The sequence below is a fragment of the Mytilus californianus genome, unplaced genomic scaffold (genome assembly GCF_021869535.1).
Source record: "Mytilus californianus isolate M0D057914Y unplaced genomic scaffold, xbMytCali1.0.p SCAF_5, whole genome shotgun sequence".
NCBI lineage: Eukaryota > Metazoa > Mollusca > Bivalvia > Mytilida > Mytilidae > Mytilus > Mytilus californianus.
In genome coordinates, this window is record NW_026262701.1 from 95,132,326 (window position 1) to 95,204,414 (window position 72,089).

The window sequence follows — 72,089 nt, forward strand, 5'->3', positions numbered from 1 at the left end:
ACGTATTTCTTTTGTCACTGTAGGTAATTGATGTTTTGATCGGAATTCACGAGCAGTGCATGCTTTGGATTTAATTGATCCTGTGTACTTTTAAAACACGTTTATCGACTATTTTCATACAATGTACATTTTTCAGCAGCAGTTTGTAACACAGATTTGTATTTTAATCTAGGATCAGACATTTTATTGTAGGATTTCACTGAGATTTACGGAGCTCGAAAGCGATTTTTACGGCATTGAAATTTGTTTTGTCTACGAAAATTCCTGGGAGGTAGCTGCACAACGTTGTGATTTCTAGATGGAATACATGTATACCCTGGTGGCTGTAAAGTTTCGGGTTGATTGGACATGTAGTTAAAGTGAAGTAGCGGACACAAGAATTTGGTCCATGTTTTCCGAGAAGAATTGTAATAACAATATTAAATTTGAAGGGATATTGTTTGCTGATTTAAAAAATATATAGTTTATAAGTATTTTTTCTTTCAATTAGTGCAAAAAACTGCCGGTATACACAAGGTCACTTCCGTTTGATATTTATCAAGGTCATATGTCACCTAACCTTTTGCAAAAGACACTATGGCTTCATCATGTACCAGAATGAAGTTATATTCTGTTTACCTTAAATTTCAACATTTAAGGGGCAATTACTCCTATAAGGTATACTCAGATCACTTCGGACTAAATGTAATATTTGTTCGTCTCAACAACCCAAGCATTTAGCATCAGTTCTTTTATATTTAGCTTTTATGGTATTAGACAAGACGCACACACAAGCAAAGAGTAAAATTTAGAAAATGACCTTGACCTTTCACCTTGACTCCATTTTCATGTTGGTGTAACAAGGACCTCAAATCAAGATACCTTAGGTCTCTATCACTTACGGTTAATGAGTTACATTCATATATCACTTCTGTCAAACACAAAAGGGGAAACAACTCTCATATGGAGTCTCAGTATCGCTTCGGTAAAAAATTGACCGAAGCATTTTCATGTTGGTGTAACAAGGACCTCAACAAAAGAAAAAAAGGAGTAAAAGAAAGAAGCAGGTTAATAACACCCCATCCCACCCCTAAATAGAAAAAGGGGCGGGACCCAAGTTGACATTTTCATACAAAGGTCCACATTCTTGAATTGGTTAAGTTTCTATACTTAGATTGGAAAGTTTTTATTCTATTTCAGGTCCCGCGCGCGTCTCTCGCGCCAGATTGTGACGTCACGATGCTTGTTCATATCAGCAAAAACTTAGTATATTTATTTTCCTTTTTAGGTGGAGATGTTGGACAGACAACATGTATATCGAATGAATAACACATAACGTATTTCTTTTGTCACTGTAGGTAATTGATGTTTTGATCGGAATTCACGAGCAGTGCATGCTTTGGATTTAATTGATCCTGTGTACTTTTAAAACACGTTTATCGACTATTTTCATACAATGTACATTTTTCAGCAGCAGTTTGTAACACAGATTTGTATTTTAATCTAGGATCAGACATTTTATTGTAGGATTTCACTGAGATTTACGGAGCTCGAAAGCGTTTTTTACGGCATTGAAATTTGTTTTGTCATCGAAAATTCTTGGGAGGTAGCTGCACAACGTTGTGATTTCTAGATGGAATACATGTATACCCTGGTGGCTGTAAAGTTTCGGGTCGATTGGACATGTAGTTAAAGTGAAGTAGCGGACACAAGAATTTGGTCCATGTTTTCCGAGAAGAATTGTAATAACAATATTAAATTTGAAGGGATATTGTTTGCTGATTTAAAAAATATATAGTTTATAAGTATTTTTTCTTTCAATTAGTGCAAAAAACTGCCGGTATACACAAGGTGACTTCCGTTTGATATTTATCAAGGTCATATGTCACCTAACCTTTTGCAAAAGACACTATGGCTTCATCATGTACCAGAATGAAGTTATATTCTGTTTACCTTAAATTTCAACATTTAAGGGGTAATTACTCCTATAAGGTATACTCAGATCACTTCGGACTAAATGTAATATTTGTTCGTCTCAACAACCCAAGCATTTAGCATCAGTTCTTTTATATTTAGCTTTTATGGTATTAGACAAGACGCACACACAAGCAAAGGGTAAAATTTAGAAAATGACCTTGACCTTTCACCTTGACTCCATTTTCATGTTGGTGTAACAAGGACCTCAAATCAAGATACCTTAGGTCTCTATCACTTACGGTTAATGAGTTACATTCATATATCACTTCTGTCAAACACAAAAGGGGAAACAACTCTCATATGGAGTCTCAGTATCGCTTCGGTAAAAAATTGACCGAAGCATCCTGAGGATTTAACGAGCAATTTGGAAAAATAAATTTGTCGATTTCTTTTACGGTTCCGAAGAAGATGCACAACAGTGTTCGGAGAGATAACTCTTACAAAGAAAAATCAATTGCTTTAAAAAAGCAATTGTAAACGGTCTTTCCCCTTTGAAACATGATTGATGGCTATGTTTTTTCTTTCTTTCTTTCTTTCTTTCTTTCTTTAATTTTGTTCAATGAATGTCTAAATGTCTACCAGTCAATTGTTCACATAACAAGGAGAGAGAAAAAAAAGAAAAAAAGGAGTAAAAGAAACAAGCAGGTTAATAACGCCCCATCCCACCCCTAAATAGAAAAAGGGGCGGGACTCAAGTTGACATTTTCATACAAAGGTCCACATTCTTGAATTGGTTAAGTTTCTATACTTAGATTGGAAAGTTTTTATTCTATTTCAGGTCCCGCGCGCGTCTCTCGCGCCAGATTGTGACGTCACGATGCTTGTTCATATCAGCAAAAACTTAGTATATTTATTTCTTTTTAGGTGGAGATGTTGGACAGACAACATGTATATCGAATGAATAACACATAACGTATTTCTTTTGTCACTGTAGGTAATGGATGTTTTGATCGGAATTCACGAGCAGTGCATGCTTTGGATTTAATTGATCCTGTGTACTTTTAAAACACGTTTATCGACTATTTTCATACAATGTACATTTTTCAGCAGCAGTTTGTAACACAGATTTGTATTTTAATCTAGGATCATACATTTTATTGTAGGATTTCACTGAGATTTACGGAGCTCGAAAGCGATTTTTACGGCATTGAAATTTGTTTTGTCTACGAAAATTCTTGGGATGTAGCTGCACAACGTTGTGATTTCTAGATGGAATACATGTATACCCTGGTGGCTGTAAAGTTTCGGGTCGATTGGACATGTAGTTAAAGTGAAGTAGCGGACACAAGAATTTGGTCCATGTTTTCCGAGAAGAATTGTAATAACAATATTAAATTTGAAGGGATATTGTTTGCTGATTTAAAAAATATATAGTTTATAAGTATTTTTTCTTTCAATTAGTGCAAAAGACTGCCGGTATACACAAGGTCACTTCCGTTTGATATTTATCAAGGTCATATGTCACCTAACCTTTTGCAAAAGACAATATGGCTTCATCATGTACCAGAATGAAGTTATATTCTGTTTACCTTAAATTTCAACATTTAAGGGGCAATTACTCCTATAAGGTATACTCAGATCACTTCGGACTAAATGTAATATTTGTTCGTCTCAACAACCCAAGCATTTAGCATCAGTTCTTTTATATTTAGCTTTTATGGTATTAGACAAGACGCACACACAAGCAAAGGATAAAATTTAGAAAATGACCTTGACCTTTCACCTTGACTCCATTTTCATGTTGGTGTAACAAGGACCTCAAATCAAGATACCTTAGGTCTCTATCACTTACGGTTAATGAGTTACATTCATATATCACTTCTGTCAAACACAAAAGGGGAAACAACTCTCATATGGAGTCTCAGTATCGCTTCGGTAAAAAATTGACCGAAGCATCCTGAGGATTTAACGAGCAATTTGGAAAAATAAATTTGTCGATTTCTTTTTACGGTTGCGAAGGAGATGCACAACAGTGTTCGGGGAGATAACTCTTACAAAGAAAAATCAATTGCTTTAAAAAAGCAATTGTAAACGGTCTTTCCCCTTTGAAACATGATTGATGGCTATGTTTTTTCTTTCTTTCTTTCTTTAATTAATTTTGTTCAATGAATGTCTCAATGTCTACCAGTCAATTGTTCACATAACAAGGAGAGAGTAAAAAAAGAAAAAAAGTAGTAAAAGAAAGAAGCAGGTTAATAACACCCCATCCCACCCCTAAATAGAAAAAGGGGCGGGACCCAAGTTGACATTTTCATACAAAGGTCCACATTCTTGAATTGGTTAAGTTTCTATACTTAGATTGGAAAGTTTTTATTCTATTTCAGGTCCCGCGCGCGTCTCTCGCGCCAGATTGTGACGTCACGATGCTTGTTCATATCAGCAAAAACTTAGTATATTTATTTCTTTTTAGGTGGAGATGTTGGACAGACAACATGTATATCGAATGAATAACACATAACGTATTTCTTTTGTCACTGTAGGTAATTGATGTTTTGATCGAAATTCACGAGCAGTGCATGCTTTGGATTTAATTGATCCCGTGTACTTTTAAAACACGTTTATCGACTATTTTCATACAATGTACATTTTTCAGCAGCAGTTTGTAACACAGATTTGTATTTTAATCTAGGATCAGACATTTTATTGTAGGATTTCACTGAGATTTACGGAGCTCGAAAGCGATTTTTACGGCATTGAAATTTGTTTTGTCATCGAAAATTCTTGGGAGGTAGCTGCACAACGTTGTGATTTCTAGATGGAATACATGTATACCCTGGTGGCTGTAAAGTTTCGGGTTGATTGGACATGTAGTTAAAGTGAAGTAGCGGACACAAGAATTTGGTCCATGTTTTCCGAGAAGAATTGTAATAACAATATTAAATTTGAAGGGATATTGTTTGCTGATTTAAAAAATATATAGTTTATAAGTATTTTTTCTTTCAATTAGTGCAAAAGACTGCCGGTATACACAAGGTCACTTCCGTTTGATATTTATCAAGGTCATATGTCACCTAACCTTTTGCAAAAGACAATATGGCTTCATCATGTACCAGAATGAAGTTATATTCTGTTTACCTTAAATTTCAACATTTAAGGGGCAATTACTCCTATAAGGTATACTCAGATCACTTCGGACTAAATGTAATATTTGTTCGTCTCAACAACCCAAGCATTTAGCATCAGTTCTTTTATATTTAGCTTTTATGGTATTAGACAAGACGCACACACAAGCAAAGGATAAAATTTAGAAAATGACCTTGACCTTTCACCTTGACTCCATTTTCATGTTGGTGTAACAAGGACCTCAAATCAAGATACCTTAGGTCTCTATCACTTACGGTTAATGAGTTACATTCATATATCACTTCTGTCAAACACAAAAGGGGAAACAACTCTCATATGGAGTCTCAGTATCGCTTCGGTAAAAAATTGACCGAAGCATCCTGAGGATTTAACGAGCAATTTGGAAAAATAAATTTGTCGATTTCTTTTTACGGTTGCGAAGGAGATGCACAACAGTGTTCGGGGAGATAACTCTTACAAAGAAAAATCAATTGCTTTAAAAAAGCAATTGTAAACGGTCTTTCCCCTTTGAAACATGATTGATGGCTATGTTTTTTCTTTCTTTCTTTCTTTAATTAATTTTGTTCAATGAATGTCTCAATGTCTACCAGTCAATTGTTCACATAACAAGGAGAGAGTAAAAAAAGAAAAAAAGTAGTAAAAGAAAGAAGCAGGTTAATAACACCCCATCCCACCCCTAAATAGAAAAAGGGGCGGGACCCAAGTTGACATTTTCATACAAAGGTCCACATTCTTGAATTGGTTAAGTTTCTATACTTAGATTGGAAAGTTTTTATTCTATTTCAGGTCCCGCGCGCGTCTCTCGCGCCAGATTGTGACGTCACGATGCTTGTTCATATCAGCAAAAACTTAGTATATTTATTTCTTTTTAGGTGGAGATGTTGGACAGACAACATGTATATCGAATGAATAACACATAACGTATTTCTTTTGTCACTGTAGGTAATTGATGTTTTGATCGAAATTCACGAGCAGTGCATGCTTTGGATTTAATTGATCCCGTGTACTTTTAAAACACGTTTATCGACTATTTTCATACAATGTACATTTTTCAGCAGCAGTTTGTAACACAGATTTGTATTTTAATCTAGGATCAGACATTTTATTGTAGGATTTCACTGAGATTTACGGAGCTCGAAAGCGATTTTTACGGCATTGAAATTTGTTTTGTCATCGAAAATTCTTGGGAGGTAGCTGCACAACGTTGTGATTTCTAGATGGAATACATGTATACCCTGGTGGCTGTAAAGTTTCGGGTTGATTGGACATGTAGTTAAAGTGAAGTAGCGGACACAAGAATTTGGTCCATGTTTTCCGAGAAGAATTGTAATAACAATATTAAATTTGAAGGGATATTGTTTGCTGATTTAAAAAATATATAGTTTATAAGTATTTTTTCTTTCAATTAGTGCAAAAAACTGCCGGTATACACAAGGTGACTTCCGTTTGATATTTATCAAGGTCATATGTCACCTAACCTTTTGCAAAAGACACTATGGCTTCATCATGTACCAGAATGAAGTTATATTCTGTTTACCTTAAATTTCAACATTTAAGGGGCAATTACACCTATAAGGTATACTCAGATCACTTCGGCCTAAATGTAATATTTGTTCGTCTCAACAACCCAAGCATTTAGCATCAGTTCTTTTATATTTAGCTTTTATGGTATTAGACAAGACGCACACACAAGCAAAGGGTAAAATTTAGAAAATGACCTTGACCTTTCACCTTGACTCCATTTTCATGTTGGTGTAACAAGGACCTCAAATCAAGATACCTTAGGTCTCTATCACTTACGGTTAATGAGTTACATTCATATATCACTTCTGTCAAACACAAAAGGGGAAACAACTCTCATATGGAGTCTCAGTATCGCTTCGGTGAAAAATTGACCGAAGCATTCTGAGGATTTAACGAGCAATTTGGAAAAATAAATTTGTCGATTTCTTTTTACGGTTGCGAAGGAGATGCACAACAGTGTTCGGGGAGATAACTCTTACAAAGAAAAATCAATTGCTTTAAAAAAGCAATTGTAAACGGTCTTTCCCCTTTGAAACATGATTGATGGCTATGTTTTTTCTTTCTTTCTTTAATTAATTTTGTTCAATGAATGTCTAAATGTCTACCAGTCAATTGTTCACATAAAAGGAGAGAGAAAAAGAAAAAGAAAAAAAGGAGTAAAAGAAAGAAGCAGGTTAATAACACCCCATCCCCACTAAATAGAAAAAGGGGCGGGACCCAAGTTGACATTTTCATACAAAGGTCCACATTCTTGAATTGGTTAAGTTTCTATACTTAGATTGGAAAGTTTTTATTCTATTTCAAGTCCCGCTCGCGTCTCTCGCGCCAGATTGTGACGTCACGATGCTTGTTCATATCAGCAAAAACTTAGTATATTTATTTCTTTTTAGGTGGAGATGTTGGACAGACAACATGTATATCGAATGAATAACACATAACGTATTTCTTTTGTCACTGTAGGTAATTGATGTTTTGATCGGAATTCACGAGCAGTGCATGCTTTGGATTTAATTGATCCTGTGTACTTTTAAAACACGTTTATCGACTATTTTCATACAATGTACATTTTTCAGCAGCAGTTTGTAACACAGATTTGTATTTTAATCTAGGATCATACATTTTATTGTAGGATTTCACTGAGATTTACGGAGCTCGAAAGCGATTTTTACGGCATTGAAATTTGTTTTGTCATCGAAAATTCTTGGGAGGTAGCTGCACAACGTTGTGATTTCTAGATGGAATACATGTATACCCTGGTGGCTGTAAAGTTTCGGGTTGATTGGACATGTAGTTAAAGTGAAGTAGCGGACACAAGAATTTGGTCCATGTTTTCCGAGAAGAATTGTAATAACAATATTAAATTTGAAGGGATTTTGTTTGCTGATTTAAAAAATATATAGTTTATAAGTATTTTTTCTTTCAATTAGTGCAAAAAACTGCCGGTATACACAAGGTCACTTCCGTTTGATATTTATCAAGGTCATATGTCACCTAACCTTTTGCAAAAGACAATATGGCTTCATCATGTACCAGAATGAAGTTATATTCTGTTTACCTTAAATTTCAACATTTAAGGGGCAATAACTCCTATAAGGTATACTCAGATCACTTCGGACAAAATGTAATATTTGTTCGTCTCAACAACCCAAGCATTTATCATCAGTTCTTTTATATTGAGCTTTTATGGTATTAGACAAGACGCACACACAAGCAAAGGGTAAAATTTAGAAAATGACCTTGACCTTTCACCTTGACTCCATTTTCATGTTGGTGTAACAAGGACCTCAAATCAAGATGCCTTAGGTCTCTATCACTTACGGTTAATGAGTTACATTCATATATCACTTCTGTCAAACACAAAAGGGGAAACAACTCTCATATGGAGTCTCAGTATCGCTTCGGTAAAAAATTGACCGAAGCATCCTGAGGATTTAACGAGCAATTTGGAAAAATAAATTTGTCGATTTCTTTTACGGTTGCAAAGGAGATGCACAACAGTGTTCGGGGAGATAACTCTTACAAAGAAAAATCAATTGCTTTAAAAAAGCAATTGTAAACGGTCTTTCCCCTTTGAAACATGATTGATGGCTATGTTTTTTCTTTCTTTCTTTCTTTCTTTAATTAATTTTGTTCAATGAATGTCTAAATGTCTACCAGTCAATTGTTCACATAACAAGGAGAGAGAAAAAAAAAAAGAAAAAAAGGAGTAAAAGAAAGAAGCAGGTTAATAACACCCCATCCCCCCTAAATAGAAAAAGGGGCGGGACCCAAGTTGACATTTTCATATAAAGGTCCACATTCTTGAATTGGTTAAGATTCTATACTTAGATTGGAAAGTTTTTATTCTATTTCAGGTCCCGCGCGCGTCTCTCGCGCCAGATTGTGACGTCACGATGCTTGTTCATATCAGCAAAAACTTAGTATATTTATTTCTTTTTAGGTGGAGATGTTGGACAGACAACATGTATATCGAATGAATAACACATAACGTATTTCTTTTGTCACTGTAGGTAATTGATGTTTTGATCGGAATTCACGAGCAGTGCATGCTTTGGATTTAATTGATCCTGTGTACTTTTAAAACACGTTTATCGACTATTTTCATACAATGTACATTTTTCAGCAGCAGTTTGTAACACAGATTTGTATTTTAATCTAGGATCATACATTTTATTGTAGGATTTCACTGAGATTTACGGAGCTCGAAAGCGATTTTTACGGCATTGAAATTTGTTTTGTCATCGAAAATTCCTGGGAGGTAGCTGCACAACGTTGTGATTTCTAGATGGAATACATGTATACCCTGGTGGCTGTAAAGTTTCGGGTTGATTGGACATGTAGTTAAAGTGAAGAGGCGGACACAAGAATTTGGTCCATGTTTTCCGAGAAGAATTGTAATAACAATATTAAATTTGAAGGGATATTGTTTGCTGATTTAAAAAATATATAGTTTATAAGTATTTTTCTTTCAATTAGTGCAAAAAACTGCCGGTATACACAAGGTGACTTCCGTTTGATATTTATCAAGGTCATATGTCACCTAACCTTTTGCAAAAGACACTATGGCTTCATCATGTACCAGAATGAAGTTATATTCTGTTTACCTTAAATTTCAACATTTAAGGGGCAATTACTCCTATAAGGTATACTCAGATCACTTCGGACTAAATGTAATATTTGTTCGTCTCAACAACCCAAGCATTTAGCATCAGTTCTTTTATATTTAGCTTTTATGGTATTAGACAAGACGCACACACAAGCAAAGGGTAAAATTTAGAAAATGACCTTGACCTTTCACCTTGACTCCATTTTCATGTTGGTGTAACAAGGACCTCAAATCAAGATACCTTAGGTCTCTATCACTTACGGTTAATGAGTTACATTCATATATCACTTCTGTCAAACACAAAAGGGGAAACAACTCTCATATGGAGTCTCAGTATCGCTTCGGTAAAAAATTGACCGAAGCATCCTGAGGATTTAACGAGCAATTTGGAAAAATAAATTTGTCGATTTCTTTTACGGTTGCAAAGGAGATGCACAACAGTGTTCGGGGAGATAACTCTTACAAAGAAAAATCAATTGCTTTAAAAAAGCAATTGTAAACGGTCTTTCCCCTTTGAAACATGATTGATGGCTATGTTTTTTCTTTCTTTCTTTCTTTCTTTAATTAATTTTGTTCAATGAATGTCTAAATGTCTACCAGTCAATTGTTCACATAACAAGGAGAGAGAAAAAAAAGAAAAAAAGGAGTAAAAGAAAGAAGCAGGTTAATAACACCCCATCCCCCCTAAATAGAAAAAGGGGCGGGACCCAAGTTGACATTTTCATACAAAGGTCCACATTCTTGAATTGGTTAAGTTTCTATACTTAGATTGGAAAGTTTTTATTCTATTTCAGGTCCCGCGCGCGTCTCTCGCGCCAGATTGTGACGTCACGATGCTTGTTCATATCAGCAAAAACTTAGTATATTTATTTCTTTTTAGGTGGAGATGTTAGACAGACAACATGTATATCGAATGAATAACACATAACGTATTTCTTTTGTCACTGTAGGTAATTGATGTTTTGATCGGAATTCACGAGCAGTGCATGCTTTGGATTTAATTGATCCTGTGTACTTTTAAAACACGTTTATCGACTATTTTCATACAATGTACATTTTTCAGCAGCAGTTTGTAACACAGATTTGTATTTTAATCTAGGATTATACATTTTATTGTAGGATTTCACTGAGATTTACGGAGCTCGAAAGCGATTTTTACGGCATTGAAATTTGTTTTGTCATCGAAAATTCTTGGGAGGTAGCTGCACAACGTTGTGATTTCTAGATGGAATACATGTATACCCTGGTGGCTGTAAAGTTTCGGGTTGATTGGACATGTAGTTAAAGTGAAGTAGCGGACACAAGAATTTGGTCCATGTTTTCCGAGAAGAATTGTAATAACAATATTAAATTTGAAGGGATATTGTTTGCTGATTTAAAAAATATATAGTTTATAAGTATTTTTTCTTTCAATTAGTGCAAAAAACTGCCGGTATACACAAGGTCACTTCCGTTTGATATTTATCAAGGTCATATGTCACCTAACCTTTTGCAAAAGACACTATGGCTTCATCATGTACCAGAATGAAGTTATATTCTGTTTACCTTAAATTTCAACATTTAAGGGGCAATTACTCCTATAAGGTATACTCAGATCACTTCGGACTAAATGTAATATTTGTTCGTCTCAACAACCCAAGCATTTAGCATCAGTTCTTTTATATTTAGCTTTTATGGTATTAGACAAGACGCACACACAAGCAAAGGGTAAAATTTAGAAAATGACCTTGACCTTTCACCTTGACTCCATTTTCATGTTGGTGTAACAAGGACCTCAAATCAAGATACCTTAGGTCTCTATCACTTACGGTTAATGAGTTACATTCATATATCACTTCTGTCAAACACAAAAGGGGAAACAACTCTCATATGGAGTCTCAGTATCGCTTCGGTAAAAAATTGACCGAAGCATTCTGAGGATTTAACGAGCAATTTGGAAAAATAAATTTGTCGATTTCTTTTTACGGTTGCGAAGGAGATGCACAACAGTGTTCGGGGAGATAACTCTTACAAAGAAAAATCAATTGCTTTAAAAAAGCAATTGTAAACGGTCTTTCCCCTTTGAAACATGATTGATGGCTATTTTTTTTTTTCTTTTTTTCTTTCTTTCTTTCTTTCTTTCTTTCTTTCTTTCTTTAATTAATTTTGTTCAATGAATGTCTAAATGTCTACTAGTCAATTGTTCACATAACAAGGAGAGAAAAAAAAAAGAAAAAAAGGAGTAAAAGAAAGAAGCAGGTTAATAACACCCCATCCCCCCTAAATAGAAAAAGGGGCGAGACCCAAGTTGACATTTTCATACAAAGGTCCACATTTTTGAATTGGTTAAGTTTCTATACTTAGATTGGAAAGTTTTTATTCTATTTCAGGTCCCGCGCGTGTCTCTCGCGCCAGATTGTGATGTTACGATGCTTGTTCATATCAGCAAAAACTTAGTATATTTATTTCTTTTTAGGTGGAGATGTTGGACAGACAACAAGTATATCGAATGAATAACACATAACGTATTTCTTTTGTCACTGTAGGTAATTGATGTTTTGATCGGAATTCACGAGCAGTGCATGCTTTGGATTTAATTGATCCTGTGCACTTTTAAAACACGTTTATAGACCATTTTCATACAATGTACATTTTTCAGAAGCAGTTTGTAACACAGATTTGTATTTTAATCTAGGATCAGACATTTTATTGTAGGATTTCACTGAGATTTACGGAGCTCGAAAGCGATTTTTACGGCATTGAAATTTGTTTTGTCTACGAAAATTCTTGGGAGGTAGCTGCACAACGTTGTGATTTCTAGATGGAATACGTGTATACCCTAGTGGCTATAAAGTTTCGGGTCGATTAGACATGTAATTAAATTGAAGTAGCGGACACAAGAATTTGGTCCATGTTTTCTGAGAAGAATTGTAATAACAATATTAAATTTGAAGGGATATTGTTTGCTGATTTAAAAAATATATAGTTTATAAGTATTTTTCTTTCAATTAGTGCAAAAAACTGCCAGTATACACAAGGTCACTTCCGTTTGATATTTATCAAGGTCATATGTCACCTAACCTTTTGCAAAAGACACTATGGCTTCATCATGTACCAGAATGAAGTTATATTCTGTTTACCTTAAATTTCAACATTTAAGGGGCAATAACTCCTATAAGGTATACTCAGATCACTTCGGACTAAATGTAATATTTGTTCGTCTCAACAACCCAAGCATTTAGCATCAGTTCTTTTATATTTAGCTTTTATGGTATTAGACAAGACGCACACACAAGCAAAGGGTAAAATTTAGAAAATGACCTTGACCTTTCACCTTGACTCCATTTTCATGTTGGTGTAACAAGGACCTCAAATCAAGATACCTTAGGTCTCTATCACTTACGGTTAATGAGTTACATTCATATATCTCTTCTGTCAATTACAAAAGGGGAAACAACTCTCATATGGAGTCTCAGTATCGCTTCGGTAAAAAATTGACCGAAGCATCCTGAGGATTTAACGAGCAATTTGGAAAAATAAATTTGTCGATTTCTTTTTACGGTTGCGAAGGAGATGCACAACAGAGTTCGGTGAGATAACTCTTACAAAGAAAAATCAATTGCTTTAAAAAAGCAATTGTAAACGGTCTTTCCCCTTTGAAACATGATTGATGGCTATGTTTTTTCTTTCTTTCTTTCTTTCTTTCTTTCTTTAATTAATTTTGTTCAATGAATGTCTAAATGTCTACCAGTCAATTGTTCACATAACAAGGAGAGAAAAAAAAAAAGAAAAAAAGGAGTAAAAGAAAGAAGCAGGTTAATAACACCCCATCCCCCCTAAATAGAAAAAGGGGCGGGACCCAAGTTGACATTTTCATACAAAGGTCCACATTTTTGAATTGGTTAAGTTTCTATACTTAGATTGGAAAGTTTTTATTCTATTTCAGGTCCCGCGCGTGTCTCTCGCGCCAGATTGTGACGTCACGATGCTTGTTCATATCAGCAAAAACTTAGTATATTTATTTCTTTTTAGGTGGAGATGTTGGACAGACAACAAGTATATCGAATGAATAACACATAACGTATTTCTTTTGTCACTGTAGGTAATTGATGTTTTGATCGAAATTCACGAGCAGTGCATGCTTTGGATTTAATTGATCCTGTGTACTTTTAAAACACGTTTATAGACCATTTTCATACAATGTACATTTTTCAGAAGCAGTTTGTAACACAGATTTGTATTTTAATCTAGGATCAGACATTTTATTGTAGGATTTCACTGAGATTTACGGAGCTCGAAAGCGATTTTTACGGCATTGAAATTTGTTTTGTCTACGAAAATTCTTGGGAGGTAGCTGCACAACGTTGTGATTTCTAGATGGAATACGTGTATACCCTAGTGGCTATAAAGTTTCGGGTCGATTGGACATGTAGTTAAATTGAAGTAGCGGACACAAGAATTTGGTCCATGTTTTCCGAGAAGAATTGTAATAACAATATTAAATTTGAAGGGATATTGTTTGCTGATTTAAAAAATATATAGTTTATAAGTAGTTTTTCTTTCAATTAGTGCAAAAAACTTCCGGTATACACAAGGTCACTTCCATTTGATATTTATCAAGGTCATATGTCACCTTACCCTTTGCAAAAGACACTATGGCTTCATCATGTACCAGAATGAAGTTATATTCGATTTACCATAAATTTCAATATTTAAGGGACAATAACTCCTATAAGGTATAATCAGATCACTTCGGACTAACTGTTCCATTTGTTCGTCTCAACAATCCAAACATTTAGCATCAGTTCATTTATATTAAGCTTTTATAGTATTAGATAAGATGCACACACAAGCAAAGGGTAAAATTTAGAAATGGACCTTGACCTTTCACCTTGACTCCATTTTCATGTTGGTGTAACAAGGACCTCAAATCAAGATACCCTAGGTCTCTATCACTTACGGTTAATGAGTAACATTCATATATCACTTATGTTAAATCCAAAAGGGGAAATAACTATTATATGGAGTCTCAGTATAGCTTCGGTTAAAATTGACCGAAGCATCCTGAGGATGTAACTAGCAATTTGGAAAAATAAATTTGTCGATTTCTTTTACGGTTGCGATGGAGATGCATACACAAGAAAAACAGTGTTCGGGGAGATAACTCTTACAAAGAAATTAGTTCGGTTTAGCAGGGTCAAAATTAAAAGCGTATAAACTGTACGAGTATATATACCAAATATTTAGGCGACATGTGGTTCGAGACAAAAATTACACGCAAAAACAAAATTTGGCGGAAGAAAAAAAATATTAAATTAAAAACCAATTCTTTAGAGAACAATTGAAGATCTTTCCACCCGAAACGATATATTTGATATGAAAGTATTAAAATCCAGTTTAATATGTCATTTCCAATGTCAAATGATAGCTTATTGTATACTAATTCCAAAAATATATGGTTCCTAAACACTTTTGTTTGAAATAAGGGAGCTAATTTGTTACTTCATGTTTGAAAAATGGCATTTCCAGTATTATTTGAAAGTAAACTTGACACTGATTCCAAAAATACATGGTTCTATATACTTTTACATTAAAGAAGTACAAAAAAGCTTCTTCCGGTTTACGCAACGTCACTTCCTGTTATCTTTTTCAAGGTCATATGACTTGCAACCTAATGCACTAAGTCTCATGGCTTTATAATGTATACATATGAAGTTAAAGCAAAGGTCAAAATCCAGAACGTCAAATTTACTGATGACCTTCACCTCAATTTCAAGGTCATAAACCAAGGACCTCAAATCAAAAGACACTAGGTCTTTATTATATATGGTTAATGTGTTTTAACACCATGCTCGTAATTTTAAGTATAAGAGGGGAGAAAACTTCCATTTAATGTCCAGGTACCCTTTCAACCAAAGTTTATGTGTAACGACATGTTGCAACTAACAATTTAGTGAAAATATATTGTCGATATCGTATACTGTTTTTGAAAAGAAGTGATAATAAGCCCAAATCAAAATTAAGAACAGGACCTTGACTTTTGACCTTGACCTAATTTTGTTTTTTTTTTACCAAGGACCTCAAATCAAAAAACCCTAGGTCTCTATCACTTATGGTTTACCAGTTTCAAATGCATATCACTTATATCAAATGCATAAGGGGAAATAACTCTCATATAGAGTCTCCGGTTTCCTTCGATCAAATTTATTCTGTATATATATCTTGAAGATATAACGAGCAATTTGGTATAATAAATTTGTCCGTTTCTATTACGGTTGCGAAGGAGTAGTGGACACAAGAAAAAGCAGTATTTGGGGAGATAACTCTTACAAACAAAAGTGTTGCGTTAACCGGTGTCAGTTTCAAAAGCGTATAAACTGTTTGATATCATATACCAAATATCTAAGCGACATCTTTTGAAACAAAAATACAGCGCAAGAAAAAAATTAGACGGAAGAAAAAAAAATATATATATAAATCAATTGTTTAAAAAAGGCAATTGTAAACGGTCTTTCCCCTTTGAAACATGATTGATGGCTGTGTTTCTTTCTTTCTTTCTTTTATTTGTTCAATGAATGTCTAAATGTCTACCAGTCAATTGTTCACATAACAAGGAGAGAGAAAAAAAAAGAAAAAAAAAGGAGTAAAAGAAAGAAGCAGGTTAATGAACCCCCCCCCCTTACCCTTAAATAGAAAAAGGAGAGGGACCCAAGTTCACATTTCATACAAAGGTCCACGTTCTTCAGTTATATGTCGTTCGAGTGTTGATGCCACATCGACACATATGTCGTTTGGGGATTGATGCCAAGGCGACATATATGTCGTTTCATCAATATTGCAAAAAGTATACTTGATAAATAAAAAAAATGCAACCTATAATACACTAAATGATTATTGCTTTATAACATTGTTGACCATCGGTCTACATGTGTGTTGGAAAATGCTTTGTAAAGTTTTGCACATTACGTATGTTCAAATAGTTATTCGTCTGTGTTTACCCTCTCAGTCCAAACGGACATTTCGGTCCAACCTTGTCAGAATCCCAAGAGGACACAAGGTAAAAACTCGATAAATACCAAAAATGGTATAAAATAAACACTCATTTTCAACATGAAACTCAACAGAAATTCCCTGACATTGTTGAAAAAATACACACTGCCAACAACTAAGAAGCCGTCATTTTCTGATCTGAGTTCAGTTCTTTTTATGCAAAGGGTTTTTGATTGATGAGTGACAAATACATGACATAAATTTGTTAAACAAAATTCATATTGATAGTTTTCTAAAGCCGAATTTGACCATGTTTTATGCTACTTTCGATGTTTTAAAGTGTTCTTTATTATTGCTAGCTGAGGTTCTGCCATGAGGGAAGGAAGGTAAACTGCATATTTTACATACATATATATATCTCGTAAACTTTTTTCATTGAAAGGCACTTCCGTCATCTTCGCATAGTTGATAGACGAAATATTCAATTTACATAACCTAAAGCTATTAAATGATTTTAGCTCCGAAGTCTTAACTGAATTTACAATTTATTAATTGAATGTCATTTTATTGTTCAGCGACAAATATTTCAGACTTATAATATAAAAAAAAGGGATGTGGTATGATTGCCAATGAGACAACTATCCATCAAAGTTAAAATGAGGTGGTATAAGAAATTTAAGGCAACCGTACGACCTTCAACAATGAGAAAATCCCATACTATAAACGGTTTAGTCGGCTATAGAAGGCCCCGACACGAAAAATGTGAAACAATTCAATTGAGAAAACTAACGCCTAATTCATAACATCTAATTTTAATTAGCTTATTCATACTCCTGTACAAGTATGACAATAAAGTTTTTAATATCATGTAATGAAAACAAATGGGAAATAACTTAATTTTAATCTTTAGAGAGATGTTGGAGAGATGTTACGGGTTCTGTATTTCTATTTCCAATATGGTTTCAAGAAGTTTTTGCTGCCTGGATATATAGGGAATATTCATCAGCTTTTAGCATCAGCTAAATAAGATTTCTTATAGACCTTTTACAGATCTTTTTTTTTCACTTACCGGTACATATAACTATTCGGTATTTTTATCCATGCATGCACAATCTGTGTCCAGCTTGAAGTGTTATAAAAGGGATCAGTGTTTTGTATTTGAAGTCTGGCTTTTCCAGAGTAAACAGAAGTAATTCTAGTGATCTGAATTTCACTAAACGTATTCCACAGTATAAATAACTATATTATAGAGAATGAACTGATGAAACAATGTTCTCTACGTGTTCGACATTCATTTGTAATTTAAAGGATCTAGTCGATAATAGTATTCTCTATTTCTCTGTGCGATGATTTACATTGAAAAATCGGAATTTAACACCCAACTAATTTGCATTCGTTAAAAGAGAACAAGAAAACATCTTAGAGGAGACACACTCTATTGGCACAAATCTATTTACAAAATTCAGCGAAAAGAAGAAAAAAAGGATGCAAATATACACGGACCATTTTCATTATTTAACGTAGCAAACAAAGGCAAAGTAATCTTATTGGAAATAGTATTTGATTGTGATCGTCATACAATTTCATACAAAATATCACGGACCTGATTTGATACTATGCACGTCTTTCAACATAGGTAAATATATCTAGATTATACACAAAACGTTCACTGTTCCTGACTGTGAATAGGTACATTAAAAAGTTGCGGAGTTTAACGGCGTTTTTAGAATTAACCCAGTGGAATATATATGTGTATTAAGAAGAACTGTCAGTTAAAAAGACACAGTTATAATAAAACCGGTATGATAGACAAAAACAAGAACGCACCCGTTTACGTGCTAAGCATATCCCCTCATGTACATACTGTATTGACAGAAAACAAAAATCGAAGTATCGGCAAGCGGGAATTATGTATGTGACAGACCAGAAACGTGTGCACACGTTATTACTCATTGATATCAAGCTGCTGACCAAATATGAAGCCATTCTGTAAGGTAGTTTTCTCAGAAAAGTAACAAAATATTTGGTGGACTAACGGACGGACTAACAAGGTGGTTGCAATATTGACCCACTCTTAGAGTGGAGGTAGAGGCTTAATACAGACAAGTAAGTCAATAATCATATGTACCGTAATAAAGAATATCATGAAGACAAAATTAGGTAACTTATCTAATGATATAGAATCATGCAATTTCATGCTCTAATATCGACTGCTGTACTTCCTATGAATTGTTATACTACACCGTAACGGACTATTGAGCCTGTTTTCTCGTTTGAATGGTTTCACATTTTTCATGTCGGGGCCTTTTATAGCTGATCTTATACGGTGTGGGTTTTTTATTGTTGAAAGTCAAAGGATGACTTTTTATTGCTTTTATCTTCTTCATTTGAACTATGGTGGATAGTGGTCTTATTGGCAATCATTCCAAATGTCCTTATTTTATTATCCCACTTACTTTTTAATTGTTTCACATTTTGTCATGTTTGGGTCTTTTGATAACCAAAACGATGTTTAAGTTGTGTGGTCTATATGAATTATAGGACTTCATGTAGGACAGAGATGCAAATTAATTCTTTTATCAGATTACTCTTTTGTTTCCGAACAATTCTCAGAGTAAATTAAGGTGCTATTTTTTTAGTATGAAGAAGATTCTGTCCAAGTTTCGTAACATTTCATAAAGACAAATATCTTAAATATCTTAAATATCTTGTGGTACCAGTTTTATGAATTTTGATGATCAATATCGTTGCTTTGGGAAAACCTCTTGGCTGTACAGATCTTGACTACGTCGTGTACGGCGGGAATGATTTCACGACGTTATTGCGATTAAAACTTACTTCAACGTAATTTGGCGCCATATGGCAAACGGGACATTTGCCGATTAAAAATTCAAGGTTTATGGCTTTTTCTTATGAGTTTTTCCCTTAAAGTATCGCGGCCTCTTATTCAGTCCCATATTGAAAATAGCGGCAAGAAACCCTTTTAATTTCAGTCATTGTGAGCGGTCCAGTCTTAATCCATTGGTGAAAACGCGAATGTCTACATCTGTTGATCCTTTACCAAACAATAACTAGCGAACAATAAGACAGCGAACAATAAGACGATACATGTACATCTATAAACCGAAAAATCGAAAAAAGACAGCAACGGCCGTTCGAAAAAAATATTTAAAAAGGCAGAAGTTCCGTCTAAAAATTGCAATTAACAACCCTATCTTCAAATGGGATGTACCAAAGCTATTTATAAAACAAGTCACATCCCTTTTCAGGGTAACATTCAGTACCACAGTAAATCCGCACGTGTCAACGGAGCCAAAAAAAACCCCCAAAAAACAGGGGGTTGGCCTATTCCAGGGCTTCTAAAAAAAAAATGAGGGGTGTCACGGGGTATGGTTATATAGGTCTTGTAGAGGAGAAACAGGCGCATCGTTTGCGCAAGGTTTCGAGTGGCGCTATGTTCAAAAATCTGAAACGGGTTCGAAATTTGATTTTTTTTTGACAAAAGCAGGGGAGTTGGCCTATTCCATTGGTTCTGGAGAAAAGTAATGAGGAGTGTCACGGTGAATGGCTATATAGGTCTTGTAGAGGAGAAATAGGCGCATCGTTTGCGCAAGGTTTCGAGGAGCGCTTTGTTAAAAAATCTGAAACTAGGGATCGAAGTTTGAAATATTTTGACAAAAACTGGGGTGTTAGCCTATTCCATGGCTTCTAGAGAAAAATAATGAGGAGTGTCACGGGGTATGCCTATATAGGTCTAGTAGAGAAGAAACAGGCTCATCGTTTGCGCAAGGTTTCCAGTGGCGCTATGTTAAAAAATCTGAAACTAGGGGTCGAAATTTGAAATATTTTGACAAAAACAGAGGGGTTTGGCCTGTTCCATGGCTTCTGGAGAAAAATAATGAGGGGTGTCACGAAGTATGGCTATATGGGTCTTGTAGAGGAGAAACAGGCGCATCGTTTGCGCAAGGTTTCCAGTGGCGCTATGTTCAAAAATCTGAAACTAGGGGTCGAAATTTGAATTTTTTTGACAAAAACAGGGGGGTTGGCCTATTCCATGGCTTCTAGAGAAAAATAATGAGGAGTGTCACGGGATATGGCTATATAGATCTTGTAGAGGAGAAACAGGTGCATCGTTTGCGCAAGGTTTCGAGTGGCGCTATGTTCAAAAATCTGAAACTAGGGCTCGAAATTTGAAATTTTTTGACAAAAGCAGGGGGGTTGGCCTATTCCATGGCTTCTACGGAAAAATAATGAGGGGTATCACAGTATATGGTAAAATATATCTTGTAGGGGGGAAACAGGCGCATCGTTTGCGTAAATTACTTTCTTTTATTATAGACATTTTCTTATAATTGATAAACGTCTTAACGTCGTTTAGCGCGGTATTTACGTTACAATAAATTCGACGTCGCTACTTAGCGACGATATTGTGATCATATGTAATTTAGATAAAGATTTCGTTATGTGAAGACGTTCTTCATTATTTCATTTAAGGAATGACTGTAATATTTTTTCTGTCTATGAAGAAATAACATCAAAAATGTGGTGCACACTGAATAACCCGCGTAGCGGGTTATTTTAAAGTGTGCACCACATTTTTTGTTATTTCGAATAGACAGAAAAAATATTACAGTCATTTCTTATAATTTAATTCTAAATTCCATTTTAAACCGGAGTAAACCATGAAAAAACGTTGATGACGTCACGGTCACATGACAAAATTATGTCTATGAGCTGATAAACAAAACAACGTCAGCCAATCAGAAGACGCGTTACATCCAAAATTAAATTATTAGCATATAAATCATATTGGTGCCGTGACCAAAAGATCGATGAGTTCTAAACTCAATCTATTCGAGCTTGACATCGTGGTACAGTCACGAAATTACTAAAGCGAGTGAGCGGAAATTTCTAGGAGTTATTACAGGAATACAATGTGAATGAGATTATGTCAATCAGAGAAATGATACGGAAGAAGGAAACAGTTATCTCGGAACTCAACGATAAAATTGTGAAAGAAATTTCGGAAGAGGATATTCAAGTGGAGATAGAAGAAGCCGACAGGTATGAATTTGATATCCAAATTACCTTAACCCTTTCACTGCCACACTGATTCAATACTTTGCCAGGGCATATTTTGGGTATTCAAAGAACAACTGCACCGCTTATGACGTCCACAATGAAGGAACGTCACGGAGAGGGGCACAGATGGAGGTGTGCACAGAACATCAAGTATTTTGGGGTACTAAGATTTTGATCCGAAGCGCAGCAGATGAAATGCGAGTCCTACGTATTTGAGGGGTTCCGTAGTAATTTTAAGCGATACATTTATGATTTGAAATGTTTTAAAATTTAACCTAGTAAAAGTATATCATTTAAACTTAAATATTGAAAATCGAACATTTATTGAGTTTGTCAGTTCAACCTATTAATGAATTACCTTTCTGTACCGGCATGCGAGTACTCTCATGTCTATACTTTATGTCTTTTGTGTTTTAGATAGTCGTTTTTTGTGCTTGGTATCGATCCGATGAGCTCTTTTCAAGTGATACGGGAGACAGATTTATAAAATCCCGCTAACATGTTTAACCCCGCCACATTCTGTTTGTATGTGCCTGTCCCAAGCCAGGAGCCTGTAATTCAGTGGTTGTCGTTTGTTGCATGCTGTTTAACATATTCGTTTTTCGGTCATTTTTTTGTACATAAATTAGACCGTTAGTTTTCTCGTTTGAAATGTTTTACATTTACGTTTATATATGGCCTTTTATAGCCGACTATGCGGTATGGGCTTTGCTCATTGTTGAAGGCCGTACGGTGACCTATAGTTGTTAATTTCTGTGTCATTTAGTCTCTTGTGAAGAGTTGTCTCATTGGCAATCATACTACATCTTCTTTTTTATATTATAAAAGTTTTTTCAACTTTTCCGAATCCAATATTTGAATCTTATGTAAAATTGTACAACAGTAACTGCAGGGTTACAATTTTCCAATAATAACTACGGTTGAAACCAAGTGATTTTTATAATTTGTTCTTATGGTGTGATGTTAATACACCACTGTCACAGGTTAGAGGAGGGTTGGTACTCAGAAACATGTTTAACCCCTTTTCATATATATTTGCCTGTCCTAATTCAGGAGCCTACATGCAATTGAGTGGTTGGCGTTTGTTGCTGTTTCTAATATTTTTTTTGTCGTCTATTGTTTTGTGCATAAATCCTGCCGTTAGATTTCTCGTTTGCATTGTTTGCATTTGTCATTTCGCGGTATGGGTTATGCTCATTATTGAAGGCCAAACGGTGACCTTTAGTTGCTTACTTCTACGTCATTTGGTTTCTTGTGGGGAGTGTTGCATTTATGGGTAATGATAGTCATATCACATCTTCTAATTTTTATCTCTTGTGTACATTCAGAAAGAACGATTATTTTATGCAAATCTGTGATCTCTTAAAAGTGCGTTAGAGTTTCAACAGTTGGTCATCGGATTCACAGTATGAACATTTTGAAAGTAAGATTATTTCGAATACACGACATGTACAACATTTAGTTTAAACCATGGTAGAATAATTCTATTGAACATATATCATACAGTTAACATGAATCACCATGATAAAACAGTTTGATGGACTGCGATTGCGGACTTTCAGGATTTCTCTCATCCTGTCAATAAATAACTCGCCAAATATTTAAAGACCCGTTTTAAAATTTCTTTGATTGAAAAATACGGGTATCAATGTGTTTGGAGGGTGTTAAATTTGAAGATATAAAATTTAAAAGTAGATATCTGGTATCATCCGCCATCTCGGATTGTAAAATACTAGAAAACAATCGGTCTAGTTCTTTAATGAAATAATATGTATTTTAAATGAGGAATGCAATTCATTTATAAGACTCTTCATCTAACTGAAGATAATTGTAGTTATTTGTTTTATTGTATTCTTCCGATTATTTAAAAAAAAATTGCAAAACCTGCAGCTTGATAAATATCTCCGTGACCTCACTTTTTATTAGGCTATAGTTTTGAAAACCACACGAGTCTTCATTTAATCAAAGTAAGAATAAATTGTATCTTTTTTATTATTATTTAAACCCCTCCTCTACATTACTTGAATACTTATGAATAGTTGTCCTGTTTGCTTCTGTCACATTTTTCATAAGACGGCCATTATTTTACGATGTTGTCTACAGTTTACGATGCTGTCTACAGTTATGACGTCATATTTTAGCATTACGCCAAAAACATATGACGGCAGCAATGGCAAGTCTGTCCCCTGCAATAAACAGAAATCTTCCTGCATTGAAACACCGTGTCGAGCCTCAATGTATTGTCCTTACCCATCTGTGACGTAACGTGTATTGTTACAGAACAGACGACATAGGCAACCGTTGCCAAGCCTAAATAAAGACCGTTGGCATTTGAAAGGAGTACAGAAAGCCTAGATATAGGCTTTACGGCATAGTAAGGGTTAACAAAATTAGCAAAAGTAATCCGGGAAGCAGATAACACAACATCTACGAAACAACCACAATTAAACCCGCATGCCACAGAATTTACACTTTCAAACAACCAAACAAATCCGACTCAATTAAGTTTCACGCCAGCAAATCATTCAGCATCTACATTTTCAAACTCAAGTATGTACCATAAATTACCAAAGCTTACCCTACTCACGTTCGGAGGAAATATATTGGAATGGCAGCCATTTTGGGATTCCTTTTGTGCAGCAGTACATGAAAATTTGTCCTTAAACGACGTACAGAAGTTTAATTATTTAAAGTCTCAATTGTACGGAGAAGCAAGCCAATGCATCTCAGGATTACAAATTACAAACACAAATTACGCTCAAGACCTGCATGTATTGAAACAGAGATTTGGTCAACCCCACAAAATTGTGAATGCCTATATGCAAAGCCTTATTAGTCTACCCAGTCCATCCGCAAATATAAGAGAGCTAAAGAACTTTTACGACAGTATGGAGAATTATATTCGAGGTCTTGAGGGAATGGGACAGACACATGAATCGTACGGGAGCCTTCTAGTACCAAAAATCTTAAATAAAATTCCCGGAAACATACGACAAAATATGGTACGCGTTAATGGAAATGACAGATGAAATTTATAGTTGCTACAAGACGCAATTCAGCATGAGATTACAATCCAAGGTGCAGGTCAGTCAGTCAATTGTTACGAATTAGAGTAAGAGTTTACACCTACGTCGGCATTTATAGTAAGTACAAAACGAAACTACGATTCAAGTTACAGAAAATTGATTAACAAACCGTGTATATATTGTAACGACATTCACGTCCCATGTGCATGTATGAAAGTAAAAACTATTGATGACAGAAAACGCACAATACGGAGAAACAGCTGTGATTTAATTGTTTGGGAAGTCACAAAGTTGCAAACTGCAAATCAATAAATACATGTAAAAATTGCAGAAAACGACATCACACGAGTATTTGCAATAAGGATGAACAATATACACAAAACGAAGCAAAAACAGAAACGGACAGTTATAATACAGGAAAACCAGACAGCAATCTCATAGTAGCGAGCATGCACTCATTAGCTACACAAGTAAGAGCTCAAGTACTTTTGAAAACAGCAATAGTTACAGTCTCGTCCAACGCAAACCATTTTAATCAAGCAAATATCTTATTCGACGAAGGAGCACAGCGCAGTTTTATTACCCACGATATGGCAGATAAATTAGGTAGCAATACACAGTTAGGAGTTTGGTTTCGCATTTTGGCCCCAGTGGATTTTTCAAATATGAAAGTTATTGTGTAATAAAATTTATTTTTAGACAGCTGAGTACTAATTTAGCATTCAAAGGTGGTTTATAAGAACATCAAGATTATTTTTAACATGTTTTATGGGCTATTTTCTGTTTGACTCTCCGTATTTTCATAGCTAGACCGGTCATCGGTCCAGAAATTAATGTTTACAAACACTTTTTAGCTCACCGGGGCCCGAAGGGCCCCATGTGAGCTTATGCCATCACTTGGCGTCCGTCGTCGTCCGTCGTCGTCTGTCGTCGTCGTCTGTCGTCGTCGTCTGTCGTCGTAAACTATTTCAAAAATCTTCTCCTCTGAAACTACTGAGCCAAATACCTTCAAACTTTAACTAAATGTTTTATAGGGTATCTAGTTTATAAATTGTATCCGAAGTTTTGATCCATCGACAAAAATGGCCGCCATAGATAAAAATAGAACATAGGGGTCAAATGCAGTTTTTGGCTTGTATCTCAAAAACTAAAGCTTTTAGAGCAAATCTGACATGGGGTAAAATTGTTAAGTTGGTCAAGATCTATCAGCTCTGAAATTTTCAGACGAATCGAACAACCCATTGTTGGGTTGCTGCCCCCGAAATGGTAGTTTTAACAACATTTTGCAGTTTTTTGTTATTATTTTGAATATTATCATAGATATATATAAACTGTAAGCAGCAATAATGTTCAGCAAAGTAAGATCTACAAAAAAGTTAATATGACCATAATTGTCAATTGACCTCTTAAGGAGTTATTGCCCTTTAAAGACAATTTCAACAATTTGTTCATCAAGTTTGCTAACATTTAAAAATCTTCTCCTCTGAAACTATTAGGCCAATTACCTTCAAACTCTAACTAAATGTTCCTTAGGGTATCTTGTTTATAAATTGTATCCGAAGTTTGTATCTATCGACAAACATGGCCGCCATGGCTAAAAATAGAACATAAGGGTCAAATGCAGTTTTTGGCTTATATCTCAAAAACTAAATCTTTTTAGAGCAAATGTGACGGGGTAAAATTGTTTATGGTTCTAGGTATTTTTGTTGATGCATCTCTCTCTTGGTCTTCTCATAATGATTATATAATAAAAAAGTCAACTCTTCTTTAGCTTTACTAAAAAGGATAAAGAAATACTTGAATCACAAAGCTAGACAAATGTTTTATAACTCTTACGTTTTTCCTCATTTAGATTATTTAGTTTGAACCAAATTTTCGGGGAATATGTGACATTTTTACCCCCCCTTTTTGCAATATTTTATGGTAAATAAATGCAGAATGTTGCCATGGATACACAAAAAAGGAATTACATTTCACCATTTTAACTTTTAAAAATCAAATCTGTGGAGTGCTTCCTTATGGCACATCAGAAAGCACAGAAATGCACTTTTTAAGATAAATTAAACCACAAATCTTTAGTCTGTTAGGTTCTTAATGTAGTTCTGAAGGGAAAAAAGTTGCTAGGATTGAAATACATGTTAATTTTATTGTTTACTGTCCTTAGCAACCAAATATACACATTTTGACACTAAGACATGTTTCTGTCTTAAATTTGTACTCCATTAGTTTCGCCCTTGTAACCAAAGATTGCGCTTTATATGATAGCCTCAGAATATATCGCTTTATATTTTTTAATGCGAATAAGTCAAATAAACATTTTTAGCAGGATTTTATATAATAATTTGGCATGAATAAAATTTAATGATGCCAGTACTGTTAGATATTTATACCCTGCTTGAGAGTTTCTAAAACAAGGTTGGGTATGCTATTTACAGCAAAATTGACCTATAAATGCTTTCAAATACCTAACAATTGTACAATTTTTCTTCTTTAAAGGTTATCTTATGATTTTAAAAAGAAAAAAGAGAAAAGTTTTAGAAATTTACCCCAAAAATGTGACAGGCTTGAGGTTTTACACTTTGATCAGGCATTTTTTTTTAAATGACTTTTTGTCGCATTTTAACATCAAATGCTAACCTTCATAAAATCTTTATTACTGAACCAATTTTAAAAACTATGGTACCATTTTAATCGTTACAGCTAGTAGAACACAGAAAATGAATTTGAATTTGAGGCAGGGAAAAAAAATTGATATTAAGGTACTCCACAGTTAGGTGTGTAGTTTCGCATTTTGGCCCCTGTGGATTTTTCAAATATGATAGCTAGTGTAGAATAAAATTCATTTTTGGATAGCTGAAGATTAAAATAGCCTTCATAGTGGGTTTATAGGAACATCAAGATTATGTAATGTATGTAATATGGGCTGTTTTCTGTATGACAGTCCGTATTTTCATATCCATACCAAATATTGGTGCGGCAATTATTGTAATGTTTTTTTCCAACTTTTTGTCGCACGAACTTTGCAATTAAATTTTACGAAAAAATGAGGCGAAAGACACCCATTTTTTATTTGATCAATTGGTAGATTTATATCAACAGTTTCTGAAAAGGTATCACTGAAAGGCATTGAAATTCTAGTTTGAACCAAATTTTGGGGGAATATGTGACATTTTTTCCCCCTTTTTGCAATATTTTATGGTAAATAAATGCAGAATGTTGCCATGGATACACAAAAAAGGAATTATATTTCACCATTTTAACTTTTAAAAATCAAATCTATGCAAGATACTGATAACATACATATGCACATGTATAACACAAACAGTTAGGTTAATGTACTAGAAAGCCAGGAATAGAAGATGATAAAACATTTTGTGGTTCAATTTTAGTGTTTTTTTCTAACTATGGAGTGCTACCTAAACACCCCGACCGGAGGAGTAGGTTGTTTAGCAGCGTCGTCTTACGGCAGTCTGAGGTGTAAGAGGAATACAGAGACAAACAGTCGCTTCGAATTTACAACTAACAACGGGCGACGACGGAGGGGTGGATCGAGGAAATTCTACTTCATGAGTACTACCAGTGGATGTTTCATAAACAAACTGAATAACAACTTCCCGGTGGAAATGCATCGTTTTGGGCACAACTTCACTGGATCTGGTACAAAGCTGAATAAACGATTACATACAGGTAGAACCCCAAAACCTTGGTCCATACCTATCAACGAGTCGCTCAAGCTGCGTATCGTCATGATCTCTGCTGTTTATACACTTCTTTGGTCCACCGAAAGGTGTGTATTCCTTCTGAAATGTACCTCTCTTTTTTGTGATTCGAACCTTGTCACCCACGTGGAACCGAGCTGTGTAAACGAGCTGTCGATGCTCAACATAAGGATACAACAACTCGCAACTATGTCAGTGACAAGAACATGCATTGTTAACTGGACACTAGCAATAATCCAATAATGAGAAAGACGATGGAACGCGGCATTGTTTGACCCCTCATCTTCACCAAAGTACAATTTGGTCGGGGCGTCACAATAGAAAAGTTCGTTGGACAGATGAATTAGTGGAAGAGTTACACAAAACATTTCGACGTAAATTCGAGAAACGATGCGTGATCGTTGTGGGTTTAGGTGAAACTTAGACTACTGATTTCTCTTAAAAGAACAAAGAATTCACGTTTATTCTTAGCATCATTAATGTTTTCTCCAAATATGGCTGCCTAGTATCGCCCAAGACCAAAAAAGGTGTGACGATCAAGGTTGCTTTTTTAACGGTATTTAATATAAAAAAGAAGATGTATGATTGCCAATGAGACAACTCTTCACAAGAAACCAAATGTCATAGAAATTAACAGCTATAGGTCACCGTTTTAAGTCTCGCATTCTCATGAAACTACGGACGGCCAAGGTTACCATATTCTACATCAAAGAGGTCAAGGTGTTATGCCAAAACACGACGTTGATGTCTACTCTACCGATCCCGCCAGAATGGAGGAAAGTCAAGTGTTGTAGACCGCTGGAACCGCACAATGAAGGAGAAAATGTTCAAATACTTCGTTCACCAACAAAAACACCACCAAACAAAGATCGATCAAAATGACTCCTGTGGCCGCAAGTCATAAGGAACATGAAAACAAAGGTGTACTCTAACTTGTATGCTGACAATGACGATGAGGAGATACAGAAGACCTCGTCGATAAGGTATTGTGAAAGCGAAAACGGAGTGATGTAAATGATCTGTTTGTGAAATGAAGAGGTAATCTGAGTCATCTAATTCTTGGATCAAACAATTAGACATGGAGTCACAACCTCTCAGGAAGCTTTATATTCTTGACGATTCGCCAAGACTGTAAAAGTCACGAGAATGTAAAGGTTACTAGTAACCAATGGGTTTAATGGTCTGACTATGATGCAACGTATGGACCTTAATATTTAGGCTTTCGATATCTACTCTAGTTAATTTTAACACATCTCTCTCCGTTAATCTATCGAATTTCTCTTTCTTGTTCTTCCTAATTCTTTGCTTACCAACCATTCGTCACCGGGTCCTCTGCCATCTTATTTTCGTGAAGTTCACGAATCAAATGGTTCTGCATATTTAAGTTTGTGTTAGTCTCCCCCCATTGGCAGAAAACACATTCACACTGGCCCACCTTGTCCATTATTTTTTTCTCATGTTCTTTGATTGCTGCATCATATTCTATCTTCATCCATTTTATATCCGTTTTAATCTGGTCGCACTAGGTTTCATACGTGCTGTCTTTTACGTTTTGAATGACTCACCATTTCATTACAGCATCCGAACTGCCCCTCGGAGCTTTCAGAATGATGATACGGTTGTCGTTCATGTTCCAGTCTTCGCAGAAACTATCCATGATCATCCCTCCCTATCCATAGAATCCAAATTAGTTTACCATGTTTGATTTATCTATAGCAGCAACGAGAACACCACTTCATCAAACATTTGACATTCCGACAAATTTCAGTAAAGGTGCCATCATACCATCTTTCCTCTTATCTGTATTTCATCTGTGTTGTATCTGATCGCGCATCGTAGGTACTCAATCATCTTCTTAAGAAGGTTTAAATATAAAGATAAGAAGATGTGGTTTGATTACTAATGAGACAACTCTCCACAAGAGATCAAAATGACACAGACATTAACATCTATATGCCACCGTTCGGTCTTACGTCCATAAGAATCAAAGTACATCTTTGTCGGGATGTCCTTAAACCAACACGTCCAATATGTCTCTAGATCCGTTCGTGGTTCGTTGGGTAAGTCGAATACTTCTAATCATTCACTCCTCGCTCGAGTTCCAACGTTGACGAGGGTGTGTTGGGGGAAAATATTATGCACCTGTGTATAATTATCCATTTAAATCAGATAATGCCCCCGCACGTGGATGAGGGTACTTATATCGTCTTCAAGGATGTTGCGTTTGGATTGTTATCATCGGCTGAAATGGCTTTCTTGCGATATTCGAATGAATAATCGCTTAATAGGCCGTATCATGTCATTGTCTACAACTGTCTTTTTCATTAACCTTTCCATGATCTATCATATGATGCTGGTAAAATAACTGGTCTGTAACGTAGTTTTACGATAGCTTTTTATCTCCCCTTTTAAACAACGCAGTAATCTTGGCCATTTTTTTTTACATACTGGTACAAAATCTCTGATGCAAATAATACAAAGTAGAGTGTCAATTAAGTCTGTAAATGTCTATAGAACTTTAGGTTGTACTTGGTCAGCACCTGGTGAGTTTTCTCAACGTATTCAAGTTTTTCAATAATTTGATCATTTTTCTTTTGTTTAAAAGTTTCATTGCTAGAAGTTTCTTCGCACTAAATTCTTTCAAAAAAGTTTAATCTTTATCATTTTTTTTCTTTCGAAATACCCTTGAAAAACATTCAGCATGGATCCAGCCTTCTCTTTATCAGTACTTACAATACACGTTTTAACAGCTCTTTTATCATGTAATTCGAATGGGGGATTTTAATTTCGACTTTTCATATACCAGAAATTCTTACAATTAGTCTTTGCTCACTCTGATATGTCTTTTTCACGGTTTTTACGTTCTCGTGTGACATTTGAGTTGGCTTTATTCAACGCTAAAGTTTAGTTCCTTTAGGTGTAATAAAACATAGCGCCACTCGAAACTTTGCGCAAACGATGAACCTGTTTGTCCTCTACAAGACCTATATAATAATACCCCGTGACACCCCTCATTATTTTTCTTTAGAAGCCATAGAATAGGCCAACCTCTCGGTTTTTTTCAATTGTTTTCCAAATTCGATCCCTAGTTTCAAATTTTTGAACATAGCGCCACTCGAAACCTTGCGCAAACGATGTGCCTTTTTCTCCTCTACAAGATCTATATAGCCATACCCCGTGACACTCCTCATTATTTTTTTCTAGAGGCCATGGAATAGGCCAAACCCCTGGTTTTTTTCCAAATTTTTCAAATTTCGAGCCCTAGTTTCAAATTTTTGAACATAGCGCCACTCGAAAACTTGCACAAACGATGCGCCTGTTTCTCCTCTACAAGACCTATATAGCCATACCCCGTCACCCCTCATTATTTTTCTCTACAAGCCATGGAACAGGCCAACATCCCAGTATTTTTCCAAATTTTTCAAATTTCGATCCCTAGTTTCAGATTTTTGAACATAGCGCCACTCAAAACCTTGCGCAAACGATGCGCCTGTTTCTCCTCTACAAGACCTATATAGCCATACCCCGTGACATCCCTCATTATTTTTTTTCTAGAAGCCATGGAATAGGCTAACCCCCGGTTTTTTTCCAATTTCTTCCAATTTCGAGCCCTAGTTTCAGATTTTTGAACATAGCGCCACTCGAAACCTTGCGCAAACGATGTGCCTGTTTCTCCTCTACAAGACCTATATAGCCATACTCCGTGACACCCTCATTATTTTTCTCTATAGGCCATGGAATAGGCCAACCCCACGGTATTTTTCCAAATTTTTCAAATTTCGAGCCCTAGTTTCAAATTTTTGAACATAGCGCCACTCGAAACCTTGCGCAAACGATGCGCCTGTTTCTCCTCTACAAGACCTTTATAGCCATACCCTCTGACACCCCTCATTATTTTTCTCTAGAAGCCATGAAATAGGCCAACATCCCAGTATTTTTCCAAATTTTTCAAATTTTGATCCCTAGTTTCAGATTTATGAACATAGCGCCACTCAAAACCTTGCGCAAACGGTGCACTTGTTTCTCCTCTACAAGACCTATATAAACATACCCCGTGACACCCCTCATTATTTTTCTCTAGAAACCATGGAATAGGCCAACCTCCCAGTATTTTTCCAAATTTTTCAAATTTCGAGCCCTAGTTTCTGATTTTTGAACATAGCGCCACTTGAAACCTTGCGCAAACGATGTGCCTGTTTCTCCTCTACAAGACCTATATAGCCATACCCCTCATTTTTTTTCTCTAGAGGCCATGGAATAGGCCAACCCCCCGGTAATTTTCCAAATTTTTCAAATTTCGATCGATAGTTTCAGATTTTTGAACATAGCGCCACTCGGAACTTGCGCCAATGATGCGCCTGTTTCTTCTCGACAAGACCTATATAGCCATTTCCGGTGACATTCCTCATTATTTTTCTCTAGAAGCCATGGAATAGGCCAACCTCCCGGTTTTTTTTCCATTTTTTTTTCAAATTTCGATCCCTGCTAGTTTCAGATTTTCGTACATAGCGCCACTCGAAACGATGCGCCTGGTTCTCCTCTACAAGACCTTTATAAACATACCCCGTGACACCCCTCATTATTTCTTTCTAGAAACCATGGAATAGGCCAACCTCCCAATATTTTTCCAAATTTTTCAAATTTCGAGTCCTAGTTTCAGATTTTTGAACATAGCGCCACTCGAAACCTTCCGCAAACGATGTACCTGTTTCTCCTCTACAAGACCTATATAGCCATACCCCGTGACACCCCTCATTATTTTACTCTAGAAGCCATGGGATAGGCCAACCTCCCGGTATTTTTCCAAATTTTTCAAATTTCGATCCCTAGTTTTAGATTTTTGAACATAGCGCCACTCGAAACTTTCCGCAAACGATGTACCTGTTTCTCCTCTCAAAGACCTTTGAAGCCATACCCCGTGACACCGCTGATTATTTTTCTCTAGAGGTCATAGAATAGGCCAACTACCGTAATTTTTCCAAATTTTTCAAATTTCGGGCCCTAGTTTCAGATTTTTGAACATAGCGCCACTCGAAACATTGCGATAACGATGCGCCTGTTTCTCCTCTACAAGACCTATATAGCCATACCCCGTGACACCCCTCATTATTTTTCTCAAGAAACCATGGAATAGGCCAACCTCCCAGTTTTTTTCCAAATTTTTATCCCTAGTGTCAGATTATTGAACATAGCGCCACTCGAAACCTTGCGCAAACGATGCACCTGTTTCTCCTCTACAAGACCTATATAGCAATACCCCGTGACACCCCTCATTATTTTTCTCTAGAAACCATGGAATAGGCCAACCTCCCGGTTTTTTTTCCAATTTTTTTTCAAATTTCGAGCCCTAGTTTCTAATTTTTTAACATAGCGCCACTCGAAACCTTGCGCAAACGATGTGCGTGTTTCTCCTCTTCAAGACCTATATAACCATACCCCGTGACACCCCTCATTTTTTTTCTCTAGACGCCATGGAATAGGCCAACCTCCCGGTATTTTTCCAAATTTTTCAAATTTCGGTCCCTAGTTTCAAATTTTTGAACATAGCTCCACTTGAAACCTTGCGCAAACGCTGTGCCTGTTTCTCCTCTACAAGACCTATATAGCCATACCCCGTGACACCACTCATTATTTTTCTCTAGAGGCCATGGAATAGGCCAACCCCCCCATTTTTTTCCAAATTTTTCAAATTTCGAGCCAAAGTTTCAGATTTTTGAACATAGCGCCACTCGAAACCTTGCGCAAACGATGCGCCTGTTTCTCTTCTACAAGACCAATATAGCCATACCCCGCGACACCCCTCATTATTTTTTTCTAGAAGCCATGGAATAGACCAACCCCCCATTTTTTTCAAATTTTTCAAATTTCGAGCCCTAGTTTCAGATTTTTGAACATAGCGCCACTCGAAATCTTGCGCAAACGATGCGCCTGTTTCTCCTCTACAAGACCTATATAGCCATACCCCGCGACATCCCTCATTATTTTTCTCTAGAAGCCATGGAATAGGCCAACCCCCCGGGTTTTCTCTAATTTTTTTCAAATTTCGATCCCTAGTTTCAGATTTTTGAACATAGCGCCACTCGAAACCTTGCGCTAACGATGCGTCTGTTTCTCTTCTACAAGACCTATATAGCTATACCCCGCGTGACCCCTCATTATTTTTCTCTAGAAGCCATGGAATAGACCAACCCCCTAATTTTTTCAAATTTTTCAAATTTTGAGCCCTAGTTTCAGACTTTTGAACATAGCGCCACTCGAAATCTTGCCCAAACGATGCGCCTGTTTCTCCTCTACAAGACCTTTATAGCCATACCCCGTGACACCTCTAATTATTTTTCTCTAGCAAACATAGAATAGGCCAACCTCCCAGTATTTTTCCAAATGTTTCAAATTTCGAGCCCTAGTTTCAAATTTTTTAGCATAACGCCACTCGAAACCTTGCGCAAACGATGTGCCTGTTTCTCCTCTAAAAGACCTATATAGCCATACCCCGTGACACCCCTCATTATTTTTGTCTAGAGGCCATTGAATAGACCAACCCCCCGGTATTTTTCCAAATTGTTCAAATTTCGATCCCTAGTTTCAGATTATTGAACATAGCGCCACTCGAAACCTTAAGCAAACGATGCGCCTGTTTCTCCTCTACAAGACCTATGTAGCCATACCCCGTGACATCCCTCATTATTTTTTTCTAGAAGCCATTGAATAGGCCAACCTCCCAGTATTTTTCCAAATTTTTCAAATTTCGAGCCCTAGATTTTTTAATTTTTGAACATAGCGCCACTCGAAACCTTGCGCAAACGATGTGCCTGTTTCTCCTCTGCAAGACCTATATAGCCATACCCCGTGACACCCCTCAATATTTTTCTCTAGAAGCCATCGAATAGGCCAACCCACGGTTTTTTTCCAAATTTTTCAAATTTCGAGCCCTAGTTTCAGATTTTTAAACATAGATCCACTCGAAACCTTGCGCAAACGATGTGCCTGTTTCTCCTCTACAAGACCTATATAGCCATACCCCGTGACACCCCTCATTATTTTACTCTAGAAGCCATGGAATAGGCCAACCTCCCGGTATTTTTCCAAATTTTTCAAATTTCGATCCATAGTTTCAGATTTTTGAACATAGCGCAACTCGAAACCTTGCGCGACGATGCGCGTGTTTCTCCTCTACAAGACCTATATAGCCATACCCCGTGACACCCCTCATTATTTTACTCTAGAAGCCATGGAATAGGCCAACCTCCCGGTATTTTTCCAAATTTTTCAAATTTCGATCCCTAGTTTCAAATTTTTGAACATAGCTCCACTCGAAACCTTGCGCAAACGATGTGCCTGTTTCTCTTCTACAAGACCTATATAGCCATACCCCATGACACCCCTCATTATTTTTCTCTAGAGGCCATGGAACAGGCCAACCCCCCGTTTTTTTTCCAAATTTTCCAAATTTCGAGCCAAAGTTTCAGATTTTTTAACATAGCGCCACTCGAAACCTTGCGCAAACGATGTACATGTTTCTCCTCTCCAAGTCCTATAAAGCCATACCCCGAGACACCCCTCATTATTTTTCTCTAGAGGTCATAGAATAGGCCAACTCCCCGGTATTTTTCCAAATTTTTCAAATTTCGGGCCCTAGTTTCTGATTTTTTAACATAGCGCCACTCGAAACATTGCGATAACGATGCGCCTGTTTCTCCTCTACGAGACCTATATAGCCATACCCCGTGACACCCTTCATTATTTTTCTCTAGAAGCCATGGAATAGGCCAACCTCCCAGTATTTTTCCAAATTTTTCAAATTTAGATCCCTAGTTTCTGATTTTTGAACATAGCGCCACTCGAAACCTTGCGCAAACGATGTGCCTGTTTCTCCTCTACAAGACCTATATAGCCATACCCCGTGACACCCCTCATTATTTTTCTCTAGAGGCCATGAAATAGGTCAGCCCCCGGTAATTTTTCAAATTTTTCAAATTTCGATCCACAGTTTCAGATTTTTGAACATAGCGCCACTCAAAATTTGCGCAAACGATGCGCCTGTTTCTCCTCTACAAGACCTATATAGCCATACCTGGTGACATTCCTCATTATTTTTCTCTAGAAAACATAGAATAGGCCAATCTCCCAGTATTTTTCCAAATGTTTCAAATTTCGAGCCCTAGTTTCAGATTTTTAAACATAGCGCCACTCGAAACCTTGAGCAAACGATGCGTCTGTTTCTCCTCTACAAGACCTATATAGCTATACCCCGTGACACCATTCATTATTTTTCTCTAGAAGCCATGGAATAGGCCAACCCCCTGTTTTTTTTCCAAATTTTTATCCCTAATTTCAGATTTTTGAACATAGCACCACTCGAAACCTTGTGCAAATGATGCGCCTGTTTCTCCACTACAAGACCTATATATCCATACCCTGTGACACCCCTCATTATTTTTCTCTAGAAGCCATGGAATAGGCCAACTCCCCGGTTTTTCTCCAATTTTTTCAAATTTCGATCCCTAATTTCAGATTTTTGAATATAGCTACACTCGAAACCTTACGCAAACGATGCGCCTGTTTCTCTTCTACAAGACCTTAAAAGCCATACCCCGCGACACCCCTCATTATTTTTCTCTAGAAGCCATGGAATAGGCCAACCCCCCGGGTTTTCTCTAATTTTTTAAAATTTCGATCCCTAGTTTCAGATTTTTGAACATAGCGCCACTCGAAACCTTGCGCAAACGATGTGCCTGTTTCTCTTCTACAAGACCTATATAGCCATACCCCACGACTCCCCTCATTATTTTTCTCTAGAAGCCATGGAATAGACCAACCCGCCATTTTTTTCAAATTTTTCAAATTCGATCCCTAGTTTCAGATTTTTGAACATAGCGCCACTCTAAATCTTGCGCAAACGATGCGCCTGTTTCTCCTCTACAAGACCTGTATAGCCATACCCCGTGACACCTCTCATTATTTTTCTCTAGAAAACATAGAATAGGCCAACCTCCCAGTATTTTTCCAAATGTTTCAAATTTCGAGCCCTAGTTTCAAATTTTTGAACATAACGCCACTCGAAACCTTGTGCAAACGATGTGCCTGTTTCTCCTCTAAAAGACCTATAAAGCCATACCCCGTGACACTCCTTATTATTTTTGTCTAGAGACCATTGAATAGGCCAATCCCCCGGTATTTTTCCAAATTTTTCAAATTTCGATCCCTAGTTTCAGATTATTGAACATAGCGCCACTCGAAACAGTGAGCAAACGATGCGCCTGTTTGTCCTCTACAAGACCTATATAGCCATACCCCGTGACACCCCTCATTATTTTTCTCTAGAAGCCATTGAATAGGCCAACCCCCCCCCCCCGGTTTTTTCCCAAATTTTTCAAATTTCGAGCCCTAGTTTCAGATTTTTGAACATAGATCCACTCGAAACCTTGCGCAAACGATGTGCCTATTTCTCCTCTACAAGACCTATATAGCAATACCCCGCGACAACGCCCATTATTTTTCTCTAGACGCCATGGAACAGGCCAATCCCCCGGTATTTTTTACAAATTTTTCAAATTTCGATCCCTAATTTCAGATTTTTGAACATAGCATCACACGAAACTTTGCGCAAACGATGTGCCTGTTTCTCCTCTACAAGACCTATAAAGCCATACCCCGCGACAATCCCCATTATTTTTCTCTAGACGCCATGGAATTAGCCCACCCCCCGGTATTTTTTCCAAATTTTTCAATTTCGTTACCTAGTTTCAGATTTTTGAACATAGCGCCACTCAAAACCTTGCGCAAAGGATGCGCCTGTTTCTCTTCTTCAAGAAATATATAGCCATACCCCATGACACCCCTCATTATTTTTCTCAAGAAGCCATGGAATAGGCCAACCTCCCGGTTTTTTTCCAATTTTTTTTCAAATTTTGATCCCTTGTTTCAGATTTTTGATCATAGCGCCACTCGAAACCTTGCGCAAACGATGCACCTGTTTCTCTTCTATAAGACCTATATAGCCATACCCCGTGACACCCCTCATTATTTTTCTCTAGAAACCATGGAATAGGCCAACACCACGGTTTTTTTCCAAATTTTTTCAAATTTCGATCCCTAGTTTCAGATTTTTGAGCATAGCGCCAGTCGAAACCTTGCGCCAATTATGCGCCTGTTTCTCCACTACAAGACCTATAAGGCAAAACCCCGTTACACTCCTCATTATTTTTCTCTAGAGGCCATGGAATAGGCCAACCCCCCGGTATTTTTCCAAATGTTTCAAATTTCGAGCCCTAGTTTAAGATTTTTGAACATAGTACCACTCTAAACCTTGCGTAAGCAATGCGCCTGTTTGTCTTCTATAAGATCTATATAGCCATACCCCGTGACACCCCTCATTATTTTTCTCTAGAAACCATGGAATAGGCCTACCCCCCAGTTTTTTTCAAAATCGTTTCAAATTTCGATCCCTCGTTTCAGATTTTTGAACATAGCGCCACTCGCAAACTTGCGCAAATAATGCACCTCTTTCTCTTCTACAAGACCTATATAGCCATACCCCGTGACACTCCTCATTATTTTTCTCTAGATGCCATGGAATAGGCCAACCTCGCGGTTTTCTTCCAATTTTTTTCAAATTTCGATCCCTAGTTTCAGATTTTTGAACATAGCGCCAGTCGAAACCTTGCGCAAATTATGCGCCTGTTTCTCTTCTACAAGACCTCTATAGGCAAACCCCGTGACACTCCTAATTATTTTTCTCTAGAAGCCATTGAATAGGCCAATCTCCCGGTTTTTTCCATTTTTTTTCAAATTTCAATCCCTTGTTTCAGATTTTTGAACATAGCGCCACTCGCAAACTTGCGCAAATGATGCGACTGTTTCTCCTCTACAAGACATATAAAGCCATACCCCGTGACACCCCTCTTTATTTTTCTCTAGAAGCCATGTAATAATCCAACCTCCCGGTTTTTTTTCCAATTTTTTTCAAATTTCGATCACTGGTTTCAGACTTTTGATCATAGCGCCACTCGAAACCTTGCGCAAACGATGCGCCTGTTTGTCCTCTTTAAGACTTATATAGCCATACGCCGCGACACATCTCATTATTTTTTCTCTAGAAACCATGGAATAAGCCTACCCCCCGGTTTTTTCCAATTTTTTTCAAATTTCGATCCCTCGTTTCAGATTTTTGAACATAGCGCCAGTCGAAACCTTGCGCAAATTATTGGCCTGTTTCTCTTCTACAAGACCTGCATAGGTATACCCCGTGACACTCCTAATTATTTTTCTCTAGAAGCCATTGAATAGGCCAATCTATCGGTTTTTTCCAATTTTTTTCAAATTTCGATCCCTAGTTTCAGATTTTTTAACATAGTTCCACTCGCAACCTGTGCAAATGATGCGACTGTTTCTCTTCTACAAGACCTATATAGCCATACCCCGTGACACCCCTCAATATTTTTTCTTTAGATGCCATGGAATAGGCCAACCTCGCGGTTTTTTTCCAATTTTTTTAGATTTTCGATCCCTAGTTTCAGATTTTTTAACATAGTTCCACTCGAAACATTGCGCAAACGATGCGCCTGTTTCTCCTCTACAAGACCTATATAGCCATACCCCGTGACACTCTTCATTATTTTTCTTTGGTAGCCATGTAATAGGCGAACCCTCCGGTTTTTTTCCACATTTTTTTTAAATTTCGATTCCTCGTTTCAGATTTTTGAACATAGCGCCACTCGAAATCTTGCGCAAATTATGCGCCTGCTTGTCCTCTTCAAGACCTATATTGCCATACCCCGTGACACCTCTCATTTTTTTTTCTCTAGAAGCCAAGGAATAGGCCAATCTCCCGGTTTTTTCCAATTTTTTTCAAATTTCGATCCCTAGTTTAGATTTTTGAACATAGCGCCACTCGAAACCTTGCGCAAATGACTCGACTGTTTTTCTTCTACAAGACCTATATAGCTATACCCCGTGACACCCCTCATTATTTTTCTCTAGATGCCATGGAATAGGCCAACCTCGCGGTTTTTTTCCAATTTTTTTTCAAATTTCGATCCCTAGTTTCAGATTTTTGAACATAGCGCCACTCGAAACATTGCGCAAACGATGCGCATGTTTCTTCTCTACAAGACCTATATAGCCATTTTTAAAGATTTCTTCTCATGCTATTTCACTACCACTTTGTTATATTTTTAACTTAAGTATTAAAAAATGTATTTTTCCATCTTCATTCAAACTGGCAAAAGTCATACCAGTTTATAAAAAACAAAGGTTCAAAACACACTTAGTAAAGTATCTTAATAAATACCACTTGTTGTATAGAATGCAGTCAGGCTTTCGCGCAAACCAGTCTTGTCAAACTGCGTTAACAGCTTTATTGGATAAATGGCTTAAAGCCATTGATGATGGCGATCTTGTTGGGGCAGTGTTTCTAGATCTAGCAAAAGCCTTTGATCTTCTCAATCATGAACTGCTTATTGAAAAATTAAACAAATACAAATTTGCTTATACTTCGCTACGATGGTTTACATCATATTTGGCTGACAGATATCAGATGGTATCTATTACAAATACATTTTTAGACTTACAAAAACAAAAAAACCGGTGTACCTCAAGGATCCGTTTTAGGACCTGTGTTGTTTTTAATTTTTATAAATGATCTTCCTTTGTCTAATCCTAATCATAACACCGATTTATTTGCTGATGATAGCACCATATCAGTCATTGGACAAAATAAAAGTTGTATCAGTCATAAACTTAATACGGTTTTACAAGATATTTTTCGCTGGTGTGATGACAATAAAATGGCTGTAAATGTATCTAAAACGAAGGCTATATGTATTGGCTCTAAACAGAAGCTTTCAGTTACATCAAATGAAAACATTAATATTGCTATGAATGGACAACAAATTAAAGAAAGTACATGTGAAAAAGTTCTAGGTATTTTTGTTGATGCATCTCTATCCTGGTCTTCTCATATTGATTATATCATAAAAAGGGTTTAACTCTTCATTAGCTTTACTAAAAAGGATAAAGAAATATTTAAATCACAAAGCTAGACAAATGTTCTATAACGCTTACGTTTTACCTCACTTAGATTATTGTTGTTCAATATGGGCAAACTGTAATAACTTTCTATTAGATAGTTTACTAAAACTGCAAAAGAGGGCAGCAAGAATAATTTTAGACGAACATGATTACACCAAACCTTCAAGCGAATTATTTCACGAATGTAACATTGTGCCGATTACACAAAGAATACATTATCATAAATCATTACTAATGTATAAGGCAAAACATGACTTAGCTCCAGAATATATGTCCAGTCTTATTTTATCAACTTCTGCAAACCAAAAATACAATACGAGATTTTCGTCCTCAGATAATTTTATAATTCCAAAACCAAATACAGAGTTGTATAAGTTTAGTTTCTCGTACAATGGACCAAAATTATGGAATGCTCTTCCTAATTCAATTAAAAAATCAAACACAGTATTATTTTAAACATAACTACAAATCTATGTACTTTTAACATTACCATGATATTTGTACTGTAATGCCATATATAATAATTGTTTATTGTATTTAAATTGTATTACATCTTTATTTATCATTATTATTGAATATGTATTGTTTATTTTTAATGTAATTATTATTGTATTAAGAGAGCCTTATTGAAAATTGGTATAATTCAAATGAGTTACTCTCTCTAAATAAAGATATTATTATTATAGCCATACCCCGTGACACCCCTCATAATTTTTTCTCTAGAAGCCATGGAATAGGCCAACCTCCCGGTTTTTAAAATTTTTTTTTTCAAATTTCGATCCCTAGTTTCAGATTTTTGATCATAGCACCACTCGAAACCTTGCGCAAACGATGCACCTGTTTCTCTTCTATAAGACCTATATAGCCATACCCCGTGACACCCCTCATTATTTTTCTCTAGAAGCCAAGGAATAGGCCAACCTCGCGGTTTTTTTCCAATTTTTTTCAAATTTCGATTCCTAGTTTCAGATTTTTGAACATAGCGCCACTCGAAACATTGCGCAAACGATGCGCCTGTTTCTCTTCTACAAGACATATATAGCCATACCCCGTGACACCCCTCATTTGTTTCTCTAGAAGCCATGTAATAGGCCAACCCCCCGGATTTTTTCGAATGTTTTTCAAATTTCGATTCCTAGTTTCAGATTTTTGAACATAGCGCCACTCGAAACCTTGCGCAAACGATGTGCCTGTTTCTCCTCTACAAGACCTATATAGCCATACCCCGTGACAACCCTCATTATTTTTCTCTAGAAACCATGGAATAGGCCAACCCCCCGTTTTTTTCCATTTTTTTTTCAAATTTCGATCCCTAGTTTCAGATTTTTGAACATAGCGCCACTCGAAACCTTGCGCAAACGATGCGCCTGTTTCTCCTCTACAAGACCTATATAGCCATACCCCGTGACAACCCTCATTATCTTTCTCTAGAAACCATGGAATAGGCCAACCCCCCGTTTTTTTCCATTTTTATTCAAATTTCGATCCCTAGTATCAGATTTTTGAACATGGCGCCACTCGAAACCTTGCGCAAATGATGCGACTGTTTCTCTTCTACAAGACCTATATAGCCATACCCCGTGACACGCCTCATTATTTTTCTCTAGATGCCATGGAATAGGCCAACCTCTCGGTTTTTTTCCAATTTTTTTCAAATTTCGATCCCTAGTTTTAGATTTTTGAACATAGCGCCACTCGAAACATTGCGCAAACGATGCGCATGTTTCTTCTCTACAAGACCTATATAGCCATACCCCGTGACACCCCTCATTATTTTTCTCTAGATGCCATTGAATAGGCCAACCTCGCGGTTTTTTTCCATTTTTTTTCAAATTTCGATCCCTAGTTTTAGATTTTTGAACATAGCGCCACTCGAAACATTGCGCAAACGATGGGCTTGTTTCTTCTCTACAAGACCTATAAAGCCATACCCCGTGACACCCTCATAATTGTTTCTCTAGAAACCATGGAATAGGCCAACATCCCGTTTTTTTTAAATCTTTTTCAAATTTCGATCCCTAGTTTCAGATTTTTGATCATAGCGCCACTCGAAACCTTGCGCAAACGATGCACCTGTTTCTCTTCTATAAGACCTATATAGCCATACCCCGTGACACCCCTCATTATTTTTCTCTAGAAACCATGGAATAGGCCAACCCCACGGTTTTTTTCCAATTTTTTTTTCAAATTTCGATCCCTAGTTTCAGATTTTTGAACATAGCGCCAGTCGAAACCTTGCGCCTGTTTGTCCTCTACAAGACCTATATAGCCATACCCCGTGACACTCCTCATTATTTTTCTCTAGAAGCCATTGAATAGGCCAATCTCCCGGCTTTTTCCAAATTTTTCAAATTTCGATCCCTAATTTCAGATTTTTGAAGATAGCGCCACTCGAAACCTTGCGCAAATGATGCGCCTGTTTCTCCTCTACAAGAACTATATAGCCATACCCCATGACACCCCTTATTATTTTTTCTCTAGATGCCATGGAATAGGCCAACCTCGCGGTGTTTTTCCATTTTTTTTGAAATTTCGATCCCTAATTTCAGAATTTTGAACATATCGCCACTCGAAACCTTGCGCAAACGATGCGCCTGTTTCTCCTCTACAAGACCTATATAGCGATACCCTGTGACACCCCTCATTATTTTTCTCTAGAAGTCATGGAATAGGCCAACCCCCCGGTTTTTTTCCAAATTTTTCAAATTTCGAGCCCTAGTTTCAGATTTTTGAACATAGCGCCACTCGAAACCTTGCGCAAACGATGCGCCTGTTTCTCATCTACAAGACCTATATAGCCGTACCCCTTGACACTTCTCAATTTTTTTCTCTAGAAGCCATGGAATAGGCCAACCCCCCGGTGCGCCTGTTTCTCCTCTACAAGACCTATATAGCCAATAAATCAAGGGTAGGTAAATTTTGGCTCAAAATGGTCTATATATTTTTTTATTACCAAAAGTTTTATTTCTGCAAATTTGTTTGTTAGTTCAATTAAACAAAGACATCAAAGGTGCTATTTTTTCAGGGAAGGACTACTTATACATACGTTCTAAATTGAAATGGGTGCATTGTGGTCTAACACCTACAACCAATCCGTTGACAGTTGCAGATTTACTGTGGTACTGAATGTCACCCTGAAAAGGGGTGTGGCTTGTTTGATAAACAGATGTGGTAAATTCTATTTCATGATATAGATGTAAATTGCAGTTTCTGGGTGGAATTTCTGCGTTTTAAATAAAAAATTTTAACGCCCGTTGCTGTCTTTTGCAATTTTTCGGTTTTTAGATATATCGCCTTATTGTTCGCTGGCTTATTGTTCGCTAGTTATTGTTCGCTAGCTTCAGTCTGGTCTTTCTCCCATAGGATTTTTTTTCTCCCGTCGGATCTTTTTCTCGCTTATGATTTTCTTTAATCTCCAATAGGATTTGTATTCTGCCTTAGGATATTTTTTTATTCCGTAGGATTTATTTTTATCCCTTGGGATTTTTTTTATCCCACAGGATATTTTTTCTGTAATGAAATACCTTAGGATTTTTATTAATCTTATCGGATATTTTTTATCCCACAGGATTATTTTATTAAATATATATATCCTATAGGATAAAAAATATCCTGTAGGAAATGCTTTTATTTCTCCTAAGGGATTTTTTTAGTCCCAAGGGAGAAAATATATCCTATAGGATAATTTTATTCTCCTAAGGGATTATAAATCCCATAGGATTTTAATATCCTGTAGGATATGAAAATATCCTACGGGATTATGACTTTATCCTATGGGAGAAAATAATATCCTACAGGATTTTGTCACTGTTTTCACTCGTATTGCCGAACCAGGCGAGCTACACCAAATTTTTTTTGTATTGTTTTACCTATCCCTAGAGGTACATTATTGCCAAATTTGATGATTCTACCGTTAAAAAACGTGTGGTTCCAATTTGCACTCATGAGAAGTGCAAATTAATCTAAGAAACTGTTCTTACTAAACGCAGAATAATGAATAATGAACTATTTCATTATTCATTATTGAATTTTGAATAATGAAAAATGAATAATGAATGTAGTTCGGCGCGGTGGCCCTTCACAAAAATATTACCTGAATGTATAGGCATATGTGTAAGCGTAGGTATCGAATGATTTTCGAAACTGTTTATTTAGACCGAGTCTTATGTGATCAGGTAATCAGTCTAGTTTTTGTATACTCATTAATAACTGTGTATGTTACAATTGTATCTTGCGTTCATCATCCGTTCAACGCTCATCACTCGTTATGAGTGAATTCTCCATGTCACCCTCATACAACGTGCTTTCATCGTCAAATTCACCGTCCATTCTCCGTACATGTATTGTCCGTACGTGTACCATTCGTGTTGTATGTTTGAATTTAGAAAGTCTGTACCAGGCAAACTTCATGTTCAGACCTTAATGTTTAAAGGGGCATAAGCTACGAGATATATAAAAAAAAAAAAAAATCAAAATATTTTTTATTTTTTTTCAATTATTAATGAATGTGAAATAGTGAAATAATAATTCGCTATTAGCGGCCAGTTAAGTTCAATTTTGTCAAAATAAGCTGAGAAACATCGCTGATGAATTATTCACTTGCAAGTGAATAATTAGACCTCATTGAATCCATATTCATGTGACCTTCAATTTAACCCCTTAGCTAGAGATTGAATTGGTTACGCACGTGTTCAGCCATTAAAGGAAAAGAATGTCAACATTTAAAGTGACACAAAGGTGAACCATTTCGTTGACTGATTCGATCCACAAAAAACATTCTTATACACTCAGGTAAAACCTTGATTAACTTATGTTTTAACCTATAACATGAAATCAAACAGAACTAGAAAAATCCAATTGCACGTGGTCGCAATCTATTCATATTTATGTTAATGCTTACATCAGGTTATGTGACCGTCGGCAGTCTTCGGAGGTCATGTCAATAGCTAATTAGATGGCGTCTAGACTAAAATACACACGAAATGCTGATATATATTTTCGACTCAATGCATTGATAGTTGTTTATTTCACACTTTTTATAATTTGGATATACGTTTTAGCATGTTACAAATCAAATATGAGAATTTGAGTCAAGTCGATGAGCATACATTTGACAGCTAATGTCCATTTAAAAAATGACAATTGCAATACAATTGATATTGTTTTTCTTTCCAAACAAAAACCCAATACGTTCATTAAACAACTGTAGTCCTTATGGGTTTCCATACATTGTTAAACCATGTTAGTATTTTATATACGATAAACTAACAAGGAAGTTTATATCATATTCTGTTTTACATTAAATATGGATCCTGTAAGACTCGTTATATACTTAGCGTTTCTTATCGAAAAAAGTAGTTGTGGTAAGTGTTGTTTTTTTTTTAAAATTAAACTATTGATTTCCCTGACCAGTGCTTATGAACAAAGCGAACAATGTTAATTGTTAGATATTGCATAACCGTAATGTTCCAGACCATATGAATGTTCGGACAATACGCATTAGTCCAAGTGAATACTACTATTTCACTTACAAGTATTATATGAAAAATTATTGAGAAAATTTTGTTCAAACATTTATTTAATTACATGAAAGATCACAATTTATTATGTTAATTTCAATCTGGTTTTCAACCAGGTGATAGTACATTAAATTAGTACATTAAATCAACTAGCAGACATATATAATACTATTATAGTAGGATGCCCGGTGTCCAAAAAGTCCTCTAGTTAACGAGTTTATGTGATAACACACGGCTATTTTTTTTGCAAATTATAGGAAAATCATTACATTTTACAACCATGATTGTCGTCGTAAATTCCAATCGATTTTCTAAATTTCATGTTTTTACAGGGTACCCCCCAGATACCGTATTGTACGTGGAATCTTTAATATGAATATAAAATTATTACGCTCTTTGTTGGTGGTTAAAATAGTACTTATGATATAGTTTATACATTAAATATATCACACAAAAAAGTATTTAAGTGATATTAGTATAATTATTTCAGCATTTTAGTAAGACTTAAATTTTACCCGAAATTTAACACAATTTCATCAAAGGCAAAATTATTACGTGTATCATCACGATATTTTTTACTCTTATTAAAGCAATAAGACACGTTGCATGTGTGTGCCAAATTTCATGTGTGAAATAAAAGTAGTTTTGAAGAAATTAGCAATTGAAAATACAAATTAAGTCAACATTTTGGCATTGATTAAACACGGATTATCTTGTTAATCATTTCGTTGCTTACACTATTAGGTCATTAACAAGAACAGTGGTCACTCAATACATTTCTCATTTTTGCTTGTTGTGTTGGTGATTAATTTGTTTTGAATAGCCAGCTAACTTTGAAATTTGTTATTTTCTTCGGAGGAATATAGTCTTTGTCTTTTTTTGCAATACTTTAAACTTTTTATTGAATATATATTTTGTTATAATTGTAGTATAAGAATCAAATCGGTCACTTGTATCGAGTCTTATGTAAACATTCCGAATTTGGAAATTTCAATAGGTCAAGGTCACTATTATTTAACAGCTGAATGAAAATTGTAAATGTGCACCCTATAAGTACAAATATCAATCTCGAACCATATTTGGCAACATAAATATCAAATTAGTCCTAAATATAGAAACTATAGCTATAATCCTTTTGAATTATTTGAATTAAATTTGCTATAAAGGCATATTTGTACATGACTTTTGTGTAGGGGTGGCCTGCTTTCTAAACGCGACTCTGCGTTTTCCTTAAACTTTTTGCTTTGACCTTTGACCCAAATTTAAGAAAATCGTGACCACTGTAGACAACGACGACATCAATATTTTGATGAGGCCTGTTAATACTCTTTCCAATGATATCAAATACAGCCGTGTGTTATTCCGTTAACCCAAATCGACCAAGTTCTTTGAATGGGCACCCTACTATTATTTCCAATCTTGATAAAGGAAAAGATATAAGCTTTATTTCTTGTGATATTTCTAAAGCTTTTGACAACGTTTGGTATGATGTATTATTATATAAATTGAAAGTTTTTGGTATTCATAGTAATTTAATTGATTGGATTGGGGACTACCTAGGTGACAGATGTCAGAAAGTTGTTTTGGATGGGTTTTATTCATTTAAAAAAGGTATCAGCGCAGGGGTACCCCAAGGCTCGTAACTGGGTCCCTTCCTTTTTAACTTAATATATAAACGACATTGTGGAACATATGAATAATCATAATTATGCGATTATTTACAGATGACACCTCTTTATATGTCATTATTGATGATGATTATGATACTGTTTCTAGGTCATTGACTGATGATCTTGGGAGGATAAAAACATGGGCTGAAAATTGGCTGTTACAGTTAATCCCTCCAAAACAGAAACCCTTTTATTTTCTCGAAGAGACATAAATCCTCCTTGTTTATATTTTGGTATTGGTGGGGATCAAATAAAATGAGTTAAAAGTCACTGTCACCTAGGTCTCCACTTTGAGAGTAAGGCTAGTTGGATATTACATATGAGTGCAATTTATAAAAAAACATGTTCTAGATTACATTTATTAAGGCAAGTAAAATATAGTTTGGATCAAAATGTACTTATTACAATTTATACAGCATTTATTCGCCCTATTCTAGAATATGCAAACATTATAATGGATAATTGTACTTTACAAGAAGCTAACTTATTGGTAAGTGTTCAAATTGAAGCTGTTCGTATTATTACTGGTCTCAGACGTACAACTTCTCTTAAAAATTGTACACTTAATTAGTTCTTGAAAAATTATCAGACAGAAGGAAGAAGCATAAACTGACTGCATTTTGAAAAATAAAAAATGGATTTTCTCCAAGTTATATGATAGATTTATTAGAACCTTCAAGTTGTCTTCCCACACAAAATGATTACAATTTTAGAGATCCTCAGAATTATACCATTCCAAGGTGCAGAACAGTTTCATATTATAGAAGTTTCATATCATCTGTCGGAAAACTCTGGAATGAATTAGATCCTTATGTAAAAAAAGTTTTGTCGATTAACCAGTTCAAATCTTTACTTGATAAAATATATAAACCAGAGATTCCTTCTAAATATTTTTGTTCTGGTATAAAAAATTCAATACTTTTCATTGTCAATTGCGAAATGAAGCAAGTTATTTAAATTCTCACTTGTTTCATGATTTTTTTTTATTGAAGAACCTTCCTGTCCTAAATGTTTAGATGTGAAGACTATCAACACTACTTTTTTTATTGTCCATCATATACTTTAAACAGGATCATACTCCTTAATAAACTGTCTGCTTATGAAGTTGATATTGATTCGAAGTTATTACTATTTAGTGATCAATCTATGAGTATTGAAGACAATATTCAGATAGTTAAGGCTGTTCATGAATACATTAACAATTCAGAAAGATTTGTATAGTGAAAAGTAAAATAACATAAATACCAAACGCCGAGGAAAATTCAAAACGGAAAGTCAATGTATTTTATAGTCCAAAACTAAAACTTGTTACTTTGTATGTCTGTATTTTATTTTGAATTCAAGTTATATGCTGAAAAATAGTTAAAATTGAAAAAAAATTATAAAAATAAATGACAATAATTGATATTATAAAGGCTAAAAAAAAAACAACAAATGCACCCCTATTTTCTATATCATTCAAACCATCTTTTGTATATTTTTTGTTTTTATTCTGATTTTTTTCTTAAATTTCTTATTTACATTCTAAATTCTTTTTTTTATATTATCTATGATTCTTTAATGTATCAATATAGTTATTTACTCACTGTCGTTATTCTTCAGTTGCGATGAAAAGTAAAAATAAGTAAATGATATCAAACATGTTGTTTTGAAAAGAGGAGTTATCAAAATGGGTGGTTTATTTAAAAATAAGTGTTTATTCCGATAACCTTTGTGAATACAATGGTAAACAGAAAACAATAGTAACAAAGTCACCCTCTGTCACAGCAATGGTGAAACATGAGGTTTTCATAGAAATATCTAAACATGTACCGCATTGTCTTTTTAATAAAAATATTAATAGCAAAGTAATAATTTAACGAAATAATGTTCCCTTTTCACATTTGAGTAGAATAACTTGCTTTCGTGTATAAAACATGTTATTTCAGAGGTGCGATGATTCAGATTTATGAATTTGTGTTGATCTTTCGTATTGTTGTGGTATATTTTGCCGAGGCATAATGCTAGAGGCACATGTATCTTGTATTTTTTTTATTTCCAGCTACTTCAGTATTTGGTTTGTACAAATTACCATCAATTTACAGTTTGTCTCTAACCAGGAGTACTTTCCTTTTTTCCATTCTTGCCTGTTTTGCCACAGGGTATAGAGTTTTTCGTTTTTGTTCGATTTCTTTTGGAAATTGTTCTTGTTCTCTGAAATTTGTCCCCTTTAATTTGAATCCATTTTTCAGTACAATTTCTTTGTCCTTATTTGATATAAATTTTGCTAAAATCGGACGATTATCCCTCCGACCTCTTTTGAAGAATCGGTGAACTGAAACGAAGTTGAATTTTTTTGTCAATATTTAACTTTTGTTTGATAAACGAATTAAGTGTGTCTTCTGTGTTTTCGTTCGCGTGGAATTGAATGCCAGTAAAGATAAGATTGGTTTTCATTAAACACCACTTTAGCCCGATAACATCATCTTCAATGTAACGCAATCTACAATCCACGTTTTCACCACGATCTTTATGTTGCAGTTCTGCAGTTTTCAAACTTGTAATGTTTGAATTTTTTTCTCTACCAATTTGTGCATTAAATGACCCATGTTTTCAACGCTCCCCTCAATTTTAGTACTAGTGCTCCGATTCATCACAAACTCGAGTTTCTTTTCTACATCATTTACTTTATGGGCAAGGGAGTTAACGTGCATTGTATAACAGCTATAATCTCATTTTGCTTTTCAAACTTCTCAAATCGATGCTGAAGATCACGAACAACTTCTAATAAACTGTTCAGAACCGTAGCAGTGTTGGTGTCAAAACAATATTCAGACATTATTATTTCACAAAAAATCCATCGGGGTTATCTCGGATGCTCCGGAAGGGTAAGCAGATTTTGCTCAACGTGTGGCACCCGTCGTGTTATTCGTGAAAGTACTAACCCAGTGATTTGGTTTTATTTGCATGGTAGTTCACATTCAAGGAAAAGATTGACAAATGTGGTTACGACAACTGGAACATATCCATCGTCACCTGTGAAACAGATATTCCAAAAAGTGTGTTTTTTGCAATTAGTGCGAGGTATATCAGAGAATGCAATTTATAAAAATAAAAGATTGATATTCGTATATGTTCAAATGATTATACACGCTAAAAAAAATCGGAGAATTCTTATTTTATAGAATTGATGCTTTGTCGTTTAGTCCGATCCCCCCATTTCCCTGTAACTTTAGTGTGAGTTGATTTAAAGTGTCTCAATTGTTGACAATGAAGTAAAAGTCTTTTGATTTGTGTCGAGCCTGCGACATTAATGTAGCGGTAGTTAGACACAACAAACCTATATTCCGTCGTCGGCAGTGGCGTCGGCGTCTTCATCATTCAGATCGTTAGGTTTCTCGTTTGAATTGTTTTTACATTTTCCATTTCGGAACCTTTTATAGCTTACTATGTGGTATGGGTTTTGCTCATTGTGGAAGACAATACAGTCACATAAAGTTGTTAACTTCTTCGTCATTTGGTATGTGGATGAGAGTTGTCTCATTGCTATCATACCACATTTTCCTTTTTTTATATAAGTTTTTTTTTGCATTAAATATTACCGAATTAAACTGTTTTGACATGATAAATTTGTAAACCTCCATGATTTGTTATAAAACTTGTATAGGAGTTACTCTTCAAGATCAAGATAAAGCATCTACAGAAAAACATTTTTTTTTTAATTTTGTTTTTACCGATAAATGAACCGATAAATGTACATACAGTCAACATTATGCTTTAACACTGATAGCAGCAATATCAGGCACAGGGTTCCGTGGAATCTTTTACAAATTTATTATAATACTGCTTCCATTTGAGAACTAAGGAAAAAAAAAACGGAAGGACCAAGTGGTTTGGATCCCCCTTATGTCTGAAATACTGTTATTTTTTTTGCATTTTTTTCTTATTTTTGTCTGCCGTTCTCCTTTTTCATACCAAATAACTCTGAACAATAACTCGAACTTTAATTTGAACTTTAACTCAATGGATAGCGATACTCATCCAAAGCACATTAAACAAACGACATATTGAAATAGGTTTAAAAATAGAACATTTTTTTTCCGAATTAGTCACTTGGTTTTATCTCATCAAGTAATGTGATAACCACATCAAAGAATGACAGGACCACATCAAATACTGAAACAAACATATCATGTAGTGTAAAATCGTCAAATTTTGAAACATCATTACGTAATGTTAAAGCCATATAAAGAATTGGCAAATCATCATTACGAAATAACAAAACTACATCATGTAATGAAACAAGTACATTACGTTAAGTCACATACACATCAAGTAATGTTAAAACCACATTGCATAATGACACAACCATATCGAAATATCATTAAGTAATGACTATTCCATATTGAGTTATATCAAAACATCATTACGTAATGTCAAAACCATATTATGTAAAGACAAAATATCATCAAGTAATAATAAAACAACATAACGAAATATCAGAGTTCCACGGCTGTGGCGTTCCATACGATTATATATTCTGTCTTCTGCACAACGAAACAAAAAGCATGGTGACAAGGCAACTCGCCTTCTAAAAATTGTGCGTTCATGTTACTACAAAAAGTAGACCTTTGCGTTGACATTCTTTAGATTTACATCCAAAATTTTGAACTGTTGAAAAATTCAAAATGTTATATTGACATCAGTTCAGGTTTAAGATACTTTTGATACCTTTCCTAAAATTTATAAAATCTTTTACAAAAATTCATCCTACAACAGTTTACACACTTTCAACCACGCTCTAAATGCCCGCGATTTCGCGGGTGTGTTCTAGTACAATTAATAACAATATAATAGTATATAATATAATGCAAAATAATAGAAACATATAATTCATATAATCTTCCAACATAAATGACCAATTAATATTTTAAGTATTGAACTAAACCAACTTTACGTAAATGCATGAGCATATGCATATTAAATGACGAACACGTATGCTTATAATATTTCTAATAAATAAAAGCTTATTTAGCATTCAAATATATGAGCAAGATGCGGACAAAATCTTAAACGTATAAGCATAATGCGTGACCTAATATTTGAACCTAAGAGAGCATAAAGCATGTGCTGAACAGCATAAAGTGTTGAATACATAAATATCTTAACAATGAACATGTATAAACATGTTGAATTCTTTTATCTTTTGAATGATAAACATGGTAGAGCAAAATTTGCGCTTGTAAAAACTTAAACTATATAAAACCTATTATTAATAATTTAACCCAAAAATAATCAATTCTGACAATGAGCATTGGTTGACAAATATATTCTATAATTCTATTTAAAAGGGAAAATAACTTTGTAGATGAATTATACGAGACAAACCTAGCTTTACGAAACTAATCGTGAATATCCAAATATTATGAATATGAAACAGTATCACGTGAAATGGGGAAACTAGCTTTGAAACATACATGCTTGCTTTTATCAAAAATTCATGACTCGTTATGATGATATAGGGCTAAACGACAAGACTAGTTTACGATAAAATAATTACTTATAAAATTAACCTACACATGTAGAAATAACGCATACAGCGTTTTTTAAATAAACAACATCTTACCCTTGCGGAACTCACCTTAATTCTTATTAAGTATGAACAAGCGATAAGTTAGATTATCATTTCCAAAATGCGAGCGTAAAACAAAATTCTATTGCGCGTTTAAAAATACCTTTGAGTACAGAAAATTCGTGAAGAATAAACGAACCTTTTTAAAACACAAATTTACATCTATTTACACTTATTGAGAAACAACAAATTGATCTGATATTCTTTGCGTGCAGAACTCATATGTATTTAACTTCAACTTTTAATTTACTGAATAAAAGGGAAACGAAACTTTATGAAGTTTTTACGATTCATTTGAATAAATAATGAAAGAAACACTAAAAGAAAAGTGATCAAACGAAGTATATTAACTTTTGAATAAATAAAATACTTGACTCACCTGAATCAGTAATAACAAACACAGTGAATGTTTTTTACGATCTTCTTTCTTCAAAAGCGCTTATGAAAATGCCACTTTTGAGACCGAAATTCACTTGTTCAATTTCGCGTTACTGTTTCAGGTTCGACCAATCAGATTCGTTAAACTCCCAAGCCACCTTAGTTACCCTGATATTTTGAGGTAAAAAGGGGCGTGGAAAGATCTTTGCTGGACAGAACAAAGAACCCTAATTGACCAGGTTACCTAGACATACATGTATGTTTTTTACACTACAACTTGTTTATGTTTAAAGGACAATAGACTAAGTAATACAAAAACATGTCTAATTCTGTCCACTTAGCTTGGCGCTAAACATCTTATATTGATAAAAATAATGTTTAACAAAGAGAAAATCTTAAGTGACAAATGCCAAAATAAATATCTGCTAAAAATGAACTTCTTATTCTAAATCTATCGGGAATATAAAAATGATTTCCTTCAACAATATGAACGAATATAAATAAAAAATACTATTAATCACAATTGCAGCTTCGAAATAGACTTTAAATAAAAAAAATGAATTAAACTTATTCTTTTTTGCTTAAAACTAAATTTTCACAAAAATATAAAATGAGGTATAGAATGACTCTATGACAACTCCCCCCTACTACAGCTGATTTCGACCCGATATCTTGAACTTTCTTCATCTTGATTATAATAATAATTGGTAGGAGTTGTAAGCATAATACCATAAATTAATAACAAATTCATATAAACACAAATGATACATATATATAAGTATCTACAAACACATCAACATAACTAACAGCCAGTCAGTAGTTCTGAACACTGAATATTGTTTTGCCATTATTGCTTTATTGTAGTTAAAAAAACATATTCTAGTTTAAAGATTACAAAAAGTTTTTAACAAGTTGTCTGCAAACTATTATAAAAAAATTGTGAACTCTTTGATGATAATGTTAAGTAATGAATAACATTTTGTGTACCTAAGACATCTAAATCGGAAAAGTATGTATTGTCAACATCATTTTTTTAACGATAATTCTGTTTCCATACCGAAAATGAACATGAAAATGTGTTGACTCTTGATCATGATTTGGAAGCTCATTTTGACTAAACGATGTACACATATCAACACTGAACCAACTGTGAAAGCACAATATGACTATCAAAATATGGACGCTGAAAAACACTGACTAACCACATTTGCTTACAAAAATTTAAAAACAATAAAATAATAAAACACAAGGATGAAATGCATGTCGTTTGAATGTATGTTGTACAGACATACATTTCTAGCACTGAATATTAACAGGTGATCAACTGTTAATAGAATGACTTAAAAACATCTTGTTAAAAAAAAAGAAAATCCAAAACTGTATAATGAAATAGGGATAAGCTTTGAGTAATATTCCCTTACGTTATCAGAAAATTGATTTTTGTCAATTGTGTTTCAAGATATTTGGTGTGTATGATAGACTTGTACTATAGTATGAAAAATAAGTTTGAGTTCTACCATAAGCATATGAGTACTTGTGTGATAAGTGCGGTCTGAGCAGATATTTCTGCGAGCAAAATGCAAGAATATAACATCAGCATCTGAAACATATAGCAGTAAACTTTTACTGATCAATTCTATATGAATCACTGAGTTACTGATTTCTCCATTTTCAATGAATTGCAATAAGTACGAACGTAAAAAAAATATGAGTACTTATTCAATAATGAGCACTTATCGAGTACACCTGATTTTACAATATCTGTATTTAACAGCAAGAAATTGACGTAAATGTGTCGTAGCAGCAAATAGGACTTTTTTTCTACCGATAAACATTTATAACACATACTGAGCAGCTGAGCTTGTCATGTTTTCTTCTGTAAACACTAACTTATGAGAACCATTCATAAACTTATGAGTACGAACCAAAAACATGAACGTTAATTTATACAACGAGTATTAACTTGGAAAAATGATTAAGTGTCTCTTGGGAACGAACATTGACTTCACACATGATAATAATGAGTACTTCTCTTAGCAGAATATGCATATATATATTTAAAATAACTGATACATGTTTCTCATCAAACGATTAATTGATTATTGGTTGCTTAACGTCCAGTGGCAAATATTTCTTATCAAACGACAATGATATTGAATTAACTAAATTTGAGTAAAAATGTCAACGTAAATTAGTATAAATCTTTAATTTGAAGAGTCTGAGTACAACAATTCCTCATGCCATCACAACACTATAAAACTGTTACTTTTCTTGCTTTGCACTGGTCTTGAGTGAATTTCGTTTATCTGTATCATAACTATGTATTTTGCAAATATTGTGTGACTTATCTTAAGTTGAAAATTTCCTAAATATGTACAGCGTCTCAGGAACTTCTGACTCTGCGTTGTTGAGGTTTTAATCATACGCCAAGTCTTTGGTTTTCGCGCGATGATTAACCATTCTTTGTTTGACTTTGACTAAGAAGTTCATTCTTGACTCTGCTTCTCTGAACGTATTTGTTGTCTGGTTAGTTGCTGTGTATATCATATTTCTCTTGTCTATCTTTAATGTCCAACCAATACCATCAATTGTTGTACCTTTAAGGGATCGATTTGTTCTAAGCCAGTTATCTGAGTTGACTTTCTGGGTCAAATGATCTGTCGTTTGACTGCTATGATTGGACTTAACCAACAGCATACCTTGCGGACAAATGGGGATGAGCAAGGGCCTGAAACAGTTATAACAAACACAGTGAAATGGTTTTTACGATCTTCTTTCTTCAAAAGCGCATATGAAAGTCATATACAATTAAACATAAACAAGTTGTTGTGTAAACAACATACATGTATGTCTAGGTAACCTGGCCAATTAGGGTTCTTTGTTCTGTTCAGCAAAGATCTTTCCACGCCCCTTTTTACCACTAAAATATCAGGGTAACTAAGGTGGCTTGGGAGCTTAACGAATCTGATTGGTCGAACCTGGAACAGTAACGCGAAATTGAACAAGTGAATTTCGGTCTCAAAAGTGGCATTTTCATATGCACTTTTTGAAGAAAGAAGATCGTAAAAACCATTCCACTGTGTTTGTTATAACTGTTTCAGGTGAGTCAAGTATTTTATTTATTCAAAAGTTAATATACTTCGTTTGATCACTTTTCTTTTAGTGTTTCTTTCATTATTTATTCAAATGAATCGTAAAAAACTTCATAAAGTTTCGTTTCCCTTTTATTCAGTAAAGTTGAAGTTAAATACATATGAGTTCTGCACGTAAAGAATTTCACATCAAATTGTTGTTTCTCATTAAGTGTAAATAGATGTAACTATGTGTTTTAAAAAGGTTCGTTTATTCTTCACGAATTTTCTGTACTCAAGGGTATTTTTAAACGCGTAGTAGAATTTTGTTTTACGCCCGCATGTTGGAAATGATAATTTAACTTATCGCTTGTTCATACTTAATAAGAATTAAGGTGAGTTCCGCAAGAGTAAGATGTTGATTATTTTAAAAAACGCTGTATGCGTAATTTCCACATGCATGACATGTGTAAGTTAATAATAAAAGCAAGCATGTACGTTTCAAAGCTAGTTTCCCCATTTCACATGATACTGTTTCATATTCATAATATTTGGATATTCACGATTAGTTTCGTAAAGTTAGATTTGTCTCGATTTCGATTATTCTTATAATTCATCTACAAAGTTATTTTCTCTTTTAAATAGAATTATAGAATATATTCGTCAACCAATGCTCATTGACAGAATTGATTATTTTTGGGTTAATAGGTTTTATATAGTTTAAGTTTTATTACTTTTGATACCTTTCCTAAAATTCATAAAATCTTTTACAAAAATTCATCCTACAACAGTTTACACACTTTCAACCACGCTCTAAATGCCCGCGATTTCGCGGGTGTGTTCTAGTACAATTAATAACAATATAATAGTTTATAATGCAAAATAATAGAAACATATAATTCATATAATCTTCCTACATAATTGATCAATTAATATTTTGAGTATTGAACTAAACCAACTTTACGTAAATGCATGAGCATATGCATATTAAATGACGAACACGTATGCTTATAATATTTCTAATAAATAAAAGCTTATTTAGCATTCAAATATATGAGCAAGATGCGGACTAAATCTTAAACGTATGAGCATAATGCGTGACCTAGTATTTGAACCTAAGAGAGCATAGGGCATGTGCTGAACAGCATAAAGTGTTGAATACATAAATATCTTAACAATGAACATGTATAAACATGTTGAATTCTTTTATCTTTTGAATAAAAAACATGGTAGAGCAAAATTTGGGCTTGTTAAAACTTAAACTATATGAAACCTATTAACCCAAAAATAATCAATTCTGACAATGAGCATTGGTTGACACATATATTCTATAATTCTATTTAAAAGGGAAAATAACTTTGTAGATGAATTATACGAGACAAACCTAGCTTTACGAAACTAATCGTGAATATCCAAATATTATGAATATGAAACAGTATCACGTGAAATGGGGAAACTAGCTTTGAAACATACATGCTTGCTTTTATCAAAAATTCATGACTCGTTATGATGATATAGGGCTAAACGACAAGACTAGTTTACGATAAAATAATTACTTATAAAATTAACCTACACATGTAGAAATAACGCATACAGCGTTTTTTAAATAAACAACATCTTACTCTTGCGGAACTGACCTTAACTCTTATTAAGTATGAACAAGCGATATGTTAAATTATCATTTCCAACATGCGAGCGTAAAACAAAATTCTATTACGCGTTTAAAAATACCCTTGAGTACAAAAAATTCGTGAAGAATAAACGAACCTTTTTAAAACACATATTTACATCTATTTACACTTATTGAGAAACAACAAATTGATCTGATATTCTTTGCGCGCAGAACTCATATGTATTTAACTTCAACTTTTAATTTACTGAATAAAAGGGAAACGAAACTTTATGAAGTTTTTACGATTCATTTGAATAAATAATGAAAGAAACACTAAAAGAACAATGAACAAACGAAGTTTATTTACTTTTGAATAAATAAAATACTTGACTCACCTGAATCAGTTATAACAAACACAGTGGAATGGTTTTTACGATCTTCTGTCTTCAAAAGCACTCATGAAAATGCCACTTTTGAGACCCAAATTCACTTGTTCAATTTCGCGTTACTGTTTCAGGCTCTGCCAATAAGATTCGTTAAACACCCAAGCCACCTTAGTTACCCTGATATTTTGAGGTAAAAAGGGGCGTGGAAAGATCTTGGTTGTGTTTAAAGGACAATAGACTAAGTAAAAAAAAACATGTCTAATTGTGTCCACTTAGCTTGGCGCTAAACATCTTTTATTGATAAAAATAATGCTTAAGAAAGAGAAAATCTAAAGTGACAAATGCCAAGATAAATATCAGCTAAAAATGAACTTCTTATTCTAAATCTATCGGGAATATAAAAATAATGAACGAATATAAGTAAAAAGTACTATTAATCATAATTGCAGCTTCGAAATAGACTTTAAATAAGGAAAATGAATTTATATATTTTGGAGTTTAGTATGGCCTCCATTATCACTAAACTAGTACACATTTTTGTTTAGGGCCAGCTGAAGCACGCCTTTGGGTGAGGGATTTTCTCGCTGTGTTAAAGACCCATTGGTGGCCTTTGGTTTTTTTGCTCTTTGGTCGGGTTTTTGTCTCTTTGACACATTCCCCATTTCCATTCTCAATTTTAAACTTATTCTTTTTTACTGAAAACTAAATTTTCAAAAAAATTTCAAATGAGGTATACAATGACTCTATGACATTAGCACGGTCATTAATTCATGTTCAGAAAATACAAGAGGGTCCTTCTTTATTCATAAATTTTATACATTTTTTCTCTGTACTTTATTTGTTTTTTGTCCTTTATTTTGCCCTTTTTGTCCATTATTCTCTATTCTGTAAATCCCATTCAGACCTTCATATATCATATATTTTAAACACGAATTATTGGTATACAAATAATTTTGAGATACACATGTACATTATATAATAATAAGGAGATTTGGCATGGTTGGCAATGAGACAACTTTCAACCAAAGTTCAATCAGCTGAATGTACATGTAAGCAGTTAAAGGCAACCGTATGGCCTTCAACAATGAGAAAAATCCCATACCGTGTGGTCGGCCATTAAAGGCCCTGACATGAAAAATATGAAACAGATCAATTGAGAAAACTAACGGCCTAATTTATAACAAAACAATTTACGAAAAACAAATATGACAGACATGAACCAACGACAACCACTACAGGCTCCTGACTTGGGATAGACATATAAAGAATATGGCTGGGTTAAACATGTTTGTGAGCTGTCAACCCTCCCCTTACCTGGAACAGTGCTGTAACAACACAACATAAGAACAAACTATAAAAATCAGTTGAAAAGTAGCCTGTTGTTCAGTGGTTGTCGTTTATTGGTGTGGATCATAGGAGTTTTCGTTTGTCGTTTTTATATAGATTAGACCGTTGGTTTTCCTGTTTGAATTGTTTAACACTAGTAATTTTGGGGCCCTTTATAGATTACTGTTCGGTGTGAGCCAAGGCTACGTATTGAAGGCCGTATTTTGACTTATAATTGTTTACTTTTTATACATTGTGACTTGGATGGAGAGTTGTCTCATTGGCACTCATACCACATCTTCTTATTTATATAAACAGCTAAAGCATATTCAGTAGAGAAAGTTGTCATACTGACATGGTTTTTCATTTAACTTGAAATTATAATACTAAGTAATCAACAATGTATTAATGTACGAATCCAAGGATGTCAATTAAAAGAAATCATTTTGTTTGAATCATATTTCATTATTTTGATCCTGCATATAAGCATTGGGGATAATCATCAATTTTATAAACATTCTGCGTTCACATACACACCATTTGATATAGACATTAAGCGTAAAATTGTTCATTCATATACACTAATTTTCATATGAACTTTTATGATGCCTTCCATAGGAATTGGTAATTAATCTTTACACGAACAACATTAGCAAATTGAATTACATAAAAAAGCATTATAGTGACACTTATATTCGTCAATTAAAGTCTCAAGTTATTCGTATCATTAGTACAGCATTAGGAGTTTCATTTTCTTAATTATTACATTAAAAACAGAAAGCGGTTAAAATTGCTATTGAAACATCAGCATCTGATTAATAAAGTGTATGTGTTTTAAAAAAATGCGTGTTGTTTGTACAATGCATATGTTTGTCAGTTTTATACCCTAAAACCTGAACTCGCCAAGGCATGTGTTCAATACCAAACATCACTCACGAATATGTGTAAATGAAGACGGCAACCGCCATAAACATTTTCAATTTTCTCAAAAAAGTCATTATTTCTACGATAGATTTCGTGAAATTAACACTGTCATTTGATCTTTTGTGGATAGTTGTCTCATTTGAAATCATACCACATCTCCTCATTTTATCCAGAATGTGACACTAATGTTTTTATGAACACACATATATATACTCTTATTTTACAAAACGTATATGATGCATTATGTATGTATTTATTTTGTTTTTTGCAGACTTTCAACTGACAACTTCGTCTAGTACGCAAACTGCTGGTTTGAATTTTTCCTTCATTTGTACAACTGATCAATCAAGTATAAGTTTCAATAAAGATAAGTTGCCTTACTGTACATTAGGAGTAGATAATGGCGGATGCAAGTTGGATCCCAGTTGTCCTTCACAAAATACGTATAGTTGTAACAGTAATTTGTCAACAAATACAATAACTATAACAATAGCTGGATCTTTAGTTACCGACGGTTTACATGGATCAAAATGGGTATGTGCTTACCCATTTGGGGGAGACGATTCTAATGAAGTAAAACTGTATGTTAACAGTAAGTAACATATTAGTTCAAATCTATATTTTCACTTTTAAAATCAGATGCATGGTTCAAAGCCAGAGGTAACATGTACACGTACACAATAATAAATATAAATATTACATAGAAAGTGGTAATGATTGCTCAATCAAAATATGAAATTATCATATGCTGTTTTAGGTCTTTGAGACATCTTTTGAATATTTATCATAACCACTGTGTACATGTATCATCGCCCCAAGGGAATTTGATACTACCACAGCGGAGAGAAACGACGAAAAAATTTACAAGGTACAAATATTATAAATTTATTATAAAACATCGATAAGTTTACACGGATCGTATCTAAATCCACGTGCTCTATAACCAACATCACTGTGAAAGTTATATTCGTGTTATATTTTTATTTATTTGGTACTTGTTGGCATAAAGAATTGAAGCATTACTAGTGTAAAGCTAGCCGGCGTTAATATTCACGAGGCTAGCCGTTAATAATATTAATGAGATGGGACTGCGTTCGATGAAGTTGTGTAGGTAATTAATAGATAATGACAATAAAATAAAATTTTGCTGTAAATATCCAATATTTTTCTGCTATTTATATCAATATAAATTTTAAATCAAAAGGTGTCTTCTGCAAAGTACGCGTCGTTTAACATCATTTAAAATGGGTGTAAATAAAAGGGTTCATGCCTCAATACACATAACACTAAGAAATTATTCATTAAAATTATGTGATTAGTGAAAAATTGTTAACTGAAATTACTATAAATAAAAGGATGATTAGATATAGAAATTTAGCGATTACTGTAAATAAAGAAATTGAACAAAAACGATGACATATGCATAAGCCTCTACACAATGGGACATACACTGAAACAATCCCTATAAATACGGTTCTTACAAATAATTATCATCTTTGACTTCTCGGAGTGTTTAAATATTTGACATTAGTGATTTAACAAATATAATTTACACGTACACTGAAAGGAATTAAAGGAAACTATTGTCATAAGGCATTCCATAATCTGTTCTTAATATAGTCCCATCTCAAAAATACTACATGCCATAAATAGCATCGTATATCTTTTATTTTAAACAGATCAGACTAACAAGAGGATTTATAGTCAATGAAAAAAAAGGAAAACAAAAACTATAATAAACAACATCTCTGTTGTGCATTAAACTCCAAATCGGCTCGTTTCTTAAAATAATTATAAGATCCCACCATACTCGAGTTCCTTCGTATAACACACCCAACAACAATATATCATTCCAAACAAATGTTACAGAGATACCACGATTATCTGAATGATATTTAAACGTGTGTTCTGTTTGATCTATCATACTTAGTAGGAGATGGTGTTGAGTAAGAGGTTCTAGGAAGGCATCTGTGGTTTTGTCAAAAAGAAGTGATGTGCAAACTCTCCAGATGCTCTAAAAATGTAGTGGTTGAATTGTTGGAATGTCTTCAATTTTCAATTTTCTTGTTATTTGAGAAGCAACTTTTTTTTTGCGCATCAACCACAGGTTTAAACTCTTTGGTAAGGATTCGAGTTAATCCAATACCGTCAATTCGGGGTTGCTAGTTGCTTGCTCGAATATTTTGTTTGACCTGATGCATTTCCTATGTAAAAGCATCACGCTGTTTGGATTCAATAAGCTTTGCTCACTCACCTTTACGAAATCGATAGCAAACCACCTCTCTCCGGTCATTTATCTTATTCTTACAATTCAACTTTCCTTTTTTTATCCATCTGAGATGAAATTCCTTGGATAACTTTTTTCACACCTATCTCATACGCTGGAATGTCTATTTAATTTCTTTCTGTAATTTAGATGCTGAGTTTGAAATTGAATTAGTATTAAAATCATCAAAAAACTTTCTGTACTTCTCCATCTAATTTATACTCTGTAGAAGTCTTTTATTTTCATCTTTTCTTTCCATTCGATTTTTGGCTGGTGATAACAATGGAAACATGTGTTTCGGACCAATACCGATTGCAAAGGCTGACCAAACTCTCTTAGGGTGATTGCACTACAGTGGTCTCGATAAATATAATCTAGATTAATGGTGTCTTGTTGGAAGAGACAAATAAAGTTGGTGTATTCTCGAAAGGTCTGTTGGGGTACTTTGAGCTAACTTTGTGAGAGATTTATTTACCGAGTGGACATGATTGTGCCGTCCACAAACATAGCAACCTTCACACTTGTTTCTTTTTCACAACAATAAATCATCAAATACAATCGATTTTCCGCCACATATCAAGTTCGTGTGGATCAGTTACATCTCTGTCTTGTTAAAGGAATAGGGAATCAATGCCATTCGGCTGTCTCGGTGGTGGTAAATGTATTCTGTTCACAAAATGAGGTAGCAAATAGGAACACTTGTTTTTGATAAAGATGAGATGATAATTGTCTTCTTTAGAAAATCCATCGTCCAAACCAGTCCTCAAGAGTTGATCGGTTGTTGTAGCAATTTTTCAAATACATACACACCCAAGTTCATCCAATCTGATCGAATGAGTAGATTTCAGCTGTTTCGTTGCTGGTTCCTGATGTCCAAATAATAAATTCTCTGCGTTCATTCGATATGATTTCTGTCATTATAAACACAAGGATTCATTCATACGAAATTATATGTGTGACAAAAAATGTCAAGTGAACTCAATCGTATACGTATTACCAATCCCACAGATAAAGGAAAATATAGATATGATTGTTAAACCTGTTATTGGAACCTCTATGCAATATTCAAATTTAGTGTGGTGACAGAGTGTAAATCATCAGAAAGAAATGTTTGAAAAGGGATACAATACATGTTGAACAGAAGAAAAGTTTACTCTTTCCTGAGTGATATTAAAGTTCTCGACCTACTATCTGAAATATTTCAACGATGAAAAAATCCAAGAATCCTTTTACGAGCCTTTACTTCAGAGACTAATACAGACATATACCACATCGAATACATATTGCGAAGGTGACCATGTAATTAAGTAAAATAGGTTTATGACTAATTGGTATATTACCTCGCGAAATTCAATCATGGACCAAACAATCGGATATTGTAAAGATTTAAATTTGTTTTTGTCCTGACATTTAACTACATTTAACAAATAACTATAAACTGTCCAGGTTTTCCATCGTTTTTGTCTTCCTCCGCCAACATCCCATTAGTGCATCGGTTTTTTGTTGCATAGTGAAGTCAGAAGTGTCCACTTTGTTTTCTATCTATTTTTGTAAGTTCCTTAGTGTGTTGATCGTATTTGTTTCAAAGTTTTTTTTTGTTTTTTTTTAAACTTCTCTTCATGTGAGTCATTCCTATCATTTGTAGTAGAAAGCTCTACAATCATATACATTAAAAACTCATTGTCATTATATCTAAACCTCTTAAATTCCCTTCACAAACATGTTATGTTTGGAAGACTAAACGTATCTATCAGTTGTATTTATCTGTGGTGCCGCAGTCAAATTACAAACCACTTTATCAGCTTTTTCGAGATATTCATTTTATTTTTCCTGTACAATCCGTTAACCTGTACATAATTTAGATGCTCAAACTTTGGATAACCAAGTTCATCCTACTGGACGTCTGATCTAATTTCTAAAACCAATTCTTTAATTTTCATTATCATGATTTAAGATTTATAAGCTGTACTTCTTTAATATTTTTTGTCTAGACTTGTTGTCATTTAATTTGCGTATAAAATTGAAATGTTAGTCATACACTAGTGTTTTTAAAAGATCTCAAATACAACTCTTAAATCAAAAATGATTTACCAAATTTAAGCGCAGTCTTTTTCATATGAACGGCTATCAACTGTTCTGTAGAAATAACTCTTCTGTCAAAACTTGTTTACCCACGAATTTTAGTGCTTGTTTTTTACGGGTGACCAATTACATATCGACTCTCTTGCAAATATCTTCCATAGTTTTTCAAAATACAGATGTTTTTTAAATTCTGACATGGCTTTAGATCAAAGACTTGTATATAAATCTATATTATATAAAGCAAAAATCATTGAACAAAACTAATTATATTATGAATTTTGTCAATATCATTTCTTCTAGTGATAAATTTTGTTTAAGATTTCTATAATGGAGCACATACTTTATACAGTTATTTTATGTTGGTATTAGTTTGCCAACCTTATTGATATCAATATTTCCTCGTGCTTGTGAATAGTCATTATGTGCATCATGAAGTTATTTTGATATTCAACCAGGTATTTATAATTTTTATCATCTGTACAGTTTAACATTTGGATCTTCCCAATCAAAATCTCCTTTAGTATAGTTTGTGCCATAGCCCGTCCATAAAAATTGTAATTAGTATCTAGTTAAGATGAGTATTGAGATATTTGTGTTTTATTATTATCAACCATATATGAATTTAAAAGCTTTACAATATCATCATGGCGACTCCTGCTCTGATTGATTTAAGCACATAAGCACCATATCTGGATCCGAGAGCAATTCCTCAAATCTTCCATTTCCATAATATATTTTCATAATAACACATCAGATTTTAGATAAAGATCATGGAAATCCCCCAAAGTATGGTACTCTGCCGGCTCGCCATACTAAGAGACTATCCACATGTAGAATGATACCAGAGTACCAAACTACATAACTAAATGATGGCAAAATTAAAAAAAGTATAACTAACGTTTAAGGATGATGACGATGATAAATTTTCGAGGGAATATGGGGGCCTCGGTGGCCGAGTGGCCTAAGTAGTTACTACTGTAATCACTAGCCAGTCAACACTGATGTTGTGAGTTCGAACCCCGCTCGTGCGGGTGCACTCGACTCCAATCTTAATTGAGCAGGATTGTCAGTTTTCCTGTCGAAGGTCGGTGGTTTTCTCCGGGCACTCCGGCTTCCTCCACCAATACAAACTGGCCGCCACGAAATAGCCCAAAAGCGGTGGTTAAAAGTGGCGTTAAAACACCAAAAATCAAATCAATCAAAATCGAGGGAAAACGTGTAAGAAGAGAATGACACAGAACAAAATTGTGAAGAATTTTAAGTGGAAGGATCTTTCGAATGGAGAAACAAGTCGGTTATACAGTTTTCAATGGAAACGGAAAGTAGTGGAACACGAGGAATTCACGAATTCAACTCCAAATGCGAAATCTCGGTTGCAAACGGTGCCGATTTTCATTATGACTTTGATACTAAACTCATATATTTTTCGTCATGATTATTTCGGTAGTTAAAACATTAAAAATGACCGTTGTTATAAGTTGAAATGAATATTTCGTGCAACAAATGGGCGACCGCTGACCCCGTAAGACAGGTGACCGGCTGATTTGAGTTAAATTAATATAGAGAAAACGATTTGAAGGGTCTGAAAGTGACCGTTATAGGCAGGTGACTGCTGAAACGAGGTGACGGTTAAGGGTAGTCCCCTTATCCCTTGCTGACAATCTCGTACAGGTCTAGGACATAAGTGTTATGAGTCATTTAAAAAGAAATGCCTACCTCTACCTCTGGTATCATAGCCCTCGTGGAGAATCTCTTAGTTTAACCAGCCGGCAATAGTTTATTTCAACATCGTGATAAAACAGTATACCCCCTCCCCTTTTAATTCTTTGCTGACAATTCGTACTTGTCTAGGGCAAAATTACTATAGGCTATTTATATGGCAATGCCTACCTCTACCCTCTACCTCTGGTATCATGGCCCACGTGGAGAATCCCTTAGTTTGGCCAGCCGGCAATAGTTAATGTAGACTTTGTGATATACCAGGGAACTTCCTTTACCCTTTGCTGACAAACTCAGTACGGGTCTAGGGCATAAGTGTTATAGGCCATTTCAGAGGCAAGCTTACCTCTACATTTGAAATAATGGCCCACGTAGAGAATCTCTTAGTTTGGCCAGCCGAAAATAGCTAATTTATAAATACCAGGGTACTCCCTTACCCTTTGCTGACAAACTAAGACTAGAGCATAAGTGCTATGGGCCATTTTAGGGGCAATGCCTATCTCTACCTCTGGTATAATGTCCCACGTGGAAAATATTTTAGTTTGACCAGTCGGCAATAGTTATTTCGACTTCGTGATATACCAGGGTACCCATCCCCCTTTTTAACTCTTTGCTGACAACTTGTACGGGTCTAAGGCATAATTGCTATAGGCCATTGTAAAGGCAATGCTTACCTCTACCTCATGTATCATGGCCCACGTGGAAAATCTCTTAGTTTGGCCAGCCGGCAATAATAAATTTAGACTTTGTGATATACCGGGGTTTCCCCTCCCCCTTTTATCTCTTTGCTCACAATTCGTACTGGTCTTGGGCATTACTCCTATAGGCTGTTTATAAAGCAATGCTAAAATTTACCTCTGGTATCACGGTCCACGCGGAAAATCCCTTAGTTTGGCCAGCCGGCAATAGTTAATTTCGACTTCGTGGAATACTTGGGTACCCCCTCCCCCTTTTTAACTCTTTGCTGACAAACTCGTACGGGTCTAGAGCATAATTGTTATAATTCATTATAAAGGGAATGCCTACCTCTACCTTTGGTATCACGGGCCACGCGGAGAATCTCTTATCTTGGACAGCCGGCAATTGTTAATTTAGACTTTGTGATATACCAGGGTACTCCCCTTACCCTTTGCTGACAAACTCGTACAGGTCTAAGGCATAAGTACTGTAAGCCATTTTAGTTTAGAGGCAATGTCTACCTCTACATCTGGTATAATGGCCCACGTATAAAATTTCTTAGTTTGGCCAGCCGGCAATAGTTTATTTCGATTTCATGATTTACTGGGGTACCAGAATAGGCATGGCATTTTGAAGTTAAAGAATAGTTTTCAATGTTAAAATACAAATATTTTCACATTTTTCATATTTTGAAATGCTATAGTCTGTTTCAAAAATGTACTTTTATACGAAAATGGTCTCATTTGAAACTGTTGTTCAAAATTCACCGTAGCAGTTACATATTGGATCGGTTTTGGTATCAATGTAATCAGTACTTGATGATTTATAAAGAATCATTGGAGTAAATGGACATTATTTTGAGATCCTTTTTAGCAGTACCGCATTTACTAAAAAAAATCAGGATTTTTTTTTTCATTTTTAGACTGGGGTCACCTCTGATAAACAATTGTGAAAATTCAGAGAGTAATGAGAGAATGTTTTGCGGTTGATATAGCTGTGGCATATATATTTGTGCATCTTATGCACCATAAATTGCATGATTTTAGAAAATATTAAATACCGTATACATGTGATTACAATCAACCATTAAATATTATGGGCGCAGCCATTTTATTAAGATAACATGGTATTCAGAATGAAGGGTATGGCTAATCCTGGGCGATATGTGCACACGTTATTTTTTTTTATTATTAGAGACTTCGTGCACTCTGCATTATACCAAAGGCAAACTAATATTTTTTTCCTTAGCCTTAACGGATCTGAGATGTCTTTTCTACGCTAGGATCACTACAAAAGTCTAAAAGTCTGAAAAGATCAGTTTTTGTCTTAATTTGCATGAACGTTTACTATACATTCTCCAAAAGTATGACTTGTGTCTAAATTTTTCTTGACAAATTCTCATTTATATTAAATTTGTATGAAATTTACTCGACATATTCTCGACATTCTGAATATGGTCTTAAAATTTCTTGACAAATTCTTGACATTTGAATACTGTCTTGAAATTTCTCGACATATTCTCGACATTCTTATTTTTTCTCAGTATGGCTTGACATATTCTGAACATTTTGAATCGTGTCTTAAATTTACTTGACAGTTCTGAGTTTTACAAATCATGACCAATATTCTTGATATAACTTTAATCTTTATTTCCCTTTATATGATATACTGTTGTTTCAAGTTACACTTCTTTACAACAAAAATAAAAGTTGGGCATGTAAAATAATTGAAAATTTGGGTATATAAATATTTTTACAAATGCAAATATGGCTATGAAATCTAAAGTATAAAATAATTCAAATGTGGTTGTGTTGATATAAAACAATTTCAATGTGGGTTTTTAAATAATTACAAATTTTGATTCCTAAATCTTATAAATTAAATGATTCAAACCAATCATACTGTAGACATATTTCATTCCACATTCATAATATTCAATGTTGATATCGTAAATAATTATAATACCAAAATGTGGTTTATATAAATAGCAAATTATGATGATATACAAATCATTCATTTAACAGAAGAAAAATTTGTGTAATGTCATCTGTTGGAATATATTACGTATTACACATGGACAGGATGTTCCCCATAAAATTAAGGTATTCCACACCCCAGAGTATACGAAACTGTCAAATAGAAGTTATTGCTTTACCTGTAATCAGCCATACAACTTATCAGTTGACTGACCATGCCACTACAATTTAACAAGTTTGTTGATAGATGAAAATGAAAATCATCATTTTGATGAAAAAAAACTGAATTGAAATGAATTTTCTTCATCAAAATTATGTAGTTAATTATTTTAACATAAAAACAAATTGAATAATTCCCAAAGATTAAAAGAAAATTATTATCTACTCCAGGAATAATAAAAAAAATGTATTTATAATGGGTCCCATCAATGATTTCTATAGAAATGGTACTCAAACAGACATGCATAATATATATCTAAACATCTTTTCAGGAAGGAGTTTTTTTTATTATTTATTAATATTTATTTTTGATAAAAAATTATAAAATTCAACACTCAAATTTGAATAAAAAATGTTTTTGGGTTGTTCTAAAAAATAAATAAGGTTTTTGAATCAAGATGGGAACAAATTCTTTGACCTAAACGAAAGCCCCCCCCCCCCCTCTTTTTTTAGCTACACAAACCCAAAAGATGAATTGTGGGGTCCAAAAGAGATACAAGACACCTATTTTAGTAAAGCAAATTTGACTGGCAGTTTTGCGAACGGCAAAAATCTAAATGCTGTTTGTCAATACCTTTTACTTATATTCCAAGTGAAAACAATTACTTAAATGTTTAATGAAAATAAATCAAAATTAAACTACATGGGGGGTTATTCAGGGTATTACAACTTAGTTGCACCAAAAGGGTATCTTACTATATATACCAAATTAATCCTTGATTCTTCAAAGTTTAGTTTAGCCATAATAAAAAGGAGTATATAACAGCAATAGAATGTCATAAACAGTGCAGAATAAGTCTGTTCACATTTCAGGCGAAATTTATACTGTTGAGATAGTGTCAAGACATATTTAAGACTGTCAAGATTGTGTCGAGACATATTCAGACATTATTTAGAATGTCAAGAATATGTCGAGACATATTCAGACATTATTAAGAATGTCAAGAATATGTCAAGACAGATCGAGACAAATTTAAGACAGTCAAGAATTGGTCGAGACTAATCCAGACTCTTATCAGATGATACAGGAAGTGTCGAGAAATTTTAAGACAATGTTCATACTGTCAAGACACTTGTCAAGAAAAATCAAGAACCTTATTAGACAAATTCATACTATGTCAAGAATTTTTAAAAATTATTCAGACAAATTAAGAATG

The 72,089-nt window shown here is 34.7% G+C and overlaps 1 long non-coding RNA gene across 4 annotated transcripts; it reads right to left on the reverse strand.

Annotated features, from left to right (window-relative positions):
* Positions 1 to 35,377: 35,377 nt before the first annotated feature.
* Positions 35,378 to 44,291, reverse strand: LOC127700290 (uncharacterized). 4 transcript variants are annotated; one of them, XR_007981530.1, is made up of 3 exons: positions 44,072 to 44,291; positions 38,204 to 38,240; positions 35,378 to 35,395 (listed from the first exon to the last, which is right to left on the reverse strand). It is a non-coding gene; the product is annotated as an uncharacterized LOC127700290 (long non-coding RNA). The 4 variants fall into 4 exon arrangements; XR_007981529.1 differs by lacking the exon at positions 35,378 to 35,395 and adding an exon at positions 36,610 to 36,624; XR_007981528.1 differs by lacking the exon at positions 35,378 to 35,395 and adding an exon at positions 37,833 to 37,850.
* Between the last annotated feature and the right edge of the window lie 27,798 nt (positions 44,292 to 72,089).